The 72,089-nt window shown below is 33.8% G+C and overlaps 4 protein-coding genes across 9 annotated transcripts; all 4 read left to right on the top strand.

The window, feature by feature from the left end:
- The first annotated feature begins 43,927 nt into the window (after positions 1–43,927).
- LOC105797390 (exopolygalacturonase) lies at positions 43,928–45,328 on the top strand. The gene is made up of 4 exons (XM_012627373.2): positions 43,928–44,053; positions 44,121–44,426; positions 44,500–45,015; positions 45,101–45,328. Exons 1-4 carry the CDS (start codon positions 43,928–43,930, stop codon positions 45,326–45,328), a joined length of 1,176 nt encoding a protein of 391 aa, XP_012482827.1.
- Positions 45,329–47,458: 2,130 nt separating this feature from the next.
- Positions 47,459–55,086, top strand: LOC105798181 (uncharacterized). 6 transcript variants are annotated; one of them, XR_001134963.2, is made up of 3 exons: positions 47,459–47,812; positions 47,919–48,029; positions 54,000–55,086. XR_001134963.2 is itself a non-coding variant. In XM_012628152.2 (3 exons), the coding sequence occupies exons 1-3, from the start codon at positions 47,611–47,613 to the stop codon at positions 54,442–54,444; spliced, it is 720 nt and encodes a 239-aa protein (XP_012483606.1). In that variant the 5' UTR covers positions 47,459–47,610; the 3' UTR covers positions 54,445–55,071. The 6 variants fall into 6 exon arrangements, 2 of the variants coding, with proteins under 2 accessions (XP_012483606.1, XP_052476367.1); XR_008188494.1 differs by lacking the exon at positions 54,000–55,086 and adding an exon at positions 52,669–53,993 and having other exon boundaries at positions 47,459–47,774; XM_012628152.2 differs by having other exon boundaries at positions 47,459–47,774; positions 54,000–55,071.
- A 3,767-nt stretch (positions 55,087–58,853) lies between these two features.
- LOC105798180 (granule-bound starch synthase 2, chloroplastic/amyloplastic) lies at positions 58,854–63,137 on the top strand. The gene is made up of 8 exons (XM_012628149.2): positions 58,854–59,252; positions 60,047–60,587; positions 60,712–60,776; positions 60,875–60,952; positions 61,058–61,168; positions 61,333–61,377; positions 61,493–61,666; positions 61,929–63,137. The coding sequence occupies exons 1-8, from the start codon at positions 58,953–58,955 to the stop codon at positions 62,883–62,885; spliced, it is 2,271 nt and encodes a 756-aa protein (XP_012483603.1). The 5' UTR covers positions 58,854–58,952; the 3' UTR covers positions 62,886–63,137.
- A 757-nt stretch (positions 63,138–63,894) lies between these two features.
- Positions 63,895–64,446, top strand: LOC128032501 (E3 ubiquitin-protein ligase RING1-like). The gene has a single exon (XM_052620873.1). The coding sequence runs from the start codon at positions 63,895–63,897 to the stop codon at positions 64,444–64,446; it is 552 nt and encodes a 183-aa protein (XP_052476833.1).
- Positions 64,447–72,089: the final 7,643 nt, after the last annotated feature.

Raw genomic sequence — 72,089 nt, 5'->3', positions numbered from 1 at the left:
GGCATGTTTCTGATGTGTTTTCCTCTGGGATGATGTTTATCAGCAGAAGCGCCCAAAGAAGAGGTCGCGTCGCGCCTGGAGTCTTCTGCATTTTCGAAGCTGGGACGGCCACGATAGATTTGCCGCATGTGTTGGTCTTGGTGAATCTGCAATAAAATAAATTAACCAAATATTAATTTTTATATTCAATGTAAAAGCATGAATCGACAAAATGGATCAGTTCAAATAATCACAAAATGAAAGTTGAATCGCGCTAAATTCAACAGTCACAAGATTGAACACTCAGGTAAATACTTGAATCGGACAGTCACATAAAAGAAGCAGCGAGAATAATATAATAATGAAAGAATAATAATAATAGAAAACAAAACCCTAACATAATAAAACAATAAATCCAACTCCTAACATAACTTAGAGGTGCTCATGGGCCGGGTTCGGCCGGCCCGAAAAAAATTTCACCGGGTCCTAGGTAGGCCCGGCCCGAAATATGGGCCTAGAATTTTGCCCAGGCCGACGGAAAAAATTCATAAGCCTGCCCTGACCGTTTTTAAATAAATACTAAAAATTATTTTAAAATTAAAATAAAATTAAAAAAGTATTTTAAAAATATTTTAAAATTAAAAAATTAAAAAGTATTTTAAAAAATTTTAAAATTTAAAAATTTAATAAAAGTATTTTAAAAGTATTTTAAAATTAAAAAATAATAAATAATAAAAATATTTATTATATTAAAATTTGGCAGTAAGAAACAACCAAGAAAGTTGTGCTTGAGGCCTGCCCGCTTTTTAATCGGGCCTCATTTTTTGCCCAAGCTCATATTTCTAAGGTTAGTCGGGCCGGGCAGACCGCCCGACCCATGAGCACCTCTAACATAACTATAGAAATACCAAAATGACTAATAATCATAACAAAAATAAAACTAAGTAATAAGAAAATAATAATAATAATAATAATAATACATGAAAATAATAAATCAACACAAACAAAAAGAGCATACTAATTCAAGTCACCAATGTAATACTACGATAGCTAAAATAAGAATAAATAATAATAAATAATAAACATAATAAGAATAAAAAAATAAAAATAAGAAAACAAAGGATAATAAATATAATAAAAATAAATAAGAATAATAAATAAATAAAAAGGGAAAAAAGACAAATGTTGGTGGACCGACGGTGGGATGGTGGCAGCGGAGATCGGTGGCGATGGTTGGATGAGGTACGGATGGCAACGGGGATGGAGGGATGGTGGAAGGTGAGGCGATGAGGGGGTGTTTCAGAAGTGGGGGAGTGGAGGTTGTTTTTCGAAGGGGAAAGGGAGGGTTTAGGGTGGTTTGCAGCTTGAAGGAGGGGACGGGGGAAAATAAAAAGGAAAGGGGAAAAAAGGGAGAAAGGATGAGGGCGAATGGGGGTGGGGGGAGAAGGGGTTCAGTTAGGGGGAAGGTTGCGATAGGAAGGAGGAGAGAAAGAGAAAAGACGGAGGGAAGGGGAAAAAACAAAGGGGAGAGGGGAAGTTTGGTTATAGGTGGCTGGAAAGGAAAGGGAAAGAGTAGGAATGCTTGTGGGTAGGGGTTGTCGCAAGAGGAGAAGAAAGAAAGGATGTTATGTGCAGTGGGAGCGATGGTGAATGGTGGTCGACAGTGTCAGGGAGGACTGTGAAGAGCAGTGGCTAGGGTTTTGCTTTTTGGATTTTGGGGGATTAGAATGAATAAGACAAAACCAAAACAAATTAGGGTTTAAGGGTGAAAAAGGGTGACATTATCGTGTAAAGGCCCGTGTTGGGCAACACGGCCATGTCACACACCCGTATACAACTCTTTCAGGCCATGTGTGATTCAAAATTTGAACCCAATCTTCACATGCCTGTGTGCCCAGGCCGTGTGCCCGGGGAAAGGCAAGTTTGTGGACTAAGACGGAAACATTTGATATTTTGGACCGAGGTAAGTTTGTATGTAAATAATGCATCGTTTTTACTTACGCTTTCATATTTTGATATATTTTGTGAAATGTGGTTGAATATTTGATGTATTTGACAAAATATCAACAAGTGAGAAATTTCCCAGTTGAACCTTAAGAATAGAATAGGATACAAGTGACATGTCACTAGGAAACTATGTGAAAGCTATGTGAAATTATGACTAAGTGAATCTAGGTGTTGGTCTTATAAGTTCTATCAGTGACTGGGTAATTCGGCATGTGTTGCGGATACCTGACAGCTTGTGTGTGCAGCACTGAGTAGTTACGAATGACCGACAACTTGTGTGAGCAAACCCGTGAATGTGAATAGCTTGAGAACGAGCCTATGTGTGATAAGTGATGTGAAGTAGCTTTGGCTACAAGTGTGGAACTATGTGAAATATTTCGATGAATCCGTTAATATTCTGATGTGTTCAACGGGAAATGACTAAGTGTAAATGATTGTGATTATGTGATGAATGAGTGCAGGTACATGTGTATATATATATTCATGAGCAATGTGCTCGATATGTGATCGAATTTTGGTAAGGTTGATGTGGAGTAAGTATGACTATGAAGACTTGTAAATATTTGATAATGACTATCTATGGACAGCAGCCGTTGTATAACTTTGAAAATTCACCAAAAATTATGAAAATCTTATTAGAGGTTGAATAAGATATGAAATTAAATCTTATTGAGTCTATTTTTACATAGAAGAAACGTTGTAAGCAAGAGAATTTCATATTATGAGATATTTGAATTTTTATGAGACAGGGTCAGAGTGATTTCAGAATCCCTTGTTCTGACTTTGGAAACTCATTAATAATTGTATAAAAATAATTATGGATTAGGGTTAGAATTTATATGTTTAAAATTATCAATGAGTCTATTTTCAATAGAAACAAATAGGAAAATCATTTGAATCCCGTACGAGAAGATAACTAATTTTTAGTGAAGAAGGGTCGAAACTGTCAGACAGTAGAACAGGGATGACTTTAAAGAATAAACTGTACTGATTGGCTAAACCATAAATTTTGAAAATTTTATGGTAAGAAGATATGTGAGTATAGTTTCAGATAAATTTAGTAGATCTTAATTTGGAGTTCCATAGCTCAAGATATAAATAATTTATTAATTATGACTCGTATAGATAGCTTGATATGAACATGAGTGAATAGTGAAACTATGTGCAAATATGATTGTATTATCTTGAGAACACATTATGAGGATTGATAAAAGCATGTTAATAAATTGTTTATTATTTACATACCAACTTACTAAGCTATATGCTTACTCCCTTTTCTTTCCCTTGTCTTATAGTTTCACCAAGCTAGCTTGGGGTACGGAGATGTTCGGAGATCCATCCACACTATCAACACTTTTTTTGTATTTTGAAAACAATATTATTAATTATGGCATGTATAGAGGACTTGATTATTTTGTTATGTGTCATAATTGATTTGGCCTAAAATGTTGGCCTATGTTTTTTGATAGTTCATTTTGTATAAGGCCATTGATGTTGGCTATTATTGGTTAAGTTGTACGTTTATGTTAATGCCATGTTGTGTGTTGATAAATTTGGTATTAGTGTGTAAATGTTTGGATGGAAAAAGGCTTGGTAAATATCCTAACTTTCATCCACACATTTGGCCACATGGCCATGTGCTCAGGGCGTGTGCCCCTGTTTTTCAAGAAATTTTTCAAAGTTTTCAAAAGTTCTCGGTTTGGTCCCGAACTACTTTCAAAGTATGTATTGGGTCTCGTAAGCCTATATTAGGGACTTTATGATGAAATATGGAATGTTTTAATTTGGATGAAATTTCATGATTCGTTTTGTATGATTGGTTATGTTTAAGTCTGGTAATGCCTCGTACCCTGTCCCGGCGTCTAACATGGGTAAGAGGTGTTACACACACAGCCAAGGACACACCCGTGTGTCAAGGCCGTGTGACCTACATGGCCATGGCTTCACACCATGTAACTCACTGTAGAACACTCCCTTATGCACACGGCCGGTCAATCTCAGCGAGAAGCCATGTACCGGTCAAGACATGTTTTGCCTTAGCATTTAATATTGTCTTTTAACTTTTATAATTTTATTACCGTTTGAAATTTGAATAAATAATAATAATAATAAACCTTTGACAGCTAGCATAGTTGAGGCTATTAACCAAGTAAAAAAAAGTTATTTCAAACTCTGAATTCACAACTCTTATATGTTTAGTAAGTTAGTATTAGATAATCTTGTGGTTGAATGTTTGAAATATTTTTTTCTTATTTATTTTGGATTTATCAAATTATAAATTATTATATCCTTAGTATGAAATGATTCGGGATGTTTGATGAATAATTTATTATATTTGTAAATTTTTATTAATATTTACATTATTGATGATTTTTTTATTTGAAATTGATTTAATCTTATTTATTTAATATTTATAAACATATTTTGTATACATATATTAAATATTTTTCAAAAATAGTTGTTAGTCTAAAAGGTACACCAAAATAGACTAATATTGGTATGCACTAGTACCAGTAAAAAAAGGTACATTTTGTAATAACTCGGTTTTCAGTGGTATCAAAAATTGTAGTTTCAAGACCTTATTTTCATAAACTAAGTCCGTAAATATTAAATAGGGGTATTTACTGAGTTAGTGTGTTCCTGAATTGAAAAATGGCTAAGCGATTTAGCTGAAATTGTGTCTAATTAAGGCTCAATGACTAAATTGTAAATATCCAATCGTTATAGATTTTTAGTTGACAAAAGACTTGAGGATTAAAATAGAAATTAGCCAAATGTCCAAAATGGTTATTAAACCATTTATAATTGAGATTTAGAAGATGATGATGTCAACTCCCATTAATTAAAGTTAATAGATAGATTAGATTAATTAAATTATGTTAATTAAGTTGGCTTAATTAGTCTTAATTAATGTATAAATATAAAGTAAGTGGGAAATGATGACAACCATTTTCATCTTTTTTCACGCTTTAAACTCGACCCAAATTACTAAGTCTGGATCTCGGGTATTACAACACAAACACTTATAAAAAATTACAAACCATTCAGCGTAAACTCACATTTTAAAGACATTTTTTCTTATTGTTTTCTTAAGTGTCTTGATACTTATGAAATAGGGAAATATACTTAAGAATACTACAGACTTATTACAACTTTAAAATGTACAAATATCATTCTCAACATGGCATAAAATACTATCACTATGCCCTTAAAGAATCCCTATATGCACAATATCGCCACTTCAAACCACTTCATTATTACGCTCCTGGCTTGGTCCCTCCTGGCGAACTCATTATTCCAGCATAACCTAAAACATGAACAAATACTTATAAGTTCATACGAACTTATCGATTTTAACTATAAAATACCTTTATGTCTTTCAAGTTGAATTCCCTAACTTAAAAGTTTGGATTACCACCTTGTCTTTGGCGGACAGCTTTATAACGTTAATATTAGCTGGCTAACTTCAAATCTTTCAAGATGATAACTACATCTTCTTTTGTCTTAAATCCACGGAGATACTTCTAAAAAGGATACCTATACAAAACCCACTTTTATACAAATTTACCCTTCAAATAACATTTTCCCTTTATCTTATAATGGTTATTCACAGACACTCACTCTTGGCGAATATCACTTACCGGTCTTACATATTGCAAATTCTCATACTGAGTTTGATGATTATCAGACTATCAATCATATCATATCATACCCTGACCCAACCTAAACCATACTCATACTAACGATGTAACATTCAAGATCATTCAGAAGCATTCCACGTCTATGTCACATAACACCAGAACGCCCAATTTGATAAACGACTCAGATTACAAATAGTCTCTAAATGAACCATGAAAACAATTCATATATGGTGGATACCAGATTTCAGACATCATGATTACATAACGTAAATGAACTCATTCCAATGAACACATAGATTATTCATTTATATAAAAGAATACGCCCCCATGTCTTATACTGACGAACTACTAGGGCTAATACTCCCTTTAAGATTACCAATACATAATCTTATTCAGAAAACGCCCATTAAAGCTTATCAAACTTCATTACAAGATCAAATAAACCAAGCTATCTTCAAACTCATCAGATCCTTATTATCGAACTAATTATCGAATAAATCTTAGAATATACACAGATCTTACTAAATAGGTAGTTAACTAATTCTAGTACATCGACATTACAGGATTTACACAACATATACAAAATACGCCACTAAGGTTTAACAGATCACGCCACACAGGCAACATACAAAATCACATGTTTACTATCCCGACAAAGTTTCACAAACAATATCATTGAACCCTATTTACAGACAACTCCCATGTAGGGTCTCTATTTACAACCTATAGTTCATTTGCTTCTTAATATACTTAATCTTTCAAAAACTTAACATGCAAAGCTATCAAACTTACTATGAGGTGGTATATCCACTCATTGATTTGAAAACCTTAGCTTCCAACTTTATAAAGGAGAAGAAAACATATAAGTTTAAGAAAGATAACTAGAGAGTAGTATTGAAGGAAGAAAAATCATCTGACTAATCCTTCTCATAATATATATATCCAATTTCCCCCTTAGTGGAACTTGACAAGTGTCAATTGTATCCAAATTTTGTCTTAATAAATGGCCTACAAAGTTTGAGAGAAGTATAAATGAGGATTATGTACAAATATCATTTAACCAGTCAATTCAGTTGGCTTCTAACCAAATCACATTACAAACTCAATTAACACAGTGTTTAGGGAAACTGAGCGTACTATACATTTGGTGAACTATACATTTGGCAGTAACTCACACCACGTTTACTTTTTTCTTGACATATTCTTTTTCTTAAATAGAAGAATAACCTAAGATAACATCTTTAATTACCTGCATGGCAAATACTATATGCCAACTCTTATTCACTGGAAAACTGTAAATGAGCGAACTAAACCACGCCAAATAGATAATTTCACACTTATATGCCTTCTGATCGGGTTCGCCAAATTTAGGGTATGACATCTTCCTCAACCCACCATCCCAATTACAAGGAAAATAAAAGGAAAAGCTCTAAAACCCTTGAAGTATTCAACCATAAATTGAAAGGTAATTTCAACTCCCTTTTTCTTGTAATTTTTCTAAATTTGAGGTCGTAGGAGCTTGATTTAGATAGCCCATGTACCAATTTACAAAACTATTAAAGTTTTACAAAGTTTTGATTGTTGATTTCTTGAAGAATTATTGTTGAAATTGATAGATTTTAAGCTTGGTTTAAGAAAATGACTAAATTGTAAAGCTTAATTGATAGTTTTGCATATTAGGTACCAAAGTGAATAAAATGCAAAATTGTTCTTCAATTTTGGTAGGAATAGAAAGTAGAGGGCCCCTAATGAATAGTTGTAAAATTGAAATTTAATCTGAAGCTTTAAATTAAAAGTAATACTTGTCTTAGTTTTAGGGACTAAATTGAATAAATTGTAAAATATGAAAATTTGATATTTGGTTATGATTGGCTAGAAATTGATTGAATAATATGTTTTATGACTTTACATAGATAACATTGATGCTGAGCCATTGAGAGGGAAAGGAAAAATGACATTTATCGACAAGTGACGTGAGACCCTGGTTTGTACCTTTACAATTCGTATCATTTTAATTATTTTCACATATTTGCTAGTTGCATATGGAATGTCAAGGTGAGTATACAATGATAAAGTGAATTGTAATGTTAAATGGGTTAGATGATATCAGAATAGAGGGCTAAAATGAATAAGATGATAAATTATATACATTACCTTAAAATGTGATGTGTTGTGGAAATTGAATAAAAAATATGTATGATATGAATGTATGTGTTTGAATAATGATTTGATGATGAGATTATATGTGCTACATGGTTACAATGTGTATCAATTCAGTATTATGCTAATAACGGTCCATTTTGGATGGTAGCATAGGTAAAAATAGAATGAACCATCATTGTCAGGACATCCAGACTGTTATTAGATTGTGAACCATTATAATTAGGCTATCTGGGATGGTAATATATTGAATAGATTGAACCATAAACACTAAACCTTGAGGTTTAAGTTGATTTTGTATCAAAAATGGTCGAATTTAGAAGTCAATTGCTTGATGTTGTTATAAAGTATCAATTTGACATATTTTAGCTTGAACGCAGTTGGCATATTTTTTTTTTGGTTGTAATTGGAACGTAAAGTGTTATTACAAGTCTCTCAAACTTGTTCCTTGTTGACTTTTATGGAAACAGTATGTCATGTCACGACTTCATATCCCCAACATTACGACGAAGAGTAGCCCAAGATTCATGTTGTTAAGATGTGTACTCGAGGTCACAATGACACCTACTCAGTATGTTGCGTCGCGACAAGGAACTCATTGACATTGTGACATCAACCCAATATTTTGAAAATTTTACTATTTGGTCCTAATTTGACCTCGGGTTAGCTTTAGTGCTTTCGTAAGCTTGTATAAAACTCGAAAATGGCTTTAAATTGTATTGTATGATTGTATTGGTTGCAATTAATCATTAATATTATAATTTGAACATAGTTTGATCGTAATTGCAACGCCCTCAACCCGATTTGATTCACTGGATCTGGATTTTGGGTATTACACCCTATTATAGATGTAACCTAATCCATTTGGTTTTGTCAATGAAAATTTTCTATTAGTAGCTACTATAAAGTTTAGTTTCTGTTTGGAATTTTCCTTTTCATGTACTACGAGCGATTATAAATACAATTCAAGATACTTAAATTTTTAGTGACATTTATGTTTTAACTTCCAACTTAACAAAGTACCTTAAAGCACTGATATAATTATAAACATTGGTTAAAGTTTGAGTATGCCTCTTAACTCATTCTGTATGCATAATAGCCAATTTGCCTTTTTCTTTGGTGCAGCCTTGGCGTCGTCCTTCGGCGAGTACATCTTTACAACCTGAAATAGGAAATAACTTTAGTAAGTTCATAAGAACTTAGTGAGAAAATCCTTAAATACTTGATTCCTTACACCACTATGCTTTTAGAGGCTTTGAATATCCTTCATGTGTCCTTAGACCTTTATTTTTCCCTTTAGTGGGTACTTCACGGGAATTTTCCTCCTTCGTACTGTATTAATCTTTTCTTACCTAAGGCCATCACCTTCCTCTATTTGTCTTTAAAAACTTACCTTTCTTCTACAATCATTAAACCATAACTTTGTCATACTCTAGAGAGTAGCCCATACTTAGGTGGTCAATTCTTCCTTTCAAGCATATCATATTAGAAGCTCATTACTTTCTATGTCTCTTTAAATCCTATCCTTGGACGAACCTTATTACTAGATTCATAAATTATCTTTTGTACTCACCAATTTTTCCATTTATTTTTAGGGGCGAAGTAGACTACGCCAATCACTTAGCACAGAGTTCGCCACAAAGTATCTTTCGGGGTTCATCTTTAAAGTTCACCATAACTTTCCATATGAAGCCTTTCCTTCAAAGTTTTTCGTATAACTTATTCTTTCTGCTTACCTCATACATTATTCCCTCAAACTTCATTACATTTACCATATCTCTAGGGTACTATACTTATCGTTCCTTAAGAAAACCTTATAGTCATTCCTTCATTGTTCGCCAAAAATTTCCTTCCTTTTGTTTAATTTCACTATAACACCCCGAATTTCGAGACTAGAAGAAATAGGTTTTGAACAATGGAATAGTTAGGAGACTACACATAAATATTTAGTTGTGCAAGGAAGTAACATAAATGAATGTCTGCTTCAGTGGTTAAGTGATTTAGGAGTGTTTGGAAGTGTCTGAGAAGTCAGGGGTTCAAGCCTTGGCTTATGCAAAATTTTTATTTTAAGTGAATAAAATCCTTGGATCTAGATAGTAGGTTCTTAAATTATCGTGGTTAAAATATGATACTAAGGAGTTGTTGGTCTAGTGGTAAGGGGCTTGTGGAATGTACATGGGTTCTAAGGTTCGAGTGGTGGCGCATCAAAAAGGGAGTATTTATTTTGTTGCCTAATTCATGTGGGTGGTAGAGTTGGATTGAAATACTGCTAAATGGAGTTTGAATTGGTCATAGAGAGATTTGAGAAGAGAATATTGGGATTTGGGGAGGTTGCTGTTATGGAGAGATATATATCATCTCATTTGTTCCTTGTTCTCGATGGGAGATCGGTGAGGTTTTCAAGATTTTCGTAGCTTTCTCCAACCTGCATTGCTTCCATTCCTAACTGGTGGTGGTCGAGGTTGATTGGCACATTACCTGGAAACCAAGGGTGCGATGATCATTGATTTTTGGAATAAGAGTGCTCAGAACGAAGGGAATCTGCAAATCGAATCAGGTGTGTAACCACCCCACTGTAACTGTAGAACGGCAAAAGCCGAAAAGCTGAAATACGGCGTTGAGACCACACGAGTGTGCGATCGCTTGTGTGGAAAGCCAAACTTGCAAATCATGGGTGATAAACTGTAAAGGCCTCGATGAGCTTTTCCATGGGCTTAGGCCGTAATGGGCCACGTTGGGTCAAAATGGGTCATGTGGACTCAATGGGCTTGTGGGCCCTACATGGATGAAATCCACGATTTGTGGCGAATTCTGGACTAGGTTATGTAGATCTCATAACCGTGGCGAAATCTGGGTTGAACGGGCCACACGCCACTTGGGTCAAGTAATGGGCCTTAGGCCTATTTACACTATTATAACCGAAATACCCCATAGGGTAGAATGACCGAAATACCCCCATAGGGTAAAATGATCGAAATACCCCCATAGGGTAGAATGACTGAAATACCCTCATAGGGTAGAATGAACGAATAACCCCCATAAGGTAAAATGATCAAAATACCCCCATAGGGTAAAATGACTGAAATACCCCCATAGGATAAAATGACCGAAATAACCCTATAGGGTAGAATGACCAAAATACTCCATAGGGTAGAACGATCGAAATACCCCAATAGAGTAAAATGATCGAAATACCCCCATAGGGTAAAATGACTATTATACACCTAGGAGATGAAATGACTGTTATGGCTTTATGTTATGTATGACTAATTTGCTCTATGATATGTATGACTATGATTGAGTATGACATTTTGCATACACGTGTGATATTATGCCACGATAAATTGCATGGGGATGGGTTGTTATATTTGGAGGAAGTGCACCGTACTAATAAGGTTGCACGGGTCGCCCAAAACGATTGTGGACCTACTGATGGCTATATGCTGTTTATTTTACTAGCAGCTTTGCTGCAATACTTTTTAGTGCCGCAACCAGTGCTAATCTTGGTGTGTCTAGCTGGCTGGGTCGATTTTATCCCCACATGGTGTGTTTGGCGGGATAGAGTGGTGTGTAGAGGCTGGATTGGGTAGGATTTCTAATTGTATATCTGCACTGATTAACGATTTTGTACTGTTACTGCATCGATTAATGATATTACATACTGTTCACTGCATGACTAATATCTGTTACTGTTATGGGCCAAGGCCCCACTGATACTATTACTAGAATTGGGCAAAGGCCCTACTAATTACTGGCATTGTGATGGGCTCAAGCCTAATCGTTTACTGTTACAGGAAAGGGCTTAGGCCCACACTGAACTGGACTGTTATTGTAACGGGCTTAGGCCCAAACTGCATTTATCTACTGTTTAATTGACTATTTGCTTATTAGGGGATTACACACTGAGTTTTCGTAAACTCACCCCTCTGTTTAACTATACAGGTAATCCCCAGTTGTAGGTAGGTCGATGCTGCGAGGGACTCGGAGGTGGCCACAAAACTGCAGCTGTTCTACACTTGTTTTTATTTAAAATTAAAGTTTGTGTTGGGTTTTGTTTATGTAATAAGGTCATTTATGTTTGTTTAAATTTTTAATTGGGCTTTTGCTTACTTATTTTAAACTGCTAGTTTAGTAGAAGACCAATTTTCAAAATAATTACTATTTATAAAAACCCAAAATTTAAACATTAGAGTTTTCAAAAGCTTTCGTGATTTTATATCAACCATTTATAACAATAGCAGATAACAAGGTAAACGTTTTTGACTAGATGATTTGTTAAATAATAATAAAGGGGTTTTTAAACCTAGAAACGAATTTTTACCAACGAGTTCAATTTTCGCTAAACACCTCAATGTGACACCGCCAGATTCGGCCATAACTCTTAGGCCGAGTTTGGGGTGTTACATTCACTATAGAGACTTTACCTTAGATAGTTGCCACAAGGGTCATTCTTCAAATTGTGCCTTGAAGGTGTTCCTCCCTTTACTCGCGACAAAGGTTTCCTTGACAGAAATTTGCCATAAAGGCGTTTCCTTTTAGAGTTTTGCCATAAAGGCTTACCTTTCCAGAGTTTTGCCACAAAGGTGTTTCTTTTTAGAGGTTCACCACAAAGGCTTACCTTTCCAGATTTTGTCATGAAGGCTTTTCCATTCAAAGGTACACTAAAAGGTTTACCTTTCCAGAGTTTTTCCATAAAGGTGTTTCATTTTAGAGGTGTTTTAGGCGATAGAGATTTTTCTAAACTCACACTTATTGAGGTTTACCCCTCATTGTCCTAGGATACACAGAGAACCATGTTCGGTAATAACCTTCCTTTAAATCTTTCCATAAAACGCTATAGCCCAGCTATGATCTTACACGATATGGTCCTTTCATTTGAAATGTCGTGGCCATGGACTTTTCCTTTCAGGTATTTGTGTTTAAAGTCCCAACGGACCCCTTTAGATGACTCTAGAGACAGACATAGATCAACCAAACATGGACTCATCATAACAAATTTTTTCATGCTTTTAGACACATTTACACACCATAATCACTCGGACTCAAACATTTCAACCTTTCAAACATAAGCATCCTTTAACCTTAAGATTCATATCTCTTACTTAGGCCTTCAAATTTCATGCAATCCAAACGCACAAGTTTATAAAGCTCACATTACTCATTACAATCATCACATCATACTTCCCTTACCTCAATCTCATAGTTTTACTACTTTTAACAGAATTTTCTAGATTACACAACAGACATGTAAGAGTCAGCTTAAGGACTCACCTAAACCTCAGAATGTAGCTTATACTTCAGATCCATCATTTAGCAAGATGTCGCAGCTTCCTCTACCTTTTAGAATAGAAATACTTCGTTAGAACCCATTTGGGTAACCATTATCATTCCTTTAAACTCAGACATTTTACAGAGTCCTATTCCCCCAAGCATACTTACAGATCCATGATTTCTTGGCAAGCAGAGTCATGAAACGTACCTTGATGAGAGGAAAATAACTAACAAATTTCGGGGGTTCAGACTCAGCTCAAGGAAAATGTATCCATCTTTTTTTAGACCTAGATCTTAATGTTTTCAGAGAAAAAAGGGAAAAGATAACCCTTAACTGCACATGGGTGTCCTTTTAACTTAACCCAAGTCTCTATTGGAACTTGGTAAACATCACATCAATACTGAATTGTCTTATCCAAAATTGGCCACTTCCAAGAAACTTACTCGATTACTCCTCTAGCCTATAATTCTCCTAGTTCATGTTCGGTTAGTTCCCAACCATCTTACCTCACAATTTTAACTGGCACGAGACCACAATTATTGCAAGGTGTGTTAAGCCACTGGCGTGAACTCATACCCTATAAATCATTCTTTTCATAACTATAATTCTTATTTTACTAATCATACTAATCTGTCATGCGATCCTCATCCCCCTTATCTTCACATTGGTGTCCGCCCACCTGACACGCCAAAGTGAGCTTTTAGGAGAATCTACTTTATTAAACATACTTCTTTAAGGCTTTGCGTCTGATCTCATGTCTGCCAGAACCGAGGCATTCCAAGCGTTCTCATATATTTTTTATACTTAGTTCAATTATAACACTATACACTCCTAAGGATTTCCCTATGTGTCTTACTTCCTTAAACAATATTCAAACGCTAGTGCTTTGACAGGCAGAATGTTACAATAGTTTCCCTGACAACGAATGTGACACCTTATAGCTCAAACCCAATAATCGAGTCGGATATGGGGTGTTACACATATACTGGTATGATACTCACTACTTTGATCATAATACATATAGAGACTGAAATCATTACTTTGATTTAATCGTAATCCAAAGCAAATAGTGCTTCGAAGATGCCTTAAAATCTTTCCAATGAATCTCATAAGGGGATTTAATAATTCAGACAACTTGTTTATAGAAAAATAGATGTCTTGATGGGTGAATGATATATATTGTTAGCATCCCAAGAACCTTTCTATATTTGGTTGTACTAGCTAGTGGATAACAACTGTTGGTTTTGAATATTTCATTGGCGTTCATTGGAGTTTTAGCACCATTACATTCATTCATATTTTCTTCACACAATATGTTACTTATATAATATATTATGAAAATATAATGGTAACTACACATCATAGCACTGTTACAACTAGAAAGTAGTTTAGAGTGCCTAGATCTTTTTTGTAGAAAAGCAAGTAACAACAGAAGAAATAACCAATCTAATTGAGGTGTGGTTGCCAATGATTATAATATCCTTCATGTAGACTATGAAATACATAGTTATCTTAGATCCATGATGTATGCAGAGTGAAGCATCAAATTCATATCTTACAAATCCCATATGTGGTAGATCAGTCTTTAGTTCATGGTACCAAACACAAAAAGCTTGCTTGAGTCCATAGATTTTTTTTCTTAACAGCAAATGTGGTATGGTATGCCTTGTTTCCAAACCCCAAAGGTTAGACCATATAGATATGTTCATCTTAATGGCCTTGCAGAAAGGCATAGTTAAAGTCTAGCTACTATAAAAAAAACATTTGAACTGTAAGGAAAATGAGAGCACCACATGAATAATAATGGAATTGACTATCGAACTCAGTGTGGAGTGGAAATTAACATCAGACCATTGAGTAAACCCCTTAGCCACTAGTTAAACTTAGTAATGGTCTATAGATGTAACACTCATAACCCGTTTCCATCACCAGAATAAGGTTACAAAGTATTACTGTACATCTTGAAAATTTTTATATCAATTGGCATCCAATTATCAAATAATTTCATAAATATATATATGATTGAGAATGAAATAGAACATACATTTATGGCCTCAAATTGATCCTTTGAAGCCCTAAAAATAGGTTAGGAACATTCAAGGAATAAATCAGAACAGATCAAAACATTCAGGGAAAAAGTGAAAATTTTCACTACATGGGTCACACGACTGTGTGGCTATCCCACACGCCCGTGTGTCTACCCTACACACCCATGTGCTCACCCATGTAACTCACTGACTTGGGCAGCAAACCCGTGTCTCAGCTCATATGCCATCTTGTGTGAACCCTGCACTTAACACGCTCAGGACACACACCTGTGTGTGATACACGGCCATGTGACAACCCGTGTCCCAAGCCGTGTGTGTGTAGAAGTGACCAAATCCAAGCCTGTTCTTCATGCAATTGTATAGGTATCTATACCAACTTATTTCACATATTCACAAGTCTATAAACACACTGTAAATCAACCAAAACATACAATTTCCATTCATCTAAAACCAACCAAAGTATCATGTACCAAACACATTAAAATGCTCATACTACTCATTACAAAACAACTATCTATAAGCCATAATATACACCAACTAACGCATTCCAAATACATCATTCCAACTTAATATGACATTTACCACCTTGACCTACTACTCAAGTTTATATAAGGTTAATAATCATACCAGAAAGGCTGCAATTCATTCTTCAAGTACAAAACATCACACAGAGCCATGAATTCTAGCATAACAATCATTTGCCCTACTACATGCCATATAAGCCAAATGCTTAAAAAATATACTAAAAGAGTCCTTGGGATAGTGTGATTCTATGAGTTGATCTAATCTCCCGATCACAAAATGTAATCTACAAAACAAAGGGCAAGGCACGAGTAAGCTTACTTGAAGCTTAGTAAGTACACTAAATTAAACGATAAATCTTACCAAATTAACATAATAGATCAAATTATAAGATTAAATAACGAAGTTCCTGTCAAACACAGCTCACAATAGGTGAGTATTACACAGTGCATTAATTCACATCACATTCCCAGTCATCATATTAATAAGATCTAATCTTAGGTAATCAGATCATTCGAGTTAATTTCAGAGTTTTGACCGGCTCACGATGCTGCTCACATAAGCAGCAGAGAATCCGTAACAAATGCCTGCTAGGCATAAAGCCCAATAAACACACTGGCACAAAGCCTATTAGGCACAAAGCTTGATAAATACATCGGCATAAAGCCTAATAGATAACACCGACTCGAGGCCTGCTATTCAAAAACATCATGTGTTCACCATATTTATTTATTATTTATTTTCATATCATTCAATAGTTAAGTTTAACGTTGGATCTAATTATAATAAACATGTAATACATACGGAATCATGGTAACATAAAAGAAATATTTTGAACTTCCTTGACAAAACTGCAGCACGATAAGGTACATAGACTATTATGTAACTTCTTTATGCCTCGATTTTCAATCCATACTTGATCTAGAATAATAATTTCATTCAATCAACTAATTCCAACTATAAAATTAACTCATTTTATGCAATTAAATCCTTTTTAAATTTTTACAAAATTGCCTCCAATATTTTACTTTTATGCAATTTAGTCCATAACTCAAAACATGCAATTTAACCATTTTTATTCGAATTTCAGTTTAGTCAAATATTCAAGTGCCTTTCTGCAGCCCATTTTGTAATTATTTCACATCAAGTACAAGTAACTTTGTCATTTTAACATTTTAGTCCTTAAACATTAAAATCATCAAAAACTACTTTACATAATTGTCCTATTTAACAACCAAATTTAATAATCCATCTTAAAATTCCAAGAATACACAAAACTCATCAATGGCATAATCCACAACATTTAATAGTTTTACAAATTAGTCAATAGATTAGCTAGATTGCGCTAATACAAGCTCAAAAACATAACAATTACTAAAAATGGGTGAGGTTTACTCACCCAATCAAAGAACTCAAACTTGGCCAAAGCTTCCATACCCTAGCTATGGTGTTCCAGTTCTCTCCCCTGAAGAAGAAAGGAAATGCTAATTTTATCTTTTAATTTCTTTAGCTTAACTTAAATTTTTTAACTATTTACTAAATTAATCCTTAAATATAACTTATGAAATTACTAAATCATGTCCATATTCATCCATCGAATGAGATTATGGTATACTTACCATCTAAGGAGAATTTAATTGCACAATTGGTCCTTCAATTATTTGTAATTATTACTTAATTAAACTTTATTTCAATTTAATCCTAAACTAATTAGGACTAAATGAACAAATAGTCCAAAAGTTAGTGGATTTAATCATGTCACCACCTTTGGACTTTTTGACCATGGTCTAATCACCATTTGGTCCCTTTAGTATTTTAAATATGTAGCAATTAACTTTTATCTCTTTTACAATTTAGTCCTTATACCTAAATTAAGCAATCAATCATCAAAATTATCGAACCAAACTTCACCTATAATACGACTCTTTAATTATTTAATAAAAGTCTTTACAACTTTAAATTACAGAAACAAGGTCCTAATACATTGTTTTAAATAACTACTTGACTTTTAAACCGAACCACTTATACTAACTTTTAATTCAATTGGTTAAAATACCTCAAATCAAAATCCATTATAAAATTACTATCGACTCGTGTAATTTAAATACTAATTATACGAACTTACTCGTCAAACTTGTGGTCTCAAAACCACTATTTTCGACACCATTAAAAAATGGGTTGTTACAATACAACCATCAACTTTCCTCTTGATCTTATACAACCATATGCAAGAAACAACATTTTTGGTAGGATAATAAGGCACAAATTCTCATGTTTGGTTTTTCATAAATATAACAAATTCATCTTTCATTACTTTTGGCCATTTAGAGGGATTATTAGCTTGTTTGAAACTATTGAGCTATATAATCAAAAATTTATTTTAGCTTATGGATATTGTTTTGGGAATCGATGACCATCCCTTTTGGAAGTAAGGGAGACGATGGTGTTGTATTTGGTTGGGTAATCGTGGTTTGAGTTGTTGTAGGTGTCAGGTTGGGTACTTAGCATGACTGAAGTATTTTCATGGCTGGTTCTGAGTAAGGAACAAAGTGGCTTTTAGATTGTGCAACGGGAGTAAAAAATGAAATAAATGTGGGTAGGTTAATGGAAGTGGTGTAGATGGTGATTTAGTAAATGAACTAGGTTCAAGGATTGGATAATTACCTTGTATTGAAGCCATTGGAGAACTGCCAGAAGAGATGATCTCTTGAGTGGTACAGTTATTTGAAGATTTATGAGTGTTGTGATTAGAGATAGATATTGTTTTAGGTAGATTTGTAAGTTGATGATTGGATGATGCAGTTTAGGTGTAATAGCCCGATTTTAGGCCTAGTCGGAACAGTGGTTTCGGGACCACAAATCCGACGAGAAAAAAAATGTAATGTCCTGAATTTTTAGAGGTGTCGGAACGGTGATTTGAGATCACTAAATTCGACAAATGGGTAGAAAATATTATTAATTTAGTAAGTATAAGTTAAATGTGAAGTTAAGAAAATTTTTGAAATAGTGAATAGTGCACTAGAAATAAATATTAAAATAATTAGAATCGAAATGAGGTATCAAGACCTTGGGGATTTTAAACCGAGCCATAAATATTTTTATAAATATTTATGGAGTGTTAAAAAGTTAGTATTAAAGTTTCGTTAAGAAATTTTAAAGTTTCGATAATTAATTGAACAAAAAGGACTAAATTGTAACAAATGAAAAATTTTGGGAAATGATTAAATAGCTTAAATGATAAAAGGAAGAGGGCTTAAAAGTCAAATATACCTTGGGTCTATTTGGGCTGGACGGCAAAGGCATGAAATCAGCAAGAAAGTAAGAAGAATTAAGGGCAAAATTGGAATATTGAAAAATTTGCTTAATAAAGTTAGGACCAAAGTGGAATTATCTAGATTTCTCTTCATTTTTCTGAATTCTCATCAGCTAAAACACCATGGAAGGGCTTCTTCAAGCTGGTTATTCATATTTTTATTACAAGTAAGTTCAATTCTTGACTATTTCTTGAAATTTTTGTATTTTTATGACTTTTACAACTAGGCCCACTTGTTAAATTCATTAGTTTTTGATTTTATGAAAGAAGTTGAAAGTTGATATGAATATGTGCTGGAATTATATGATGATTTAGAATTTAATTAGAGTTTTAAATTGTTCATATGCTGATTTTATTGAAAGAATTGAATAGAAAGTGAATGTTTGGGACCTAATAGTAAAAGAGTTTGAAGATAGAGTTATATGTGGAAATTCTGAATTTCAATAGTTGTGTAACAACTTATAATGTCTAGGTAAAGTATGAATTGTTAAAATTAGATTAATTGAGGGGTTAATTGAGAAAGGACCGAATTGTATAAACTGTGAAATTTGGGGCAAAATGGAAATCAACATTTTGCACTAAAGCAGTTTTGGACAGCAGCAGTAGTGTAACTTTGAAAATTCACAAAAAATTTTATAGATTAAATTAGAGAATGAATAAAATATGAAACTAAATCTTATTGAGTCTAGTTTCTTATAAAAGAAACGGTGTGAGCAATGGAATTGTAAATCATGAGATATAATAGATTTTGTGAGACAAGGTCAGAATGAATTCGGGTTCCCCTGTTCTGACTTTGGAAAATCATTAAAAATTGTAAAAAAATGATTATGAGTTATAATTTATATTTTTAGAATCCTTAATGAGTCTATTTTTAGAATAAACAAACGAAAATATCATCCGAATTCTGTACAATGATATAATTAATTTTTAGTGAAGAGTGGTCGGAACTGTCAGACAGCAAAATAGGGGAAACTTTAAAGAATAAACCGTACTGTTTGTCTGAACCAAAAATTCTTAAAATTTTATGGTATGAAGATATGTGAGTCTAGTTTCAGGAAAAATTAAGGGATCTTAATTTGGAGCTCTGTAGCTCCAGATAAAAATAATTTAGTGACTCTGACTCAGATAAACAGTTTTGAATATACATGTGAGTGAATAGTGAATTTATAGCTAATGTTGTTTAAGTGTGTTATACACATTAAGGATGTGGAATGGAGAGGAGGAGGAGGAAAATTGGGAAACATATGAATGATTTGTGTATAATTGGTCATATGCTTGATTTTAATTGATAAACGATGAAATAGAAATGATGCTTATATTTGTGCATTATTGGTCATGGTTTAAGCTTATGTGTGAAAATAAAAGTTTCATAGTATGTGTGTATGGTATATTCGGTATATGATTTGGCGTGAAATAATGTCATGAATGGTTTATGAATTAACACATGTTGGTAAGCCTGATACATGAATAAATGTTGTGCTCATCCATGCTTATAATGCTTATGCTATACGTGTATTTGGCTAACATATTTGGTGTATATGCTTAGACTTTGGCCAAGTAGTGGATAGATTATGCCACATTAAATTTATAAGTTATGCATTGAAATGGTTTATCGTGTGGTTAGGTCCAAAAAAGAGTCATGTTTAAATACACTAGCTTGCAACTATGATTGAATGATATGCTTATATCTTGTGTGATGTGCATAGAAACAAGTGTGGAAAGATAATGAAATAATAAGTTCATATGGCTGAAATTTAATGATTAAATGTTAATTTCATGAATTATACAATGAATGATGAAATGTATTCATTTTGAAATGAGAATAAAATAAAATGTGAAAAAAATCGAATAAATGATCAAATTAAGCGGGCAACGGATTTGAGTACTTCTGATCAAGAGATAAAGTGATAAGTAGTAGCTTTAGCTACACTTATCTGATCAAGTGAAAAAGTGATAAGTGCTACACTTATCTGATCAAGAGACAAAGTGATAAGTGGTAGCTTTAGCTACACTTATCTGATCAAGTGAAAAAGTGATAAGTGCTATACTTATCTGATCAAGTGAAAAAGTGATAAGTGCTACACTTATCTGATCAAGAGACAAAGTGATAAGTGGTAGCTTTAGCTACACTTATCTGATCAAGTGAAAAAGTGATAAGTGTTATACTTATCTGATCAAGTGAAAAAGTGATAAGTGCTACACTTATCTGATCAGGGACAAGTGATAAGTGATCATACATAAGACCATAGTTATACTATGGCAAAATGAAAGTGAAGTACTCAATTTTCCGTAATCGTTCCCTAATTTGATTAAGGATGGTAAGTGACAAATGGACCCAAAAGAATTAAAGTAAATGGATAAGTGGTAGTGTATTTATATCAGGACGATGTTGTTATTCAAGCTAAAGTGATATTTTCATTGCAAAATTGAGAATTTCATAAATGTGTTATTGAATGGTATAATCAATAAACATTGAGTTAAATGGTAAATACATATTAGTGTTGAACTTGATGTCATTGAATTGTACGTAAATTAAATGGAAATTGCTAGTGATATGATCTAAATCGTGAGCATGAGAAATTGCGAATTGAAGGAAATGGAAATGAAGCATTGAATTGCATGAGTATGTATCGGGTCTCGTAAGCCCTAATTATTATGATTATAACATTTTGAGGATATATTGTGAAAATTTATAGGAGCATGTTAATTATTTTGAAAGTTTTAATTTAGATAAAATTTTATAACTCGGTTAAATACGTTTACAAGTGCATGTGTTTTGGTAATGCCTCGTACCCTATTCCGGTATTGAATACGGGTAAGGGGTATTACATTAGGGTAGACTATTTTCAATTGGGTTTTCCCACACAAGAGCTTTAAAATTTGATAAAATTTTTGCAAATTAGCTTTTTAAAGGAAAAAAAATTCAAAAAATTGCATATCACGAGAGTAGTATATTTTGGAAGACATAAGATAAAAGCATTGATGACAGTGATGATTTTGCAAAAACCTTAAACAAACACATGGTGTGAACCTTGGTTCAAGTTTTTTTTTTTAATATGGCTTTAGTCATGAATAAGACAAATATCCAAAAGTATTTAAAGAAAGATAATATGGGTTCTTACCAAACAATCTCTAAAAAGTTGACTCATTGTTTAAGATTCAGGTGGCCAAACAATTTATGAGATAGACAATGTTGTGGCATGCAAAAGATAAAAGATTTGGTAGTACATATGCTTCATACAGTAGGGTTCAAACAATTTTTATAATGAGTCTGTGCCAACGTTCCTTGAGAAAGACTCTTTGAGGGGTTTATAGATGAGATAAAAGATGTTCAGTGTCATTAAAACTAAGGTATAGATCATGAATTTTATACTCATAGCCACCATTTGCATAAAGGGAAAGAATTTGATATTAAAATGACGTTATATCAAAATTTGAGATTTCTTGAAAAGCTCTTTAACCTCACTTTTGTTTGTCAGTATATCCAAGTGTATTGATAGCACTAGAAAGAACATAGTTTTTCCTCCTTACTTATTGGTTAAATTGTTCCCATTTAGTTATCCTTAGCATATATTTTAGCATTTTTAGTTTATTAAATTGTATTTTATAACTCAGTGAATCCTAGCCTATTCTATCATTAATTTTGTTATCTTTTTGCGTTAATGTCGCTGCATGAGTTAATTTCAGATTGCGTCCAAAATTGTCACCACACCTGACAGCTGTCCGGATAAGAACTAAAATTGTGTGAGCTATCCAATCTGGTATAACCAACCTATACATACAAGGAAAAAAAATTTTGAGGAAAGGACACCTATACTGTTGGAGGGGGACATAAAAAGTTGACGTGAGAAGAAAAGAGGGGGTTTTTTTTCTCTCGATCATCATCTTCATCATCCTCCCTTGAAGCTTGTAGCCATGACAGCTTCAGCCTCTCAAGGGTGAGCAAATGTGAAAACCAGATGCAAACTAGCTTCTGATGAGGAGACCTAAGTGTGAAACAAGAGGGAATAGAGAGATTCAGTCGAGTTGTTTAGGAATAGTATTCTTCACTCGATTCTTTCTTATTTCTTTCCAAATGCTGGTGGTTATTCTCTATTTTCTATTTGTATGAAAGTACACATAAATTCTTGATTAAATGTTACCTTATTCAATCTTGATTTTATTGTTTAATCTTAGGGTTTGAATGTTTCTTAACATGGAAGTGTTATTGCAGTCACTTACACTGGAAAGTGCAGTGAAAGTTCGAGCCAACAAGAATTACAACGAAAGTTGAGTGAGGATTAGAGGAATTTAGTCTAGTTGTTCTTAATAGTGCCATGTTGCCATCATCGGAAGGTGGGGCTAATGTGCATGTTTAAGTCTCAGATTAAATAGAGGAGTGACGATTGGTAAGATATACATTGAATTTTATTGCCTCAACAATCAAGTATCCTTTTATACCTTGTAAGCACTTAGTGTTCTGGTGAAGATTCATGTTGGGGATCCCAGTTTAACATTATCATATTTTATTTTATTTTTTTCAATTTATTGCATCGACAACTATCCTCACAATTTATCTCGTTTATATCTAATTATTGTACCAACATTAATAGACAAAAGACACCCATCCCTGTGGGATTGATATCCGACAGACTCACATCTGTCTACTATACTTGCATCGACAATGTACACTTACACATTGTTGCTGTGACGTTAAATAGTCAATCATGTACATGGTGCAATGGTTAACAAAAATACAATAGTATAATTTTTTGTCTAGCGATAAAATTGGGGACGGACCTGATAAATCAATAATATTAATGTCTGAAAAGGTTTTGTATTTGATGAAGTGAGTTGCTAAAAAGGATACTGATGTGCTTTATTTTATGAGCATGAATTTAAAAAGTTTTCCCCTTGTGAGTAAGGTAGCGAGAAATTATTTAAAAGAAACTTGAGTACTCTTGCATATGGGTGGCCCATTTGAAAATGCTAGGTGACAATGAAATTGTTCGCAAAGGGCATATGAGCTTGTGGAGAATTTAGAAAAAGGAAATCTCTCTTTCTCTCCAAAATTCTTACACTGACTTTCTTCTTTACTTTTCTTATTCGATTTTTCGCGGTTTCCTATTGGATTTTTCGCAGTCAATCACCGCTCCTGCGTTCGTGGCCCTTTTTCATCTAGTAAATGATCTCTTTTTAACTTTTTCCTTTGATTTGGGGTCTAGCAATTTTAGTTTATGGTACTTAATCAATGTATCCTATGTTTATGAGAAGATCAAGGTGATGGGATTTCCCAGTCGGTGCTTTAAATGTGCGGATTAACGTTGCTCGACCTAAGGTAAGATTTTAGTCGATTTAAGTGGGTTGTCCATCACTTTTTGTTCAGTTTAATGTCATTCTAAGTGTTTAATTTTGGGTTCGTTTGGTCAATTTTAGGTATTGGAGTGCTCAACAGTTTTTTTGCAACGAAACAAAACCAGGTGTGTACCCGAAACACAAAAATAAGAGATTCGGCGAAAGGCCAAAATTGCTTGCTGTTTGGACAGCAGCAGTAGGCTAACTTTGAAAAATCACCATAAATTGTGGAAATCAAATTAGAGAATGAAAAAAAATATATTGGATTAAATATATTTGAGTCTAGTTTTTAATAGAAGAAACAAAGTAAGCAAAAAATTTTCATATTATGAGATATTTGAATTTTAGTGAGACAGGGTCAAAATGATTTCGGAATCCCCTATCCTTAATTTAGAAAATTATTAAAAATGGTATAAATATAATTATGGGTTATAATTTATATGTTTAAAATCCTGAATGAGTCTACTTTCAAGAGAAACAAACGAGAACATCATCCGCATTCTGTACGAGAAGATAATTAATTTTTAGTACAGAAAGGTCGAAATTATCAGACAGTAGAAGAGGGGAAATTTTGAAGAATAAAATGTACTTATTGGCTAAACCGATAATTCTAAAAATTTTATGGTAAGAAGATATGTGAGTCTGGTTTCAAGAAAAATTTACAGATTTTAATTTGGAATTCTGTAGCTTAAGATACAAATAATTTAGTAACAGTGACTCAAGTAGACAGCTTTGAAGGATCATATGAGTAAATAGTGGAAACACATATGAATAATTAACTAGCACGGGTTATATTAAAATGTATCACGAGGCCAAGGTCAATTTGGGTCATGTGGGCCACACGAACGAGCATCATGGGCTTGTAGAGACATTTTCATTGTTTGACTGATAAGGTTACAGGGGTCGCCCAAGTTTACTGTGAACCTATGGTAGGGTCAGTAAACTTACCTAGACCCCTAATTAACTGACATGACTGTATAACTAATATGATTAAGCCTGATGATGTCCCACTGATTTGATACTGTATGCCCTGTTTACATGAATGATATTATGTTATAGCACATCATATCTGTATATTGTATTGCATTGGGTTGTGGGATTATAATGTTTGGAGGAAGTGTACAAAAAGGCCTCGAGCCTAATTTACTGGCAGCTCAGCTGTAAACTACTGTCTAGTGCAGCATTCGGTACTACTTGGAGTGTAGGGATGGGTGGGTTGATTATATCCCCACATGGAGTGTAGGGTTAGACGGAGATGGTGTGTAGAGGCTGGATGGATAGGATTTTTGTGACTGCATATCTGTTACTGCTACTGATACTGTGATGGGCAAAGCCCTACTGCATGACTGTTTTTGTACTAAGATGGGGTTATTGATACTGAAAAGGGCTTAAGCCCAAACTGTGATTATCTATTTATTGTCTGTTCATTTGTATGGGGATTACACACTGAGTTTACGTACACTCACCCCTTCTGTTTAATCTGTACAGGTAATCCCTAGATTTAGGCGGATCAGTGCGGCTGAGGACTCAGTGGTGGCCACACGACTTTTTTTACACTATTTATTACCTATTTATGATTTTACTTTTATTTGGGAGTATTTTGCTGTAATTATGGCCTTTACGGATTTTGGTTTAAATTTGGTTTTTATACGGTTTTATGATTTAAATCTGCTAGTGTTAGGTAAAACTCGGGTTTTCAAATGAAATTAATGTTTTATTAAAAATACCACGAATATGCAAACTGTTTAAAAGCTTTCGCAATAAGAAAACATTTTGAAATTGAATAACGATTTGTAAATGAATAATGTTTTGGAAACGAACGACACGATTTGAAATTAACATAAGATAATGAAAAAAATGGTTAAATAGAAAAGGGGATTTAGCGACAACATATTTTTCGAAAAGAACTACCTTGTGACATCGTCAGATTCGACCATAACATCTAGGACGGGTCTGGGGTGTTATAATGTAAACAACTTAAAAATCATAGCAAAAACCAGCATATAGTTTACCACATTGCCTTATTCCCAAAACATAAGCAAAACAATAACACCTATGAAATAACTGAAATTGACTTGCTTGGAATCACCACTCAGAACCACACTGCTCATACCGGGACGCTACTAATCTGCAATGGTTTTAAAAGAAGTGGGTGAGCTTAACAAGCTTAGTGAATGCCTAGAACAACTACCGTTCAAACTTGTCATCAAGCATTAGTAGAACACATACATGGCATAATTAGAATAATCGCAACCTTCTCGACATATTACATTTACACAGGCATGTTTAACAATTTATTGGTTAGGTCATTGCATACACTATCATATATACATCGTAATACATACAAATGTATTTATAGACAATTTCCATAATAGTCACATTTCATATAAACATATATCACAATACACACGTATTCATATTTTAAGATAATTGGAGATAATTTGGGACTTAAGTTATGAAACGTAAAAATGGGCACTATCACCACTCATGAGATACACGAATCTCCAACACACCACATAGACTCATAGAGTCAAACATGTCCTATAAGTGAAGCATTAAGCTAACACTCTCCAACACACCAAACATGTCCCTTTGAATGAAGCTTAACTCACATTCCCTTTGTTGGATCGCCGGCACTCCTATGGTGCAGCGAAAAATAAAAATCCGGTGATCCTAACCAGGGATCCATGTGTGAGGAACGAATCGGGGTGAAAGAGGTTGCGAAATTACCTAATGTTTATTCAGAGTAGACAGCAACACCTCAACAATGAGTAGTCTGATCTGCTGTCGAACCAAACCGCAATCTATCGTGATTCCGGCCTCTACGTAATCCACCCAGTTGACTACGAACGGAAGGAATCCTCAAAACAGTTTTGAGAGTTATTTTTCTTTGACGGCTGCTAGACTCAAACAAAGAAAAACGGGATTATATATATATATCCTTTTGTTTTAGGGTTTTTTTAAGAATTAAATAAATATAATAATATTTTAATCCGAAAATTATAATTACATTAATTATAATATAAGTTCGGTAAACCATATATTTATTTAAATTCTTATGCTAACCAAATTCATGTCCTCACTATACGTACAACAACCTTGTACATAATGTGTTGGAAATTTGATTACCGAATTAAATTAATTCTATAATTAATTTAATTCAAACGACCCCAAAAACAATACCAACTATGGTTTATTCCGTTCATTTCAACTATAGGGTGTGACCCTGTTGGTTCTTGTAACGTTAGCAGTAACACTAGAACGATTCTAATGCTATGAACAATGAGTGGCATCTAGCAATGCATCATTGCTACCTAAGTCACAAGAGATCATGATTCGACATAACCTTTTTATGATTAACCTTTTATGCAATAATCCTTAAGTCTTTTATCTCTGGATTGGACACAAGTCATGGAATAGTCACACTTGCATTGTCCATTCCATGTTCCTTGATATCTTAAGCAGACTACGATATACAAATAAGTATAACATCTAATATCAACTTATTTAAGCATGGCCATGCATTTCTAGTCTCACTTAATCAAGTGGCCTAAGATATTACTCCCATTATGTAGGAGAGACTTATCCTATATCGACGAACCATATCCCTCTACATAGATTGTGGTATATCCAACATCAGTCTTTATAGAACAACCAGTTACGGTGTACGTTTGACTGTATCAAAATATACAACTCACGATGTTGGGATTATGATGATCTCAAGTCCGAGGATCATATAAATATTAATCATTATGAGTAATGTCGTGACAATTACATAATAATCCAAGAAACATACTCATAACGGGTCATCCAATATGTTGTTCTCTAACACACATATTCATGTAATGATTCGACATTCCATATCAATGACAACTCTTTATCATCAATCAACTACACGTTGGTCTTAATGCATTATCGTTGTCCTATCCAACAATAATACTTGACTAAGGAACTTTTAAGAATAATCATATTATTCTCGTGACATTATTATAAAATAGTTTATTTATATACACGTAAAAGAAAAGCTGAAATAATAATGGTAACGCCTTATATTAATAAACATGATAAATCAAGTATGTTATTACAACCATCTCATGATTGATCTTTGGGCATACTCTAACAATCTCCCACTAGCACTAAGACCAATCACTTATATATCTAATACCAAGTGACTTAGTGTGACGATCATGCTTCTGCTGTGTCAGAGGCTTGGTCAAGGATCAACAATGTTATCATCTGTAGGTACTCAGATATCTCTACATCCCTTCGATCGATAATCTCTCGAATAAGATGGTAGTGCCTAAGTATATGTTTGGATCGCTGGTGAGATCTAGGTTCTTTAGCTTGTGCAATGGCTCCATTATTATCACATCGGAGTTCTATAGCATCTGAGATGCTAGGCACAACCCTAGTTCAAGAATGAACTTTTGATCCAAACCGCTTCTTTTCTTTGCCTCACCGGTCGCAATATACTCAGCCTCTGTTGTAGAATCGGCTACTGTACTTTGCTTTGAACTCTTCCAGCTCACAGCACCACCATTAAGGCAAAACACAAAACTTGATTGTGATCGAGAATTGTCCTTATCGGTTGGAAGCTAGCATCAGTGTAACCTTTTATACTTAACTCTTCCTCACCTCCATATAGTAGGAAAACATCCTTAGTTCTTCTCAAGTACTTAAGGATATTCTTGACTGTGGTCCAGTGACCTTCACCGGGATCTACTTGGTATCTGCTCGTCATGCTTAAGGCATATGAGACATATGGACGGGTACATAACATGGCATACATGATAGATCCAATAGCGGAAGCATATGGAATTTTACTCGTTTGTTCTCTCTCCTGTGGAGTTGAAGGACACATTTCCTTCGAGAGTGAAATACCATGTCTTATAGGTAGGAATCCTCTCTTAGATTCTTCCATACTGAACCTTTTCAGTACTTTGTCTATGTATGTACTTTGGCTTAGACCTAGTAGTCGTCTTGATCTATCTCTATAGATCTTTACTCCTAAGATGTAAGTTGCTTCGCCCAAGTCCTTCATAGAAAAACAACTTCCTAACCAAGTCTTAATAGACTGCAAGGTAGGTATGTCATTTCCTATGATAAGTATGTCATCCACATACAGTACCAAGAATGTTATAGTGCTCCCACTAACTTTCTTGTAAACACATGGCTCATCTTCATTTTTGATAAAACCAAACTCTTTGATTGCATCATTAAAACGAAGATTCCAACTTCGAGAAGCTTGCTTTAATCCATAAATGGATCTTTGTAGCTTACATATCTTTCCAGCATCCTTTGGATTGACAAAACCTTCAGGTTGTGTCATGTACATATCCTCTTCAAGTTTCCCATTAAGGAAAGTTGTTTTGACGTCCATCTACCAGATTTCATAGTCATGAAATGCAGCTATAGCTAGCAAGATCCTGATGGATTTAAACATAGCTACAGGAGAAAAGGTTTCATTATAGTCAATACCATGAACTTGGCGAAAACCTTTAGCGACTAATCGCCCCTTGTATGTTTGTACATTACCATCCATGTCGGTTTTCTTTTTGAAAACCCACTTGCACCCTATGGGCTTAACCCCTTCGAGTGGGTCAACCAAAGTCCATACTTGGTTTTCATACATGGAATCCATCTCAGATCTCATGGCTTCACGCCATTTCTCAGAGTCTGGGCTCGTTACCGCTTCTTGATAAGTCCTAGTCATCTTGATCTATCAGTAGAACGTCACCATGCATTGTAATGAGAAATCCATATCTCTCAGGTGCTTGGCGTTCCCTTAAAGATCTACGCAGTGGTTGTGTTTCTACAGCAATTACTTGTTCCTCAACCCCTTGTGGAACTTGCTGTTGTTCTATCTCTGGTTCAGTGGTATTTTGCGATTCTCGAACTTCATGAAGTTCAATCTTTTTCCCACTTTCTTTTCTAGAAACTAATTCACTCTCTAGGAAGACACCAGTCTGAACAACAAGTATTTTGTTCTCAGTGGGATTAAAGAAATAATATCCTTTGGTTTCTTTTGGATACCCCACAAAAATACATTTTTCAGATTTGGGTTCGAGCTTAGTAGACGTCTGACATTTAACATAAGCTTCGCAACCCCAAATTTTCATAAAAGACATACTGGGACGTTTCCCAGTCCATATCTCATATGGTGTCTTTTGAACCAATTTAGATGGAACACGATTTAGTGTGAAAGTAGCTGTCTCAAGTGCATGTCCCCAAAAGGAAGTAGGCAGATCAGCATGACTCATCATGGATCGAACCATGTCTAACAAAGTTCGATTTCTTCTTTTAGAAACTCCATTCCATTGAGGAGTACCAGAGGGAGTAAGTTGTGAGACAATCCCATATTGCTTCAAAAGATCATCAAACTCTAAGCTCATATACTCCCCACCTCGATCAGATCGAAGTGTCTTGATAGTTTTTCCTAGTTGATTTTGTACTTCATTTTTGAATTCCTTAAACTTTTCAAGGGATTCAGACTTATGGCGCATGAGATAGACATACCCATATCTACTGAAATCATCAGTGAAAGTGATGAAGTAATGAAATCCTCCTCTAGCCTGTATATTTATTGGCTCACATACATCAGAATGTATTAGGCCCAATAAATCACTAGCTCGTTCACTTTTACCAGTAAAAGGAGACTTAGTCATTTTTCCCAATAAGAAAGATTCACATATTTCAAATTGTTCAAAAACAAATGAATCCAAGAAACCATCTTTATGGAGCTTGGATATGCGTTCCTCACTTATGTGGCCCAAACGACAATGCCATAGATAAGTTTGATTTGAGTCATTTATTTTTGATCTTTTAGTATTTATGTTGTAGATGGGATTCATTTGATCTAAAACATAGAGGCCATTATTCAATTGTGTCGAACCATAGAAAACATTATTGAGATAAAAGGAACAACAATTATTCTTAATAATTATCTCAAAATCGATTTTGTCTAAACAAGAAATTGAAATAATGTTTTTAGTCAAACTGGGCACATAATAACAATCCTCAAAACATAAACCAAGTCCACTAGGCAAAGATAAATTATATGTTCCCACAGCTAATGCAGCAACTTTTGCTCCATTTCCAACTCGTAGGTCCACATCTCCTCTAGCCAAAGTCCTACTCCTTTGCGGTCCCTCATGCATGTAAGTACAAATGTGAGAACCACAACACAGATCTAATACCCATGAAGTAGTAGTTGATAAATTAATATCAATAACATAAATACCTGAAGCGGACATTCCGCTTATTTTGGCCTTCTTGACTTCCTCAAGATAGATAGAGCAGTTCCGCTTCCAATGTCCAGTCACACCACAATGAAAACAGTTTCCTTCCTTAGCCACCCCTCCTTTAGGTTTTAATGCAGCCTTTACTTTTCCAGGCTTGGGCCTAGCTTTGCCCTTGGGCTTTGCTCGAACTTTGGCCTTTCCTTGCCCTTATTATTACGGACCATCAAGATAGGCTTGGGTCCAACCTTTTTCATGTTGCCTTCAGAGTTCGTAACATATCTTGAGCAAGCGTGGCGTAGTCTTATCAATCTCATTCATATTAAAATTGAAGACAAATGGTCAGTAGCTATCCGCAACGATTGCAGAATAACATCAGTGGCCAACTCTTGGCTCAATGGAAACCCAAGCTTAGACAGGCTTTCAATATAGCCAATCATCTTAAGGACATGAGGTCCCACTGGGCTTCCTTCAGCCAGCTTACATTGGAACAGGGCCTTAGAGATATCGAACCTCTCTTGCCGTGCTTGCCCCTGATAAAGGTCTTTCAGGTGCTCAATCATTTCATAAGCAACCATGTCCTCATGTTGCTTCTAAAGCTCAGGATTCATAGTGGAAAGCATAAGACATCCAACGTCTACCATGTCATCGAGATGCTTCCTGTAAGCATCTCTATCAGCCCTCGAGGCATTAGTGGGTGGCTCGTTAGGAACTGGTTGTTCAATGACATATAATTTCCGTTCTTGTTTGAGGACAATCCTCAAGTTACGGAACCAGTCAAGAAAATTTAAACCATTCAACTTGTCCTTCTCAAGGACCGATCGTAATGATAGTGTATTTGTGTTTGCAGCCATAATATATCTACAACAATGAAATTATGCGTGTGAAAATTTATCAAATCTATATTAATCATTAAAAGGACTTAATTAAATGATGCTCCCACTATTTTACTACAAAACTAATACCCTCATACGTTAGTTTCGGAAAGGCTTTCTTGAAAAGCATTTCAAGTGGGTTAAGGATCCATATTTCACCTCCTCTTAAGTCAGCTTTGGCTTTACTCTCAAGATTATGGTTATCTAGGTAAGCAACACTTGCTAATTACATCATATGTAACTCCTAAAGTTTGGTGAACAACTCTTGTTCTAATCATCTTATGATTTATCCAAATTACTTGCCTCTAGGTTTCTAATCCTATTAGAATAACCTAGTCAAGTCATTAACCAATTTTAACCTGCGAATATCACTTGTTTATTCCTCACATTTAACCAAGATAAATACTAGTACTTCGCTTTAGCAGAACCTACACAGTATTGATCGAGGCCTTAACGAGGGCAAAATTGGAAGGCTATGTTGACTTAATATTTTAATAGAGGGATTTTATTAAGATCGTTTCAACTCACCAATTATGATTTACTTTAGTCTATTTAGCCATTTAATTGATCTCATCAATTAATGTGGTTCATTATTATCAAATCTTAACATGTTTAAAATTTGGCATGCTTTAGACATCCATAGCATCTCATACATGAATAAAGCAATAAATAAATGCAATAGTTATAGCCCATAAGCTAAGGTGGCGCAACCCAAGCCAATGGGAGAACCAAAAGGAAACCTAAAGGTGTAAGCCGATTTTCAAGCTATCAGTCCACACTGGTTGGCCCATCTTCCATCTCGGCTAGCCCACAGCAACTCTTGCAAATTACAATATGTAGAAACTCGTTTTACATACGAGGGAGTAAGATGAGAAGAAAAATACAAGAGAATAGTAGCAAGGCACGACACGCAGGGCGTATTTATAAAATTACAACATTTTTTTATCAAATGGGCTGTTGGGCTATAACTATGCATTTCAAACACCGTGCATGTCAAAAATAGCATATACAAATAAACACTTTTTGTTAAGGTGTATTAAAACATATCCTTTCAACTTTATGGCCCACCAAGTTTTATTTATTATATATAAAAAAATACTTTAAGAAGATAAGGGCTGAGGCGGTGAAGGGAGCGGGCCGAAGGCCCGCGACCGAACCCGTCCTCAGATCCCCATCCCCAAAAATACGACGTAGCGGGGTTCAGGCGGAGCCCCGCAGGTCTGAACCGCATACCCCATTCAAGCAAAACCTCACGATTTGATAACTTTTATCAACATAATCGTGTTTTCGGGATTTTAATCCCTGAGGTTTCATGCCGGAACAACCCTTGTTCCACTAACCAGTTAACTTTTACTGGAAACTGTCAACACCACCGTCGCACCATTATAGATCTGTTAACATTTAACTGCAATAACATAAAACCAAATATGCCATAACATCATGATTAACATTTAATCCATTGTCAAAAGGAACGGTTATCAGGTTACTATTAAACGATTTAAACAGTCGAAATTTACTAAAATTAAAGCATGCATCTCATACAATTGCATCACCCAAGTATTTAAACCCGAGTCCGTATCACACAAGTGGCTCTGACACCACTGTTGGATCGCTGGCACCCCTATGGTGCAGCGAAAAATAAAAATCTGGCGATCCTAACCAGGGATCCATGTGTGAGGAACGAATCAGGGTGAAAGAGGTTGCGAAATTACCTAATGTTTATTCAGAGTAGACAGCAACACCTCAACAACGAGTAGTCGATCATTGTCGAACCAAACCGCAATCTATCGTGATTCCGGCCTCTACGTAATCCACCCAGTTGACTACTGAACGGAAGGAATCCCCAAAACAGCTTTTGAGAGTTATTTTTCTTTGACTACCGCTAGACTCAAACAAATAAAACGGGATTATATATATATCCTTTTGTTTTAGGGTTTTTTAAGAATTAAATAAATATAATAATATTTTAATCCAAAATTATAATTACATTAATTATAATATAAGTTCGGTAAACCATATATTTATTTGAATTCTTATGCTAACCAAATTCATGTCCTCACTATACGTACAACAACCTTGTACATAATGTGTTGAAATTTGATTACCGAATTAAATTAATTCTATAATTAATTTAATTTAAGCGACCTCAAAACAATACCAACTATGGTTTATTCCGTTCATTTCAACTATAGGGTGTGACCACAGAGGTTCTTGTAACGTTAGCGTAACACTAGAACGATTCTAATGCTACGAACAATGAGTGGCATCTAGCAATGCATCATTGCTACCTAAGTCACAAGAGATCATGATTCGACATAACCTTTTTATGATTAACCTTTTATGCAATAATCCTTAAGTCATTTATCTCTGGATTGGACACAAGTCATGGAATAGTCACACTTGCATTGTCCATTCCATGTTCCTTGATATCTTAAGCAGACTACGATATACAAATAAGTATGACATCTAATATCAACTTATTTGAGCATGGCCATGCATTTCTAGTCTCACTTAATCAAGTGGCCTAAGATATTACTCCCATTATGTAGGAGAGACTTATCCTATATCGACGAACCATATCCCTCTACATAGATTGTGGTATATCTAACATCAGTCTTTATAGAACAACCAGTTACGGTGTATGTTTGACTGTATCAAAATATACAACTCACGATGTTGGGATTATGATGATCTCAAGTCTGAGGATCATATAAATATTAAAAATTATGAGTAATGTCGTGACAATGACATAATAATCCAAGAAACATACTCATAACGGGTCAGTCCAATATGTTGTTCTCTAACACACATATTCATGTAATGATTCTGACATTCCATATCAATGACAACTCTTTATCATCAATCAACTACACGTTAGTCTTAATGCATTATCGTTGTCCTATCCAACAATAATACTTGACTAAGGAACTTTTAAGAATAATCATATTATTCTCAGGACAATATTATAAAACAGTTTATTTATATACACAGAAAAGAAACTGAAATAATAATGGTAACGCCTTATATTAATAAACATGATAAATCAAGTATGTTATTACAACCATCTCATGATTGATCTTTGGGCATACTCTAACACCCTTATCTCTCCAAACATGTCCTAAGGCCTCAACGCCAAAATCACATATACATATAAGTGAGTACTCACAATCTAATGGCATGCCAACTATATCCAATGGTCTCAAGTATCACAAGGCCAAAATATCTGTATTTAATAACACATATTACTTACCAATTTCTAATTATTTTCACTGCACATTTGTGTCATTTGCATGATATTATCATTGTCACTTAGCATGTATGACATGCCTATATATATACTTTCTCACAACAATAATCATGAACATATAACACATACATGGCATCTCTTTTCGGTTCACAATATAACTATAACACAAGTACATATCTTACAAGATAAACATAAGTACAAGAAAGCTTACACTCGAAATTTAGAGTAGGGGTTTAGGCTACCACTAAATCAAACAACGCATTGAATCGTGTCCACAAGTTGTTAATCTAAACACTCACCACTATTCTTTCGCCAAAATGCCTAAAGCTCAAACTAGAATTTCCTAGCTTGTAGATGGTCCTAGCGAATCTGAAACTTCAGCACAATAATTCACACAATAACACATTCAAAAATCAGCTAAGAACTCACCATAAGCAATAAAAAACATAAGCCTAAGCTATGTTCCCATATAACCGAAACATTTAACATAATAATCTTTACATTCAAATATATTGATCTATATTTAATCTTTTCGCCAAAAACCAATTCCATTTTTTTCACCTACGACTAATTCTCAACCTTTAAACTACACTAAAATACTTAGTTCATAGTATCGACTTTTTCAACATGTTTATGGCTATTTTTCTGAAAATTCATTAAAACCCAAGAAATCCTTAATGATACTTCAAAACAAGTTTATAAACCTCTTAATCATGTCAAAACCTATTGATTAGTACTTTCAAATCACATTTTTACTCAAAAATTTTAAATTTACCATTAATAACTCCATTATCAACTTTTAATCAAAACATGCAATTTAACGGTTAAAAATTTAGTTTCAAAGGCCTAATAACATTAAAAACTTATAAGAAAGTGAATGGTTACCTTTGATGGAATAAAAAGTTTTTTATGCAAACTCAGGAAAACCACAAATGAAGAAGATGATAAAACTAATGGAATTTTAGGGTGTTTTCTTGAAGATTTATGGAGATCAAAGACTTGGGTGATGATGGAAATCAATTGGATGAAGATTTAACAAAGAAATTTGATTGAGATAGTTGGGAGACCAAAGGGGACGACAAGAACTAGCAAAGAAGAGAAAAATAACGTGAATCTATAGGTGGGGGATTGTTTTAGGTTCAATTTTTAAAAATTGGTAAAAGTGCAGCATAAATGCTCACAATTTTGACCCTATTACAAATGAGTTCTTTCTCTAAAATTAGAGATTTCTAGAACACTTTTTTTAAAAAATTGATTTGACTTTCTAAAAGCCATAGTTAGAAACATTACTGACACAATATGTCGCAAAATTTTGAATACTCTAAGGTTAAAATTCCTAAATACCCCTAAAACTCCTAGGCCTTATTTTGGGGTGTTACAGTCCTTCACAAAAAAAATGAAAGGGGAAGATTTCAATAAATGTTAGGTTATCTTGGAAAATTTTACAGATTAAAATTAAATTGTGTGAAATGCTAGGAGTACACAAAGTATTTGAAAGCTTGAAATCATTATTTGATGCATGTAAATGAGTTAAACCAATGTGAGTATAATTGGAGTTGTTTTACCATTACCCACTAAAACTTTAATACCTTTGTAAGCTTTCAAGTTGTACGGTTCAATGGTTATATGATGAGATACACTAGAGTTTAAAATCCAAGACTGCACTGATGTCTAATAACCTATGACGAAGTTAGCTTTAGCTTCAAAGTGATTATGAGACTTGGGTCTACACACTCACAATTGATACTAGATACCGTTATTAAAACTTTTGGTATGATAAGGGTGCCACTAATTTGTGGTATTGAAACAATGTTAAGACGCCAAGAGTGGTTGTTGGTATTATTATTGAAGGGGAATCGAATGAGACGACTGATAGAGTGTCCACATTTCATGGAAATGGGGGTGATAATTGGGCTAGGAGCTGTTTTTTTATTATTCACGTTAAAGGAAAAGTTCATGATTAAGAAGTTTTAGAAATATCATGAAGCTTTAGACCAAGACCACTAAGGATCTTGACAATGAGTTCAAATTTTGAAACTAGGCATCGCTAGTGTGAAGTTCATCTAAAAGAGACCAAATATGTTGTAAATATTCAGTTATTGGTCAGGATTTTTTCATAAGCCTTACAAGTTGGTCATGAAGATTAAAGATCCTTGTTTGAAATCTATTGGCATAAGTAGTATGTAAGGAGTCCCAAGCTTGTTTTGCTATTTTAGTAGTGGCAACAATAAAGGCAATTGAAGGATTAGCAGATGCCATAATAGCATTTTGGATTAGCTTATCTTGGTAGAATCATAAAGTGTATACAGGATTATTATTGATCACGATGGTGCGAGATGGAACAAGAGTAGATTAATTTAGATGATTATAGAGGTTGTGACCTTCGTGAGCATAAAAATAATTATTCAAACTTGTAAACTATCTTAAAAGAATCGAAACAACCCCAAAAATAATAAAAGCATAAATTACAAAATTACTAACAATAAAACACTTGCTAATAAGGAGAAGATATGACATGGAGAGCTTTCTTAAAGTTTGTAGATACCATATTGTATAAATGAAGAGACAAGGATTAGGTATCATTGCTAGGATTGTGGGTTGGTACTACTTACTCACCATTAATAAAACTAAAGGCAATTTAATTCCCTTTAGTTTATATTGACAACTTGTTGCCTAGGGAAATCTGATTTTGACTATGGAAAAGAATAATATATGAGACCAGGCTTGCATGGATCTTTATCGGATGGAGAAGGATCCATATGAAGACAAGCTTACCTTAGACTACAAGGTGTAAAGGGTAAGACACACAAGCATTAGATTAGTCTAACCTATGAAATAGGACTCATTAACTCAAATTTTTCTCCGTGGGAGGATGATGTCTAAGATAAAAGTGACAAGGAAGGACTTTGAGTTAGAAAAGGCTAGATTGACTTGTGAGATTAGTAGCATCTAAGAAGAGAATTACTAGTTGAAGCTTGATGATTAAATTCAAGGGTCTCAAGTTGAAAAGCTTCAAAAGGAAAGAGAAGTCACAAAGAGTGATTTGTGAGCCTAAAATCCATCTTAACCGAATAAACTTAATTTAAGGATCCAATTCACTTATTTATTTTCTTTTCAATTCGATTTTCCTCTTTCAACTTTTAAATTCTATCTTTGTGGTTTTCTTTTTAAGCTAGATCTTAAGTTCTACATCTAGCATGATTGGTGCAATATTAATACTTTAAATATTTAAATATAATATTTTGAATTTTAAGGACCAACTTAGAATATGGATTGTAGTTTGAGGACACTTGGTGGAATTAATCCAAATAAATATTATGTTCAAAAATTTAATCATGTTTTCTTAAATTCAAACTTTAGCTTTTTTTTCACATTAAGAATTTATTTTATGTATATTTTGATACATTAATATATTCATGTTGCTTTCATATTAGTTTTTGTCATATTTCTTTTAGTATTATATTCATGTCACATATTTTATTTTTTGCATAATTTGTATTAAAGATTTAATTTGAATTCTAATTGGTTAAATTCTGCTACTCGTCCTTGTACTTTAGAAAAGTTGTGGATTTAATCCTTGCGCTTTTATTTGGTCAATTTTAGTCCCTGTACTTTCCAAAATTTAAAATTGGAGTCCTCACCAAACAATAATTGTTAAATTCATTAAGTTAATTTTTGTTATTTCACAAATCTGATATGGTAAGCAGATCATCATATGTGTAATGTCATGTCAGCTTATTATTTCCACATATTACTCACTAAAAATCCAGTTAATGGATTGACGACTGTCATTTCATGTCATGTTGGGGATTGGCCCATATAAACAACGAACAAGTAAAAGTAGAGAAGAATGAACACAAATATTTTACATGGAAAACCCTCAAAGAGATAGAAACCATAGGCAAATGAGGTTTTGACTTTTCACTAATAAGTAAACAAATGAGAGTATAATATGGAGAAAATAACATAAATGTGCAACATGTACATTAGCCAAAACCCTCAATACAAAGTTCAAAATCCCAAAGAGCAAACGGATAAACAAAACCCTAAACCTCATAGGGCACTCACAAAAGGGGTATAAAATACTCTCCATAATTATCACAAAACTCTCACCAAAACTCTTATACGACTAATCTTGTTACTCTCAAAGAAAAGCTTTCACTAATTGGCACATCAAAATAGGGATACAATGGCACCTTTAAATAAGCTACGATTAGAGTTCTAATCATACTAAAATATCCATAGAATAATCCAAATTTAATTGGCAAAAGATAGCAAAGTTTAATTGGGAGAAGAATACGAGGCACACCCAACAAATGTCCACCTTGATTCGTATTTATCATGCCTCCTTTTCAATTCCCCATTACGGGCTTAACTCAAATTTTGGAGAATGTCAACCAAGTCTAAATCATGCTCGAACATGGAAACTGAAAGGCTCCTAGTCTTTAAATCAAAGTTGTATAAGGCAATAAAGGCTGGTAATACCCAAACAAAAGTGAAAACATCAACTCTCTCCACCTGACCGTAATCATTTGCGACCAACCTTGCCTCAAAACATTCTGCGAACCATTCGAGTCCTTAAAACCAAAAAGGGATGAAGTTCTTTTCTAAATCAGGCACATGCCTAACATCTGACATGACTCCACCTTCAACTAGATTTTGTGAAGAGCAACGAATCATCACCCTTATCTACGACCGCATCAGCTACCTCCATAATTATTCAAAAATGCCAAAAACTAAAATTTATGATCTGCCAAACTTCTCGATATCCAAAATCATTGTTGTGTCACCGAATAAGTCGATCTGCAAAAGTTGAATCTAGCTCTAATACTCGTTTGTTGGGAATTGACTCGTATAAATAATGAACAAATAAAAGTAGAAAAGAATAAACACAAATATTTTACGTGAAAACCCCTCAAAGAGAGAAAAACCACGGGCAAAGGAGGCTTAACTCTTCATAGATGAGTAAACAAACAATAGTACAATATGTAAAACATAACCTAAATCTATAACATGTATATTACCTAAAACCCTTAATACAAAACTCAAAATCGTAAAGAGAAAACTGATAAAAAAACCCTAAACCTCATAGGGCACTCATAAAAGGGGTATAAAATACTCTCCATAATTACCACGAAATCTCACCTCTTATGTGACTACATTTGTCGTTCTAAAAGAAAAGTTCTCGCTATTTGGCACATCAAAATAGCAATACAATGGCCCTTTTAAATAGGCTAAGATTAGAGTTCTAATTATACTAAAATATCACTAGAATAATCAAAGCTTAACTTGGAAAAGATTGAAAATTTTAATTAGGAGAAGAATACAATGCACACCCCAAAAATACTCTACCTTGACTCGTATTTATCATGCCTCCTTTTCCATTCCCCGTCACGGGCCTAACTTGAATTTTGGAAAATGTCAACCAAGTTTAAACCATGCTCGAACTTGGAAACTGAAAGACTCTTAGTCTTCACATCAAAGTTGTTTAATGAAACAAGGGCTGGTAATACCAAAACAGAAGAGAAAACATCAACTCCCTCTACCTAGTTATAACCCTCTACAACCAACCTTGCCTCAAAATATTCTGTGAACCATTCAAGTCCTTAAAACCAAAAAAGGATGGGATTCTTTTTTAAATCAGGCACATGTCTTACATCTGACACGACTCCACTTTCAACTGGATTTTGTGGAGAGCAATGAATCATCACCCTTATCCTGGGCCACATCAGCTACCTTCGTAATTATTCGAACTGCCAAAAACTAAAATTAATGATCCATCAAACTTTTTGATATCCAAAACCGTTGTTGTGTCACCGAACAAGTCGATCTACAAAAGTTGAATCTAGCTATGATACTAGTTTGTTGGGAATTGACCCGTATAAACAATGAATAAATAAAAGTAGAGAAGAACGAACACAAATATTTTATGTGAAAAACCCTCAAAGAGAGAAAAACCATGGGCTGAGGAGGCTTTGGCTTTTTATTAATGAGTAAACAAATAATAGTAAAATATAGAGAAAATAACATAAATCTATAACATGTATATTACCCAAAACCCTTAATACAAAGCTCAAAATCCCAAAAAAAAAACTGATAAACAAAACCTAAACCTCATAGGGCAATCACAAAAGGGGTATAAAATAATCTCCATAATTACCACGAAACTCTCACCTCTTATGCAACTAAATATTGTCGCTCTAAAAGAAAAGCTCTCGCTAATTGGCACATCAAAATAGGAATACAATGGCCCCTTTAAATAGGCTAATATTAGAGTTCTAATCATATTAAAATATCCTTGGAATAATCAAAGCTTAACTTGGAAAAGATAGCAAAGTTTAATTGAAAGAAGAATACGAGGCACACCCCACAAATCTCAACATTGACTCGTATTTATCATGTCTTCTTTTTCATTCCCCGTCACAGGCCTAACTCGAATTTTGGAGAATGTCAACCAAGTCTAAATCGTACTCAAACTTGGAAACTAAAAGACTCTTAGTCTTTAAATCAAAGTTGTATAATGAAACAGTGGCTAATAATACCTGGACAGAAGAGAAAACATCAACTATCTCCACCTGGTTGTAACCCTCTCGACCTACCTTGCCTCAAAACATTTTGCGAACCATTTGAGTCCTTAAAACCAAAAAAGGATGAGATTCTTTTCTGAATCAGGCACATGCTTGACATCTAACACGACTCCACCTTAAATCGGATTATGTAGAGAGCAACGAATCATCACCCTTATCCTCGACCATATTAGCTACCTCCGTAATTATTTGAAACTGCCAGAAACTAAAATTTATGATCTGTCAAACTTCTCGATATCCAAAATCGTTGTTGTGTCACTGAATAAGTCGATCTACGGAAGATGAGCCTAGCTTTAATACCATTTTGTTGGAGGTTGACCCATATAAACAACGAACAAGTAAAAGTAGAGAATAATGAACACTAATATTTTTTTATGGAAAACCCTCAAAGAGAGAAAAACCGCGGGTAAAGGAGGCTTTGGCTTTCCACTAATGAGTAAACAAATGAGAATACAATATGGAGAAAATAACCTAAATGTACAACATGTACATTACCCAAAACCCTCAATACAAATTTCAAAATCTCAAATAGCAAATTGATAAACAAAACCCTAAACCTCATAGGGCACTCACAAAAAGGGTATAAAATACTCTCCATAATTACCACGAAACTCTCACCAAAACTCTTATGCGACTACATCTTGTCGCTCTCAATGAAAAGCTCTAGCTAATTGGCACATCAAAATAGGGATACAATGACCCTTTAAATAGGCTAAGATTAGAGTTCTAATCATACTAAAATATCTCTAAAATAATCAGAGTTTAACTTGGAAAAGATAGAAAAGTGTAACTAGGAGAAGATTGAAATTCCAAAATTCGATAAGTATAGAGACTTAGAATGATCCAATTAGAAAAAATAGACTATATTTACAATTGTACACATAGTACAAGACTAGTAATTGAATTTAACAAAACAAATTAAACTATTATTGTTTTGATTAGAACTAAAATTTCAGAATTTAAAAATTACGAGATTAAAATTGACCGATTTAAAAGTACATGCACTAAATTGATCAAATAAAATATAAGAACTAAATACACAACTTTCACAAAATACAAAAACTCATCGCAAAATTTAATTATTCTAATTTCAATGAGTTAAAAAAATTAAATCATTGCACAAATGAATTTTGTTTAAAATTAAAAGGTATTGCATGAAGCAACCACTGTAAGCATAAGATCATATGCCAAAATATACAAAATAGTGTTTAAAATACGTGTAAATTATAAATTAAACTTAAAAAAAGTAATTTCAAGGGGCTGAAACATAAAATTTTAAAATTGGGGAAGACTAAGAGTCTTTTGGTAACAAATGAAGAGGAAAGCTAGTCATTTAATGATATTAATAATTTTAATCCATAATATTGCTTCAGTTTAGAAAACTTATCAAACTTTTAAAAATACTTTTAAATTAGGAATGAAAATCACTTATAAATAATTAGATTTAACTTCTTTATATATAAAAATATTTAATTAATGATATAAATTGTCGTTTTTAACTTGATGGCTGGTTCATGATTTATTTACCTTTTTGGACCAATGATTTATTTACTTTTAAATTAGGATAAAATCCTTCCCAAAAATTGATTAACAGTTGATTAAGGAACTTCAATCACGTTAATTAAGATTAATTATAATCACTAAAATTATAAATAACGACATGTAAATGGAACACATTAAACACAAATAGCAATATTCACAATGATGGCTCTCCAAATTGTTTTCTTTTCAATTTTCTTCTTTGTCTCCTTCACTATAGCTCAAGGTGTAAGAACTTTGAATGTTAGAAATTACGGTGCCATTGCTGATGGCCGAACAGACAATAAAAAGGTACCAATATTTTTTATTTCTATTTTTCAATTAAATTATATAATAATATATTCGTCAACATTTTTAGGCTTTTCTTCGAGCATGGAATGACGCTTGCTATCAGAATGGAGGTTCTATAGTTTATATACCTAAAGGAGTGTACATGGTGGGATCAGTTGAATTTGCAGGTCCTTGTAGAGGACCAATAATGTTTTTAATCAGTGGAGATTTAAAGGCTCCAATTGGACCTTATTCCAATGTTGAGAAATGGATAGGGTTTCAACATGTAAATAACTTAATAGTTAAAGGTGGTGGAACATTGGATGGTCAGGGACCTTCTGCTTGGCCTTACAACAAATGTCAAAAGACCAACAATTGTGACCCTCTTCCAATTGTGAGTATAGTTCTTTCAATTTTATCCATTTTTTTTGTTTGGGTATAAATTAAATAATATCTTTTAATTTCAGTCAATTAAATTCGACTTTGTGACAAATTCAAGGATTGAGTCCATAAGATCAGTCAATAGTAAAAATGTTCATCTTGCAATCTACGGTTGCAACAATGTAAACGTGTCGAAAGTCGATTTGTTAGCTCCTGCCGACAGTCCCAACACCGATGGAATCAAGATCAGCCGGTCGGCTGACATTCGAATTACCAACTCTAGAATAAGAACAGGTGATGATTGTATCGCCATCATCTCTGGGAGCTCCAACATTGATGTGTCCTATGTTTATTGTGGTCCTGGACATGGTATCAGCATTGGAAGCCTTGGTAAGTATAAAAATGAAGAGAATGTTAATGGTGTGACTGTAAGAAAATGTACCCTCAATGGAACAGACAATGGTGTTAGAATCAAATCATGGGAATCTCCTTATGCAATCACTGCCTCAAAGTTTTTATTTCAAGACATTTTTATGGAGAATGTTAGAAACCCAATCATTGTTGACCAGACATATTGCCCACACTCTCCATGCAATCAAGAGGTAATTTTAATTAACCATAATTTGGGCTAATTTTCATTATTGATCAAACATAACTTAACGTTGTCTCTCTCGTTCTTTTTTTCAGACAGCTTCTCATGTCCAAATCCAAGATGTTACATATAGGAACATATGGGGAACGTCGAGTTCTCAAGTTGCAGTTTCGTTTGAATGTAGTAAAAAATTTCCATGCAAGAACATAGTGATGACTGATGTTAATTTGGCTATTGTTGGAGGTGAAGGTCCTTTAAAATCTTCGTGTTCATACGTTAAAGGTCGTTCCTTTGGCCGACAAAATCCTCCACCTTGTTTCTAGTTGGATTCTTTAAAGTATTTGTTCGAAGTTATGTGGTTTATTATAATTTCGGTCGTAGGTTTAGCTGGAAAATTTTAGTAAATGTAGCATGTAGCCTTTTTTTTCGTAATAAAAAAATGTATTTGATTTGATATTTTTTATTAGAGATAAATATCAAAATTATCATGAACTTTGATTTAATGTGCAATTTTGTATAAGAACTCGATTTTGTACATGAAATTCTGATTTGATTTAATTTTCACAAATTACTAATAGCATTGCGAATTAGCATTATTTTCCATTGATATATTACATAGATAAATAATTATATTAATTTGATGTGAAAATAAATGTATGTATTTATCCTTTAAATGTGTATACTTAAATCGAAATTAGAGTTTCATATATACATATGAACTACAATTCAAGTTTCATTTATATCAAATTACTCATTATATATGTAAATTTAACATGGTGTTGGAGATTGTTATTCGTTGATAAAGAAGTAAAATTATTAAATTTTGAAATTTTTCATTATCAATTTGAAGTAAATATGTTTGCCAATTTAGAAATCACCATCTTAGGAACAATATATTTATTATGACTAAATCAGTAAACAATCAAGTTAATATGGTAAACCATTATTAAAAATCATAATATATAATTTCTTTTGTTTTTAATTAATTTTAGAAATTATATTTAAAGGTTTAGGTGGTTTTAAAATTTTATAAAATTAAATTAATTTATTAAATATTTTATATTTAAAATAATATATTAATATTGGGTTCTTAAAATTTATTATACATTCTTTTTATTTAATTTTTATTTATTATTTGTCAACTCCTAACCCTATTTATGAAGTTTAAAAAGTGTATTCGCTTTTCTTAAAATAATTATAATTATTATATTTATAATAATCTACTGCCCACATTTGTGAATAAATATGCGGACTGTGCGCTAAGTCTCACCCAAATGAAAACCTCATTTCCCGTCTTAAACTTATTGCCAAATTTGTAAACATTAATGGGAGGAATTTCTGGCACATATATGGATATTAGTATAGGATTATGATGGTTAAGTATATGAATTTTTTTTTAAAAAAAATTAAGATTTAATATCTCTTTTCATCCTTGTACTATAATTAAATTCTTATTTTGATATTTGTACTATTTTTATTAGTTTGGCCCTATATTTTCATTATGTATAGCCCCAAAAAATTTTAAAAGAAAAGAAAAATTAAAAATCATTAAAATTCCTTAAAAATCCTAGAAATATTAAAACTTAGAAAATTATAAAAAAACTTAAAACATCATAATCTATTTTTGAAAATTGTAAATATTTTTAAAATTATACGTATGAGAAACTTAAAAAATAAAAGAAAATCATATTAAAAAATGCATTTGTTTGGAAATTTAGGTTTTTAAAAAAATTAGAATTTATGAATATTTTAAGAATATTATGGGTTTTTTTAAATATTAGGGATTTTTTGCATTTTATGAATTTTTGATATTTTAAAGGAATTTTGTGTTTTTAAGTAAAAATACCATAAAATTATTAAAAGTTCTCATAAAATTCTAAAATTTTCTAAATAAAAAACCTAAATTTCAAACAATTTTTAAAATTTTAAAATTTTTAATTTTTTTGAAGTTTTGTATACTTATAATTTTAAATTTTTATAATTCTCAAAAGAATATTATAATTTTAATTTTTAATAATTTTATGAGTTTTAAATTTTAAAAAATTTATTATTCTTTTGGAACTTCAATGATTTTTTTAGTTTTGTTATATATTTTTAAAATTTTAAGTGAATTTTTCACTTTTTCTTTACATGTGGTAGTGTCATTGGTTGGTTCAATTTTTTAAGGAGAATTTAAGTTTGGGTAACAAGAATTATAAAATTAAAGTGTAGGATTCAAATTGATAACAAAAATAAAGTATAAAAGCTAAACCGATAAAAAGTTTTTTTTTTTTTTTGAGTAAACGATAAAAAGTTATACATATACTAAAGTGATAATTTTTTTTTTCAGCAAAATAGCTGAAATTCATTACTAATGCGTGGCTCAAGGTGGTTGTAAAAAGTCAAATTGACAGATAAAAGAAAAGATGGACCAGCAGAAGATAAACCAATCCGCAAGCATAGCACACAAAAAAAACATCAAATCCATTAAACGCAAAACAAAACCACCCTAAACCAAATACAAAACGTCACAAAATAGAATATCAGCCAAATATTCATCTTCTCCCAGTGTATATCCGCAGTTGAGTCGAAAACGGAAGAAAAAGAAAAGCCTTGAAACCCAGCCATGGAGATTCCTCTGAACCTTCTCCATTTTCAAAGCGTTCCAAAATATCTCAACGGTTTTGAATCCAAACCGTCCAATCCTCAGCCACCATCTTTCGCACCGAATCTGGAGCTCCATCAACCCAGAAACAAGGGATTTGGCGTCCCCTTCCTTCCAATGCCAGGGTATGTGTCGCCCTATTAACTGCTCTAGGAACAAAAATGTAAGAAACTTCCTCAAAATGTCTTTCAAGGATACGGATGCTGTGAGTAATCGGTCTGAGAATAGGTTTGTCCTCCCCTTTTGACTTGAGCTTTGATTATCGACAGAGAATCCTCTTCCAGAAGAAGGCACCTAAAACCCATCTCAAACACAAGCAACAGAGCCCTTTCACACGCCCTAGCTTCAGCAACAAAAGCATCGACAGCGCCTTCAAAAGGGTAAGTACATGCCTTCAAAACCTTTGATAAAAGGTAATTGGGCTGGGAAAAAAGACGCCAAACTTGTTTTGCTAATAAGGCTTTATTAAACAAAAACAGATCCCGAAATCCCGCCCACCAACACACTTAGGCTTGCACAGCGCATTCCAATTACCCCAATGGATACCTTTAGCTGATTTATTATTAGACCATCAGAATTTATTCAAAATGCCCTCTAACTTGCGACATAAAGTTTTTGGCAAAGCAAAACATTGCATAACATATACTGGGATAGCTTGAAGAACTAACTTAATGAATACCTCCTTACCCCCCAATCGAAAGATAGCGCAGACTTCACCCATCAATTGTTTTTCTGAAACGGTCAACAAAATTAGCAAAAGCTCACATTTTCTTCGTTCCAACCATCATTGGTAATCCTAAGTATTTTTCAGGATTTGAAGCTACACGAACACCCAAAATGTTGGTTATGCTCTCCCTTACATTAGAATTCACACTAGCACCAAAATAAATAAGAGATTTATTGAAATTCACCCATTGTCTTGAAACCAACTCATACTCCCGAATAATGTTTCAAACAATATTAACCTCTTCACTTGAGGCATCCCCAAATAGGATACAGTCATCCGCAAAGAAAAAACGGTTAATCGTGAGTCTTTCCCCTCTAATAGGAGCATCCTTCATCAAAGCCTTCTATTTGGCTTCATTAAGTAGTGTAGAGAAACCCTCAGCACATATTAAAAATAGATAATGGCTGGGTGAATCACCCTGTCTTAATCCTCTTGAAGGTGAAAACCACTCACCAGAATTCCCATTGAAGCCCACAGTATAGGAGACAGAACAAACACATCTCATAATGAGAACAATCCAACCAGTGTGAAATTCCAATTAAATCATCATTCCAGCCAAAAAATCTCACTCAACACGATCATACGCTTTACTCATATCAAGTTTAAACGCAAAATTTCATTTTCTACTTTTCTTTTTCATTTTAAGGGAATGTAAAACCTCATAAGCGATTAACACATTATCTGAAATATGTCTTCCTGGGATAAAAGCCCATTGAGCTTCATTAATACAACCTCTCAATATTGCACTCATACGCTCCACCAAGACTTTCGCAATAATTTTATAAACCACGTTGCAAAGGCTTATAAGTCTGAATTGTGAAAGATTTTTTGGTTTCTCAACTTTGGGGATCAAAACAATATGGGTTTTATTAATTTTCCCCATGTCAATTTCACCTTTCAAAACAAATAAACAGTAACTAGAAATTTTAGATCCAACAATATGCCAATACCTCTGATAGAAAGTTGCTGGAAAGCTATCAATTCTAGGAGCCTTCAGAGGTGTCATCGATTTGACAACATGCCCAATATCCTCCTTAGTGAAAGGTTTAAGCAGCTCATCATTCATACTCGTAGTGATTCGCTTCTCCACTAACCCAAACGACCGTTCATCATCACCTGTCTCAGAGGCCGAAAATAAATTTCCAAAATACTTCAAGGCGAGTTGTAGCATCTCCTCAATCGTTGAAAACCAACGTCCATCCTCTCCTTCCAAACCGGTTATCCGATTACGATTTTGGCGCTGAACAGCAACTTTATGAAAATAACTTGTATTCTGATCCCCATTTTTCAACCAGTCGACACGAGATCGTTGCTCCCAAAAAATCTCTTTTTTATCAGCCTCCAAATTAAGACCTAGTTGAACATCCATGATTTCGACTAAAACCTTATCAGGTGGATTCCTGTTATAAAGATCATGTAGTCGTTCTTCTAAATCCAAATGAGTTTTCTTTTGCTTCCTATTTTTGAAATGACTCCAATGTTGAAACGACCCCAATTTCGCAAGCTTAACCATGACACTTCCTAATAAGACATCCCAATTCCTCTCTACCTCCTTCTCAAAAGAATCTTCTAAACACCATTTGGCCTCAAACTGAAAAGGCTTGACCCCATATCGGTGAGCATTCGTTCGCATACCGGTCGTGTCCAAAAGAATCGGACAATGGTCCAAAAATGTATGACTCAAATGTTCCACTTGGTAACTTGGAAAGAGATTCATCCAAGAAAGGTATTAAGCCAAAAGAAAGGTATTAAGCCAACATTACGGTGATACTAAATCTTTGGTTCCTCACTTGGCATATATGTAAAGATGCATGCACAAAGGCATGCAAAAAGTGATAGATAGTTGCATATTATGGTAAAAACAAGGTGGAATGTGGCAACAAACAATCAAACGGACAGTTTGATCATGCAGCATGCTTCTATAATAAATATATAGATAGATGTTCTGCAATATTTCAAAGCAAATTAAAATCTGTAAAACTTCAAAATTGAAGGTTGGGGTGAGGTTTGGATTGAATCGAGTGCAATTTTTTGAGTTAATCAAGTTTAAGAGTCCTATTTTAGCATTCTAATTTGGTTTGAAATTTTTTCGAATCGAATGAAATGAAATGAATCAAGTCAAGTCGAATCGAATCGAGTGAAACTGTTCAAGTTAAATTAAAAAATTAAACATATTAAATTAAAATATTGTTACAGTATAACAAATATTTGAAAAAGTTTTCAAAGCAAAATAAAAAATAAGATACTTTAATATGATAAACTTGAATCATTAATTTATTTAGGTTTCCAAAATTATTACTTTTGAACATTTTAAAATTTCAACTTTCTTTATATATTTTTAGAATTTTATAATCTTTCAAAAAATATAAATTTTGGAACTTTTATAAATATTTTGAATTTTAAAAATTATTTTGAATTGTTTTGTTATTTTTGTTGAGAAGAGATCAACTTACTCATTTTCAAAGTTGGCAGGGACCAAAAGAATATTTACACCAATTTGTTACTCGAGTTATTCGAATTGTAAAATTTAACTCAAACTTGAAACTCGAAATTTGAAATTTTTTTAATTTTTTTCAAGCCAAATCGAGTTTTACTCACCCTTACAACTATGCTATTCAAGAGAGATAGTCAAATTTCACTTTGAGACACGTCAATATAAATTTCACTTTGAGACACGTCAATATGTAACAGTATTTCAAGCAAAGAGAATGCTCAATTTCTATTTTGGATGAACTTGTTTAGGACCAAGGATTTAAATTGCGGTCGCGGCCGCTTTCGGTTGCATTGCGTTTATCACGGTTGCGGTTTCGGACAGTGCCGCTACCGCTATATAACGGCCGCTATTTCGATAACGGACCGCTATTTAAATCCCTGCTTAGGACAACTTGGTTGGGTATTGAAAAGGTTGAAGGTGCTATTTTGGATATTTCAAATCCCTTGGATTATGGAGAATGGATCAAGATAACATTGAAGATATATCTTCAATAATCCTTTTTACGTTAGGTATTTATTATTATATTGTATCTTACTATTTTAGTTTCAAATTTATAAGGGGTTGGATTGTAATTGATCTAGTATGTTAACAAGTTTTGAAACTCTTATATATTTGATAAACTTGTATGGGTTTTTTTACTGAGTATTGTGAGCACTTATTTGTTCATTGAGGAACATATTTTTGTGAGTACATTTGAGATAGTAAATAAGTTTTAATGCTTTACTGCCTAGAGAACTTAAAAGTGAGTGATCTAGATCTTTAGGTACAAAAGTGAGGTTGTTATATTAGAGTGTAATAAAACTTTAATCACTTGTTGTATTAAGATTAAAGATAATATATTTACGCATTAAGTTAGGCTCCGTAGAATAAAGAAACCAAACTACATAAACAACTTGTGTTATTGTTTTCTCTGCTCTTATTGCAATGTCTCCTTTAATGGCCACTGCAACCATCACTTCCATTTGGTATCTGAATCTCTCACTTAACTTATATTTCCCAGTGTTGTTAATTGCTAGATATGGAATAATCTTCAATTGCTCATCCCTCTCTGTTGGAGGGTTCTAACTACTCTTATTAGAGGGCAAGAATGAAAGCCTTCATCAAGTCCACTGATGAGAAAAGCATGGGACTTAGTCCTCACTAGATGGTAAACACCTATGATTGAGATAGAAATAGGAAGAACTCCTAAGTTTGCATTGGGCATCAAAGTATATAAGTCATGCATACATAGTTCATCATCCATTCAGGGTTAAGGTATGCCACACTATGAATGTCACAAGTGAATAAACCCATAAACGGATCTAGGATCTACTCTACTTTGGTCTTGTCTAATGTACTGTCAGTCTAGTTAGTCACATCTATGTTTCTATTTTTTGGAAGTCATTCACTTCGATGCTCAACACAAAGTATCTCTCCAATTGGACTTAATAGACGACATATCAATCTTTCAATCAGTTTGTTCATTTTTTATTAGTCTGAGGTCATATTTAGGTTTATCTACTAATACAAGTTGTCTTTCCGTATTACAATCCAACCACGTAACTTCTTATTATTAGTTAAACATTAGATAACTAGTGAGCCAATATTTACTTCCGATTTGCTTTACCTGCAAAAAATTGTTAAGATCAATATACAAAGACTATCAATGTAATCAATGTATATTTTTTTAAATCAATTTGTTTGAAAAATATAAGTCTACATAGATGAAAATACTACACTTAGGGCACTTGATCAAACACATTTTGCAAATGTCAATTCTAAAACTCTTTATACTATCTTTTGTGTGTCGATGTACAAGAATTTAAGAGGACTTCGAAGTGGACAACTACAAAGGAAGCATGGGACGTCCTAGAAACTATTCATGAAGGCCTCAACATAGTAAAACGATTTAAAATGTAAATCTTAACCACTAATTTTGAAACCTTGAGAATGTAATATTTAGAAACTATTGGTGATTTTTATGCAAAGCTTTATGATATGTCGAAGTTCGCTTTAAAAGAAGACTATTTGAACTCAAAATTGGTTAAAAAAGTGTTGAGGTCATTCTCGGAGAGGTTTGCCATCAATGTACTTTCATTCAGAAGGAAGAAGATATAGATAGCATGAGGATTGATGAACTAATAGGATCTCTGCAAACCTTTGAGATGGCTTTAAATGAAGTTAATGAAGCAAAGCCGATGGAGAAAGGAGTATTGTTTTGCAAGTGACATATGCAATGACCAACTCCATTATAATTGAAGATCTTCAAAAACAAATGTTTTGCGTACTCAGAACTTTAACAAAGTGTTCAAGAAGCGGTCCAAAAGATCGAAGAAATTGAGGTTACCAAAAACATTCCCAAGAATAAATTCAAAGGAGTGATTATCAAAAAAGGGGCCAACGGAGAGAAGAAGAAAGAACTCTAATGCCATGAGTGTCATGGGTTTGGGTAAATCCAGGCTAAGTGTGCTAACACTATAACGAAAAAGAAGAAATTATTGTATGTGACCCGAAACAATGAAGATTCCACCAACAATTTTGATTCTAATGAAACCATGTCAGCTATTTAGAATTAACCTACTCCTTAATCCGTCAAGGACATTCATGAGTTCCTCAGGTTGGTGAGTTATTATAGACGCTTTATTCACCATTATGCAGCAATTGCTAAGACTATGAGAAACTTTATTAAGAAAGACAATTTCAACAAACCTTTCACTATTGAGACTGATGCATCATGGAGGTGTTGTCTTATCACAAGATTGTCACCCGATTGCCTTCTTTAGCCAGCAACTTAGTAGCCGAATGCAATTAGCATTTACTTACTTATAGGAGATGTATGCCATCACTCAAGCAGTAGCGAAGTGGCATCAATATTTTTTGGGAGGCAAATTCACTATAGTCATTGATCAACAACCACTTTAAAACCTTACTGAACAGTTTATTTAAACTTCAGACCAACAAAAGTGGCTTGAAAATTTGATTGGCTATGATTTTGATATTGTTTATTGTTCCAGCAAGTAGAACAGTGCAATAGATGCTCTTTCCAGAGTCTAGAAATCTCAATTTCTTGCTTCATCTCGTGTTGAATTTGATATTGTGGTGGATTTAAACACCATTAACAAAGATCACCTCAAATTACTTGCCTTGCAGCAACGTTTGTTACATGATCAGCAGGGCCTTCCTAACTTTACATTCAAGGATGGTCTTTAAAGGAATTTCCATGGATTTGATTATTGGGTTACCAGCATTCAAAGGCAAAACTATCATCATGGTGATATTTTATCAGCTCTCCAAATATGGACATTTCTTCGGTTTACTGTCTAACTTTTCTAGTGCATCCGTAGTTATATTTGTGACAGATTTTGTTCAACTTCATGGCATACCTGTTGAAATTAGGACAATTGAGTTATGGCGAGAACTTCATCGTCTACAAGGCACAACATTTATCACCAGCATGGATTACCACCCGCAAGCTGGCGACCAAAATAACGCTCTTTACAATGTTATGTTGCGGATTGTCCCGCCACTTGGAAACAAATATTACCATGGGTCGAATATTGGTATAACACGACCTACAAAACCTCTGCTCAAATAACTACGTTTGAGATTTTATATGGTCACCCTCCACCTACATGATTCGAGTGTTAATGCATTAGTCGAAAACTACATTTTAGATCGCGATAAAGTTCTCTCCTTGCTTAAACAGAATTTGAGGAAATCTTTGGCTGATCGACGTAGACAAGAGGTTCATTTTGAGGAAGGAGATTGGGTTTATATGAAACTTCAGCCTTTTAGTTAGAATTCGATTCACCTACAGCACCATCACAAGCTCAGCAGAAGGTACTCCGACCCCTATTATACACAAGTTGGAGCTTTCGGATTCTACTCATATTCTTTCTCTTTTTCATGTTTGATTGCTCTGCAAGTCACACCATTAGATTTGGTTGATTCTATTTTCACATTGATTTTGCAACCAGCTACAGTTCTTGATTAAAGGCTAGTCATTCAGAGCAATGACTTATTCAGTGGGAGGGACTTCCAGTTACTGATCCAACAATTTCCTAACTGGAATCTTGCAGACAGGTTCTTGTTGGTGGAGGGAGTATTGTTATGACTATATATTCAGAATAACAGCAATAAAAATCGGATAAATTTCTTTACATTTTCTTTGTTTTCTTAATTGCATTTACAATTCACTGAAAACTTTAATAGAATATTTCGTAAATAATCCTGCTTATAATCGTTTTTAAGTTAAATAAATGAATATGAATAAAATTTTAAGACTCGTTTATCAAACATGAACAAAGCATGTTCAATTCATTTTTGTTCACGAGCAAACTTATTTCAATCTAATTAAAATATTGTTTATTATTCAATTATTAATATCAATATTATTTTACTTTATTTATTTATATTATTTATATTTAGAATAATGTTTTTCAACTTTTAAATAAATGTAGTCGAAACTTCTCTTGTATCATTCGATTTTCAACATTAGTGAATTGTTTTTCTTCCCTGTCCATGGTTTTTACCCGAAAGGGTTTTTACATAAAATCTGTATGTTTTATTTTTCATTATTATTGTTTTGCGATTGTTCTATATTGCCATATTGACGTTCAGTTTTAACAACTATAGTATCTAATATCAACGTTACAGTTGTTTTTACACTAACCGTAAATAAACGTACTGCCCATCGAAATTCACTCTTGATGTTCACAAACATATTTATTTAATTCAAACAAATAGATATACACATAATTTTAAATAAGTCAACATCATAAGAGCGGTGGTGTGGTTACAACTATGAAAGTTTATAAAATGATCATCCAATTATTTGATTTTTAGACGGAACAATTTTTAAAATTGGCATACTAGTAATTTTAACCCTAAACATTTATACATGGTCTTAATCTTGATTTTTAGTTTTTTAATATTTTCTTTTCTTTGTGAACCTTTCACTTAAAAAGCTAAAAAATAAATTTAACAACTAAATTTGATAAAAAATACCAAAAAAGAAACACAAAAAATTTAATATAATAATTTCCATCTTTTCTCATTCTTTAAAATTAACCCTTAATATCACAAATAAAAGTAAAACCAAAAGAAAAAGAAAAAGAAAACTAAATTACACAATGTGTAAATAGTGAAGGTTAATTTTTATGATCAAAAGTAAATTGATATAATGTATAAATGTTGAAGGTTTAAAGTTGTATTAATACTAATTTTAAAAGCTATCAAATTATCTCCCGTTAATAATTTAGTGATTAATGATCGAATTTCTTTGAATAATTACGTGATAATGATTGAATAACTAGGGAACGAAAATGGTGGTTTAACAAGGGTGTTGCAAAGAATCTCTTTTGTCTGTATACAATGATTGATAATATTATCTCTAAAACAGAGAAACCTAAACAAGATTGGATGCAGAAGAGGACTGCTTGCTTGTGGTCCATCTTCTTCTTTTCCAGCTGATTTTACGGTTCTCCTTTAACCTCAAATCTTCTCCTCATATCTAATGGAAGGCTCAGATTTTGCACATATGTTTAAAACCAACTATAGCTCAAATTGGGTCAATTCAAATTTTAAAATATTTGGATTTTTTAATTGTGTTGATATGTTTTATTTAAATTATTTAAATTCAAGTCACTTTAATAATGTTGGTTTCTTTTTGGGGCCGCTGTCCACGTGTCTTAGCTGCATGCATATATATAATTTTTTAGGGTAATTTTTATTTTACTCGTTGATAGATATTAATCTATCGTTATAATTGTTAATTTATCATTTGGAGTTCACTAATCAAACTTTTAAAAAATGGTTTAAGAAAATTATTTGGAATTTAATAGAAGATTTTAAATGGTTTAAGAAATTAAGGTAAAAAAAAATGATTGGTGGGGAAAGAGTGATTAGAACTTGTTCCTGGTCTTAAACCCACGTTTTTAAATTGTGGTGAAAAGAGACCCATTACTTTTGTCATAAACAGAGATCTTTTTCCTAGGAAAATGAATTGAACTCCAACTCCCATCACAACCCACAAAAGGTTCTTAATGAATTGATTGAATAAAAATTGACGAGTTTTTTTTTATATGTTTTTATAAATAAAAAATTCAAAACTCAAAAATCATAAATCACACAATTAGTTAATAAATAATGGGTAAGTTTTTATTTTGGTCATTTAATTAAAAATTACAATTTAGTCATTGAACTATTCGAAAATTTTCATTTAAGTCGTTGAACTTGGAGGTGAGCAAAACTCGATTCGATTTAAAAAAATCGAAAAAGTTTCAAATTTTTAGTTAATCGAATTATTCAAGTTATTCAAATTATTCTAGTCAACTCGAATAAGTATTTCGAATTGAATTTTACAATTCAAATAACTCGAATAATTCGAATAACAGATAGGTATAAATATCCTTTCGGTCCTTGTCAAGTTTGAAAATGAGCAAATCAATCTCTCTCTTAACAAAAGTTATAAAAAATTTAAAATAATTTTCAAAATTTAAAATATTTATTTTTTAAAATATATATAAAATTTAAAAGACATTCTAAAAATATATAAAGAAAGTTAAAAATTAAAATTTTCTAGAATAATAATTTTGATGACCTAAATAAGTTAATTAATCATTCAAGTTTATCATACTAAATTATTTTTTATTATTTGCTTTAAAAAGTTTTCAAATATATATGGTTTTTAATTTATGTGGTCTAACATGGAATTAGCTATATTGTAATAAGATTTTATTTTGACATGTTTTATTTATTTTAATTTAACTAGAATAATTTCATTCAATTCGACTCAATTCGAAAAAAAATTCAAATCGAGTTAGGATGATAAAATAGATTTCGTCAACTCGATTAATTCGAAATTTTTTCATCCATCGAATGCTTACCTCTAATTAAACTATTTAAAAAATTTTATTTAAATCAGTGGGTTGTTAAGTTTTGCCAGTGAACTCCAAGCAACAATTCGACAATCAGTACAGTAGATCAATATTTATTGATAAGTAAAAGAACACACCTTAGATCCAAGTCAATCTGACGGTCAGTGTCGAAAATCGAAAAAAAAACTATTTGGATTTTGGTTCGAAAATTCATACATTTTAAAGTTGTTTTATGAAGAAAAAAAGCTAAACTGTATAAGAGAAAGGGAAAAAGAGCTTTCGATTGGTGTAGCTAGTGCGAACAAAGAAAGCCATATAGCATTGATTTTAACAGGCCAATGGCTAAAATGAAAACTTTTGAATAGTTCAATGACCAAATTGTAACTCTTTAGTTAAGTGACCAAAACAAAAGCTTACCCATAGTTCAGTGACTAATGGTGTAGTTTACTAATAGTAAAATTGGATTTCTAATGACATAATAGTAAATTTAGCCCTTAACATTTACATTTTTTTATCAATTTGACTCTTATTTTTTAGCTAAATTTGACTATTAACATTTTAAAATAGCCAAATCATTTTTTTAACGAAAATGATGATTAACTAGTTACAAAAATTAGTTCATAGAATTTCAAAATTAAAAAAATAGAATAACTAAAAACAATCCAATTAGAGAGCATGGACAAAATCTCTAACTTTACGCATAAGACAAGACTAATAATATAATTTAACCAAGCAGATTTAAGTTGAGGAGTGAAATTTCAAATTTTAAAAATTACAGATACTAAATCGGCAACCAACACAAAGTAGAGGGTCTAATTGCAGACATAGACTTTATATTAATTACTTTAAAAATATTAAATTAAACCGATAACAGAAAATTTCATCAACCTCTCATCTGTTTTCTCACAATCATGGCCCAAAACCAGATCAGTAGCAAAGCAAACTTCCTAATATCTGTTCCCAATTTCTCAGCTAATTTGAACCTCAAAAAAAGAGAAAATATAAATAGAAAAACATTTTATCCTCCATGATTTCCAAATTCTTGGGACCCACTTAAAGAACAACACAGATTTTCCTGTTTAATTTCCATGGTTTTTTTTTCACTCAATTTTTTTGATGTACAAAAAAAAAAAAAACCATACCTTTCCACTATATATAATTTTCCCATTCACCCATTTTCTCCAAAATTTTGTTGTAATTGCTAAGGATTCGTTAGTTTGAAAAAATGGCTTCCATTGGTAATAGTTGTTCTTCACCATTTATAATTGAAAGAAATGGAGAAAGTAAAGCTTTTGTTTTTTCAACTTTTAGGTCAAGAAAGATGAAGACTTTGGGTGTTGTGAATGGTGGGGTTTCTTTGTTTTATAACAAAGGGAAACAGCTTTCTAGATTTAAGCCTTTGAGAGTAGCTAGTACTGGGGATGCTGTTGGTCTTGGTGATGGTGATGACTCTGAAAATTCACTTCAGGCTACCATTGAAAAGAGCAAGAAAGTTCTTGCCATGCAAAGAGACCTACTTCAACAGGTACCCCTTTCTTTCTTAATTTCTTTTTTTTTTTTTTTTTTTGTAAATCGTGTTTCTTTTGGATTAAAATTTTGTGTTATATATATATATATATTTCAAAGTGATTCATTCTTTGTTTACTTTATTGAATGTGGACTTTGTAACTATTACCTTTTGCAGCAAAGAAAGATAAAGAAACTTGGGGTTAGGGAATTATAGCTATCAATCTTTCTGGACTTACCAATTTTTTAAGGGATCAAAAAATAAAATATCTGTAATAGCCAGTAAGTCTCTGTAGATTAGTTCAAGAGATAGGGTTCCATTGGAATCTGCCATTTCATATTACTCAACAAGCTTTTAGATTACAAAGTTACATTCATAAAGGGTATTCTTTTACTGCTCTGTGGTGTCTGAAATATATATATATTTACTCAGAATCGGAAATGTCATTGCGGAACCGGTATCTGTTTTTCCGGTATTGAACTCCTTAGATTACTATTGAAGTGTTAGATTACTTGTACATTAACAAGCATTTGGTATTTTTGGTTCTTGGTGCCTATCAATCTATTTCTTGGCTCATTCGGCATTGTGGACTCTGAACTTCATGTTGCTATGGTCGTTGAAATTTTGGTGATGAAAACCTTTTAGCACTTGCAATCATATTAAACATCAACTAGCTTTATGAATGATAAAATTTTCGATGTTTAAGATATTATGAGTCAACTCTTGCCTTTCAAGAGCTATAAGCGCTTGCTGATTTGGTTAGTGAAAATTGAAACCTTAGTGATGTTATTGATTTTCTATATCCATGGCAGATTGCTGAAAGAAGGAAACTGGTTTCGTCCATAAAAGGTAGTGTTACCGACCAAGATGAAGATGAAGATGAAGATGAAGATGAAGATTTTAGTACAGGGGATAGCTCTCTTCCCAATCCAGATCTTACTTCTAGAAGCTATAACAGAGTGGATGTAGTGAATAATGGTAGCATTCCTTCAAGCAGTCATGTTAATTCAACTACGAAGAATGAATCAAAGATTCTACCTTCAGTTGAAGTCCAAGAGAAACCGGAACTATATTTTGCTCCTGAAAAGGCTTCCTCTAATAATGGTTCTATCAAACAATCCAAAACCATTGATTCTAAAGCATTTAAGTCTGATGTGCTTCCTTCTTATCTCTCGAGTTCCAAAGCCCAAGTTACAGACGAAGAGGAAGAAAGTTCAACTGAAGCAGACTCGAAAGAGGCTGCTGAGGTAGATGATGCTGCAGTTGAAGATGAAAAACCCCCGCCGCTAGCTGGTGTAAATGTCATGAATATTATATTAGTAGCAGCAGAATGTGCCCCATGGTCTAAAACAGGTAATATACCATTTGATAGATAATCCGAGGTGGCAGTCTCTCTTTTCTGTTCTTAATAGGCAGGCATCGTATAACTTGTCCATCCTTCATAATGTAATTGGAGGCTAATGTGTTGTTATTATAGGTGGGCTAGGAGATGTTGCTGGTTCTTTGCCAAAGGCTTTGGCTCGACGTGGACACAGGGTTATGGTAATATTTTGTATCTTTGTTCCCAATGATCAACCTAGGGATGGCTATGGCACTTACTTAATATGGCTTTGTACCATTTTTTTTTTTTTTTTGCTTAGGTTGTGGCACCTCGATATGCTAATTATGCTGATTCTCAAGATACCGGAGTTCGAAAGAGGTACAAGGTAAATGGTCAGGTAAGACAGTGCTATTGCATATTGTCGCAAATTACTTAGCTTTTGGTTGCTAAACAAAATCGGGTAATCCTACAGCATAATCTTCTCATGTTATGTTATTTGCAGGAGCTGGAAGTATCCTATTTCCAAGCCTATGTAGATGGTGTTGATTTTGTTTTCATGGATAGTCCCATGTTTCAGAGTATGCAGAATAACATATACGGAGGAAACCGACTGGTAGAATGTCTTTTATCGTGCTTTGTTAACATCTTATATTAGTGTGATTGGCTGGTTGTAGTCTATGTTACACGAATTCAAGTGTGAGGTTGGATACCAGCATGTTTCCAACATGGCTATGTTCAAATATTTTGATTTTAATTAACTTTAGTCTTGTGGTGCAGGATATTTTGAAGCGCATGGTATTGTTTTGCAAAGCAGCAGTTGAGGTACGATTACTAGATTGCCTAAGAATATGTAGAAATTGACTTATTTTAGTAGAGTCGAATATTGATTATATCTTAGTAGTGTCGTAAAGTGAAGAAGTCGGTTTATTTTTTTCAGGTTCCTTGGCATGTTCCTTGTGGAGGTGTCTGTTATGGAGATGGTAATCTGGTTTTCATTGCTAATGATTGGCATACAGCCTTGTTGCCAGTGTACTTGAAAGCATATTATCGGGACAATGGTTTGATGTCCTTCACGAGATCCGTTCTTGTTATCCATAATATTGCTCACCAGGTTTGTCCTTTTGATGATTCTCTCGTTGCAATCTTTTATAGTAAAAACAGATTCGGATCATTGGTATTTTTGCTTTGCATTTCATGAAAATGAAACTGATTCCCAAGTGTATTCACTTTTTTATCTCTAAACATTTTTGCATCGGAATGCATGATTAATAACCAAAAAGTGGAAAGATTCGAGCTATGTTCCTTGGGCTCGGGCTTGAGTGTTGTATTTGCGTATACATCCAACAGAAGTATGTTTGAATATTTGAATCCAGGGTCGGGGGCCTGTGGAGGATTTCAGCTATGTCGATCTACCAGAACACTACATGGACCTTTTCAAGTTATATGATCCGATTGGAGGTGATCACTTCAATATCTTTGCGGCCGGACTAAAGACGGCTGACCGAGTAGTCACTGTTAGCCATGGATATTCTTGGGAGCTTAAAACTGCAGAAGGTGGTTGGGGTTTGCACAGGATCATAAACGAAAATGATTGGAAGTTGAGGGGAATAGTCAATGGAATCGATACAAAGGAATGGAATCCACAATACGATATTCACCTCAAATCCGATGGTTATACTAACTACTCCTTGGAAACACTGCAAACCGGTAAACCTAAATGCAAGGCCGCGCTACAAAAGGAGCTCGGGTTGCCAGTTCGCGAAGATGTCCCACTGCTCGGCTTTATCGGGAGACTAGATCAACAAAAAGGTGTTGATCTAATTGCCGAGGCAATTCCCTGGATGATAGGCCAAGATGTGCAATTAGTCATGTTAGGCACCGGCAGACCTGACCTAGAACAGATGCTTAGACAGTTTGAAAACGAACATCGTGACAAAGTAAGAGGATGGGTAGGGTTTTCCGTAAAGACAGCTCACCGTATAACAGCCGGGGCTGATATTTTACTCATGCCATCAAGATTTGAACCTTGTGGTCTAAACCAACTATATGCTATGAACTATGGAACAATACCGGTTGTCCATGCAGTCGGTGGACTGAGAGACACAGTGCAGCAGTTCAATCCGTTTGAAGAGTCTGGGGTCGGGTGGACATTCGACAGTGCGGATGCAAGCAAGTTGATACATGCATTAGGTAACTGTTTGTTGACATATCGGCAGTATAAAACAAGTTGGGAAGGGTTGCAAATACGGGGAATGAAGCAAGATTTGAGCTGGGACAATGCAGCTGAGAAGTATGAGGAAGTGCTTGTTGCAGCCAAATATCAGTGGTGAGAGCTCTGTTTGGTCTGATTGAACCCTCTTATCACCTTTTTACCACAAAATTTTGGGTCTTGTTTTCAAATGTTGTATTAATGTTGTATTCCTAGTTATTTGCTCTCTTTTTTGTTGTGCATGTATTGTATCTAACATTGCCAGGGTTCATAGTTAGTCCATAATGCCAGGTTTACTGTCTTTATTTTTTCAAAATTTATTAAATAATGTATTTTTATTTTATATAATTAATGTAAAATAATATTATGTGAATTTACACTTATTTTTTGATAATTAGAATATTACAACAACAATAAGATCAAACCGTAGAACTATGAATGGAAATAATAAGCAATTCTAACATTTTGAAGCTTTTTTTTATCCTAATCGGAGTATCTATTGTCGATAGTAGTAGTAGTAGTGACTAGTATAAAATTATAACTAAATATTTTTAAAGTATAATGAATGGATAATTTAACATGGATATAGAGGACAACTAGTTTGATTCTCGTGTGATATATTTAATATGAAATATATTTTAATTCTTTATTTTATTTAAAATAATGTTTGACAATATTAACCAAATGGATTAATTACTCCTATTTGGATTAAGATTAAAATTTTAAAACTAAAATTGATTGAAGTAAATATAAAGATTAAATCCACAACTTTTACAAAATATAAAACTAATAAAATTGGTCAAATATATATTTTGGATAAATTACACCATTAAACACTAAATTTTAAGTCCTTTAACTAAAAAAGTTACAATTTGATTACTAATTATTTAAAAAATTTAAGGCCATAAATGAGTCAAAAATAAGAGAAAATACATGAATAAAATAGAAACTTCTAGAATCTATTTTACGTAATTTCATATACGAAATCATCAAACATCCTGGAATCCCGAACTTTCCAGGCTTTTCGATTCCTTTTATAAAAATCTTCTCTTCCTTCACATTTTTTTTCAATTCAAAGTTTTCTCTTTCTTCTTCTTAGAGATTCTTTAAGCTTCTCTGATTTTCCTAGTATGGCGGAAGCTCCTACGCCGACCCAACAGCCTCGTCCTGTCGTTTACGTAGTTTTCCAGATCGGCGGCGTAGGAGTCGTCAGCGAAAATAAACTTGGGCCGGCGCCAGCTTCCAAAGATTCCATAGAAGCAATGCCGAGGATAAAAGTGAAAGAGAGTGGCAATGATTGTTGTGTTTGTTTGGAAGAGTTCGAAGTTGAAGAAGAAGCAAGGGAGATGCCATGTAAGCATGTGTTCCATTCGGGTTGTATTCAGAAGTGGCTGTTGATCCATGGGTTATGCCCGGTTTGTCGATTCTTGATGCCGCCTGAGACGGCTGAAATAGGAGGTGGTGAGGGTAATGGTGGCCGGCGAAGAATGGAGGGTGGGGAGATCAATGGTTTGGAAATTGTACAGTCGGTTTTTGCTTTTGCTAGCTTGGCTAGCATGATGGGTATGATGGGTTGGGGTCGGGCTTTCCGTCAACCTGATTCGGGTCAAGTTGATGATGATAGGTCTTCCAATTGCAACACGGATGATACGCCTTCCAATTGCAACACGGATAGCAATTGACACATACTTTTTTTTCTGCATTGTACCTAAAGAAATATTTTATAACCCACTAAATTGTAAATAAAGTAAAAAAGAATTTATTTACTGTACTTTCGTAACTTATCTAAAAGCATATATTTGATAATTGAATTTTTTTAATCTAGTTGCTACTTAATTTGTATTTCATCATCTCACTTAATATTGACGTGAGATTGATAATCATGATAGTCATGATGGCGTTAACTTTTCTAATACATCCTAATTTAAAAATATATAAATTAGAAAATTTTCATATCAGTATTTAAATCCATTCAACCTTTTGAACCAAATTCTCAAACAACCATAATCATAGTGGATTGAAATGAAACAAGTAGAAAAAAATATGATTGATTAGTATTTTTTACAACTTTTTTTTTAATTATTTTGAGTTTTATGATTTTACTCAACATCTCCAGAACACTTCCTACAAATCTTTGGGCATTACTTTTTGTGGGCAACCCCTTAACTAAATCACTTGGGGTGTTGAATATTATTTGAGAACTCTCAAGTATCACTTCTCGTAAACAGTTACTTAGAGAAACTCTTCAAAGGGACTTCTTAGAGCCAAATGGTGTAGAGAATCTCACTCAACCGTCATTTATGACACCAATTATAAAATCTCATTTGACATGATTGACAACTTATCCAATCGTCACCTTAATTATCTTGTCCTTGTCTAAACTTAGTATATTAGGCCAATTTGCTTTACCACCTTTAGTCACCTATAGCTCAACCACATGTGGCATATTAGGATCTAAGCCTATAAGCCAACACTTCATCCCAAAAAGGTCTCTCTCTCTCTCCACTAATTAAACTCAAAAATATCTTCCAACCACTACCAACGACCCTCAACCTTACTTGAAGCCAAATAAATCATTTATCCCCATCACACCACAATCTTTGTTCGATCCTCACATCAACATTGATCCTTTAATATATTTCTTAAAATTTTTTAATAATTATTTATGATGATTAAATTTTTATAATTTTTAAATGTTTAAAAAATTATAATTTAAAAATCATAGCTAGAATGAATCTAAACAAATGAATGTCTATATTTAAATAAACTTAGACATTAAATTGTCCAAGTTCATTTTGGATTTACATTTTCATAATTTATTTGGATTTTATGTTTTAGAATATATACATTTACAGGGGATGTCATGTGTCAACTTTTATTGCTTTTATTATTCACGTCAACATCTATGAAAAGTTAAACTAGTCAATGATAATTTCTATTAACGGAGGAGCTAAATTAATTTTTTTTATTTGGGCTCACTTGAGTGAAAATTTTGATGATGTCCTAATTATTTTTTAAAAATTTTATTGAAGGTTTTTTGACACTTAATCCTTAAAAGAGATACATTTTAAATTAATACTACACTTTTTTAAAGGGTAAAAATACTTTACACTATTCAATGTCTTTTTATTCTTTTCCATTTTTAGATTTTTTCTTTTCTTAATAGTGGATAAAAGGGTTTTTACAAAATAATATAAAAATAAAAATTACCAAAATGTTATAACTTTTTTTTATTTACCAAAATATATATAAATTTTTTTATTTACCAAAATATATCAAAAAAACTAAAGAACAAAAAAAATAAAAACCAGAAAAAAAAACCTGAACCGATTTGACAACTCCCTGGGTGGAGGGAAGCAGGTTGGCGGCACCAAACAAGGGAAGCAGGTTGGCTGCACCAGTCGAGGGAACCAGGTTGGCGGCACCAGTCCTACCAACCAGATTGGCGGCACTACTCGTGTTATTAACACGACCTCATCCAAAATGAAACAAGAAAATCAAGAAAAAGAAAAGAAAGAAGAGGTGTCATGGGAAAAAGAGAAAAGAGAGAAAGAGAAGAGAAAAATAAGGTATTTTTTAAAAATAATTGATTATGTTATTGTTATTGTTTTGTATAATTTGTATTTTTTTTGTTTTAGTTTAGTTATTAAGATTAAAATCAATAAAACTCAAATTGATAGTTTTAGTTAGGGTTTTTTACCAAAATATTACAAAAAATAAAAATTTTATAGCATTATTATTATTATTATTATTATTATTATTATTATTATTATTATTATTATTATTATTATTAAGGTATTAAGATGTTACTTAGTATTATTGTTAGTAAAAACTAGTATTATTTTTATAGTTAGTTATTAATAATTTTAGTTAGTATTATTTTGTATATAAAATTATTAATATTATTATTGTGTTAGTTATTAGGATTAGTGGTTAAATGGCTTTCATGTACAAAATTGAATATTGAAACATTAATTTTTTTTATTTAAGTTATTTATTATCCGTGCGATATGTTTTACGAGATTTTGTTTATTTTTTGACAGATTAAATATTGAAGATGGATGCTAAGTTTTTTGTATGCGTTTATTTCTAGGGAGTCATCTTGACAACAAGTGTTGGATGTGTATTTGAATGTCAGCAACAAATAGCAATGAGATTTACTAGAAATGTCTCGTTTGATGAAATGAAGGCAATGATTAATGCAAAAATTTTAAGACGTTGTGGGAGAAGGATAGTAAAAATTTTCTACAAGTTTCCAGTTTCGACAAATCCAATTAAATTCGTCGAAATGGAACTTGCAGACGACGAAGACGTTGAGACAATGGTCGATCTCTACTGTGGGAATGGGAGTGACAAGAATGCACCGATTCACTTATTTGCTGAGTTAGCCGGTATGGAGCAAAATGAAGATGTCAATGCATCTGATGAAGAACATGGAGCTCAAGAACCGTGGATGGTGGCTCCAATATCATACGTTGATAGTGAATCGACTATGGGTGGGATGGGTATCGACCTAAATATTACACCCGATGTTGATATGGTTGGTGGTGAAGAAGAATGTGGTTGCGAAGAAGAAGGTGGTGGCGATCATTGGGATGAAGAGGTCGCTAGTGAAGGTGATCCCGATGTGGACGATGTACCTGATGATATCGACGATGAAGACATTAACGCTTCTTCGATCGGGGAGCAGATGCAGCATATTTTGATACACAATAATCCTGGGCCACACATGTCGCTCATAAACCCCGACGCAGCGTATGTAGCTGAGTTCCCAGAGTACCCTGAAATAGTTCATCGTCACGGGCTGGCCGTAACATCTGATGATGAGGAGTTATTCATAGGCCAGAGATTCAGCTGTAAAGAAGAGTGCGTATATGCCATCAAACGGTACAACATGAATATATCGGTTGATTATACTCCAACAATATATGTTGGGGAGTGTTGGAAGGCAGCGGAAGGCTGCAATTGGCAGGTGCGAGTTGCATTCATTAAAAGTTCTCAGATGTGGGAGATACAAAATTTTGTTAGTCCTCATACATGCACATCAACACGTATGACAGAAGATCATGGAAAACTTGATTCCAAAACAATATGTACGTGTATCATGCCAATGGTGAAGGACATGCCGACCATTAAAGTTTCGGTACTGATTGCTAAAATGCAAGCACGATTCCAGTATCGAGTATTATATCGGAAGGCATGGATTGCTAAACAGATGGCGATGGAGCAACTGTATGGGGATTACAATTCATCGTATAACGAGCTTCAAGGTTGGATAGCTGCTATGCGGGAGTATGTACCGGGGACTGTGATTGAGTTGCAGACAAGAACATATTACGGCCCGGACGGCCAATTACAGTCAGTAAAAAGGATTTTCCATCGGATGTTCTGGACGTTCGATCCATGTGTGCGGGTATTTCCCCACTGCAAGCCACTTGTGCAGGTAGATGGGACCTGGCTGTATGGAAAATATACACAGATCCTACTTATTGCGGTTGCTCAAGACGGCAACAGAAACGTGCTCCCAATAGCATTTGCTATCGTAGATAAAGAGAACATGGAGTCTTGGGAATTCTTCCTCACAAACCTGCAGAGGTATGTTATTAGCAACGATAACACTTGCATCATCTCTGATAGAGGGAAGGGTTTAATTGCAGTAATCAAGCGCTCCGGTGTGCCGTGGAGATCCGTTTACTGCATCCGTCACATTGCGGCTAACTTCCACAAAGATTACAAGAATGCAGACTTGAAGAGACAAGTCATGGCAATGGGTAAATGATAACCTTATATTTTCAATATAAGTTGTAATGTTTCATGTTATCGAGTTACTAGAACTTATTTTTCTTAATACGTATGCAGCGTACGAGTTAGGGTCACATATGTTCCGGCAAAAAATGATCCGACTTGAGAGTGACATAGAGGGGCAGACAAACACATCTTTCCGACAATGGCTGGGCACAATGGAGCCATGGCAATGGGCTCAAAGTTTTAACGAGGGCTTTCGTTATGGCCAAATGACCACAAACTTAGTCGAGGGGATCAACGTTGTTTTGTTAAAAAACACGTCATCTTCCGATTGCATCTGTATTTTTGCTACTTTCTACAGGCTGGCTACTTTGATGCCAAGTATGGGTCAGCAGCAAGTCGACCAGATTGAGGCGGGACACGTGTTTGTCGAACATGTCAGGGATACAATGGTCGCAAACCGTCGGTTGGCGAGGTCAATGAATGTAAAAATATATTCACGACGACTGGAAACATTTCGAGTTACTGAGAGCATCAGTTGTCGACCTGGTATACCAACTAGGTCCTACGGAGTTGATCTTCGGAACCGACGGTGCGAGTGCAGAAGGTTCGAAACACTTCATTATCCCTGTGCGCATGTCGTGGCAGCGTGTGCTAAAGTTAACGTCAATGTTGAACAATATGTGAATGATGTGTACAAGCTGGAGCGCACATTGCGTGTCTGGGAAAATGAGTTCCCCGTCTTACCTGACCTATCTACATGGGAGGTGCCTCTGACGACTTTCGAGCTTCTCCCAGACAAAGGGCTGCGGAGGAATCCGAGAGGTCATCCGCAGTCAAGCAAAATCTGTAATGAAATGGACATCAGGGAGAAGTCTGATGGAAAGCGTTGTGGAATATGCAGGTTAAGTGGTCATAGTCGGAATAAATGCCCTAACCGAAACTTTCATGTTGGACAGTCGTCCGGATCGGGTCGTAATTGACCTAATATTGTAAAATTTTTTTGTGTAATGATAAAAAAAGTATACAAATGATTATGATTACATTGTATCCAAATTAAGTTATAAAATAGTATATGCCGTTTGAAATTATTAATATTATATCGAAAATGGAGGCATATAACCTTAAATTAAACTTTAATATAATGCAACTTTAAAATAATTAAATTGGTAAAAAGAAATTGAACAATAAGCACAATAACTAAAAATAGAATAATTAAATTAGAATAATTAAATTGATACAAAAAAGTACAAACGTGTGCCATACACCCCTAAAATTGATGGTTCGATGGTGTAGTCCTAGGGGTATACCTATTCGGAGGTCGATGGTCACGTTCTGGGTGCCCGCGACGACCGATATTATCATTTGGCGCAGGTGGGGTGTAGTAAAAATAGGGAGGAAATCATTTTGAGCAGGTCCCTCGTTCGGCAGCGACGAACTTGATGAACCTGAGGGAGTTCCATAATGCTGCGGATATAGGCCGGGCGAGTAGGATCTGAATAGTTCAAAGTCGTATGCATATTCTGGCCCTGAGAAGCTCGACAAATTGTCAGTGCCTGACAAATCCGGATGATAGCTATCTGAACCGACAAATCCAGATTGTTCCGGATTTGGCTGGATTTGGCTAGGGCTCCTGCTCGGGCTTTGGTGGTTCCGGAGAATAATATGCCATGGGATTCGGATAATGCTGTGCCGCTGTGGCTGATCCCCCATGTCGCTGCATGTGCAGGGGGATTACAATCGACTGACCTCCGAATAAATATGGCTTCCCGCAACTATAGTACCATTGCATATACTCTAATGATGGTTGTGAGTCGGTAGCCATAACCATCTGAGGTCTTCGACGAAATCGATCGTTCCACAGCGCCACAAATTTTCGGTGCTTAATTCCCCAATCCATCATCGATTTTCCTCTCTCATTCTTGCCATGAACTTCTCCCACCTCACATGGCGGATCCGGGATAGGTTGGATGCAGCCAAACTGCCGTAGCACCCGATCCCCGTGATACCACTCGACCATGTTGAAATTTATAATTGGTGCGTTAGTACACCATATGTACGAATGCACGTACGTAGACGAGGGTACCACGGCTGTAATTTCTGGCGTTCGGTACGGCTTTCATATAAATTGCATGATTAATAACATGGTTATAATTAGCCATAACGTGTGTGTAAGATATAGAAAGTAAGATGTCATGAATATTAGAATAGCATGAATATTAGAATAGCATCTTACCCCATCCCGGGCATACTGTTCAATCATGAGGTGGTATAGCGGGACATTGTACGACTTCCCGATACCCGGACAAGCACTCCACCTACAAAAAACAAATATAGGGTTTAGAGTTGGTAACATTAGTCAATATATTATGACTACAAATAATGAGAAGTTATATTTTATCACCTGTTCAGCAGTGGATAAACATACGGTTGGTGTCTAACTGATGCCAAAAATGGCATCCGATACAGCGCCCAGGACTGCAGTAGTGCGAGGACTGCTAGCACGGCTGAGCCCCAGCTATAAGAGCTAACACTGGACAAGTCAGCTAACAGGGGCAAGTACATCAAATGCACCTTGTCGTTGTTTGCATCAGGCATGATTTATCCCCCTATGATATGCATGATGTACGCCGAGCAATGCACATCAACTCGCCTTTCGATGGTATCGTGATAATTGTCCATACTTGGCTTTCACCATGTAAATTGTAAGTCGAAAATATGACTCACCGTCCCCGGTGAGTCTCCTAGAAGCTGATAGCAAAGTGCATCCGGATCGGTAAATGCAGATAATCCCGTTACGGGACTCCCGTCAATTGGGAGCCCAAGCTGCAATGTTACATCCTCCAAGGTCACCGTGCACTCCCCGCATGGAAAATGAAAAGTGTGGGTCTCCAAGCGCCATCGCTCCACTACAGCAGATAATAAATCAAAGCGCAAGACGGTGTACCGGATCTGTGCTACGGACCCAAATCCGGCTAGCTCTAAGTACGGCATCAACCGTGCATCCGGAGTATTCTTCAAAACACTCACACCGCCCCTTAAAACTCGACACGAGTCCTGATAGTGTTAAATTACAGAAAAAATTTTACGATAACATTATTTCTTTGTACGTCTATCCTTTTTAAATAAATAGAACCCGTGATTAATAAATAATAAATCATACCGCGTTATTAACCGCATCAGATATGTGGCTTTTGGTGCTAATCAATGAAGCCATTGCGATGCCTGCAAGTTGAAACAAAAGTTAGTAAAAAACTCTTACTTCGGCCATTTGTTCGTATTTTTTTCTCCGCATTTTATTACTTTAAAAAATATCTTCATTTCTAATTTTATAATTTTACATAATGTTTTAAATTTATTAATTTAATGTGTTTTTAAAATTAATTTAGTGTAAAAAACCATTATCCCCCATTTACTCGTATTATTTAGTGTATTTAATGTAAAATTAATTTATTAATTTAGTGTGTTTTTTTCTGTTTTTATTTTTTGTTTTTATTTTTTATATATTTTGGTAAATAAAAAATTATATATTTTTGTAAATAAAAAAGTTATAATATTTTGGTAATTTTTATTTTTATAT

Source organism: Gossypium raimondii, chromosome 9 (assembly GCF_025698545.1).
Source record: "Gossypium raimondii isolate GPD5lz chromosome 9, ASM2569854v1, whole genome shotgun sequence".
Lineage (NCBI taxonomy): Eukaryota > Viridiplantae > Streptophyta > Magnoliopsida > Malvales > Malvaceae > Gossypium > Gossypium raimondii.
The sequence above is the reverse complement of the archived record's forward strand: the minus strand, read 5'-3'. Positions and strand labels throughout refer to the sequence as shown.

What these genes read in the sequence shown, in the direction of transcription:
- LOC105798180 (XM_012628149.2), top strand. Translation starts at nt 58,953, where the DNA reads ATGGCTTCCATTGGTAATAGTTGTTCTTCACCATTTATAATTGAAAGA. An exon ending in TGCCCCATGGTCTAAAACAG is followed by an intron (nt 60,588 to 60,711) that starts GTAATATACCAT and finishes TTGTTATTATAG; the next exon opens with GTGGGCTAGGAGATGTTGCT. An exon ending in TTTGCAAAGCAGCAGTTGAG is followed by an intron (nt 61,378 to 61,492) that starts GTACGATTACTA and finishes TATTTTTTTCAG; the next exon opens with GTTCCTTGGCATGTTCCTTG.
- LOC105798181 (XM_012628152.2), top strand. Translation starts at nt 47,611, where the DNA reads ATGGAGATTCCTCTGAACCTTCTCCATTTTCAAAGCGTTCCAAAATAT. An exon ending in CCCTTCCTTCCAATGCCAGG is followed by an intron (nt 47,775 to 47,918) that starts GTATGTGTCGCC and finishes GATTATCGACAG; the next exon opens with AGAATCCTCTTCCAGAAGAA. An exon ending in TCGACAGCGCCTTCAAAAGG is followed by an intron (nt 48,030 to 53,999) that starts GTAAGTACATGC and finishes CTTGCCTTGCAG; the next exon opens with CAACGTTTGTTACATGATCA.
- LOC128032501 (XM_052620873.1), top strand. Translation starts at nt 63,895, where the DNA reads ATGGCGGAAGCTCCTACGCCGACCCAACAGCCTCGTCCTGTCGTTTAC.
- LOC105797390 (XM_012627373.2), top strand. Translation starts at nt 43,928, where the DNA reads ATGGCTCTCCAAATTGTTTTCTTTTCAATTTTCTTCTTTGTCTCCTTC. An exon ending in GCCGAACAGACAATAAAAAG is followed by an intron (nt 44,054 to 44,120) that starts GTACCAATATTT and finishes CAACATTTTTAG; the next exon opens with GCTTTTCTTCGAGCATGGAA. An exon ending in ACTCTCCATGCAATCAAGAG is followed by an intron (nt 45,016 to 45,100) that starts GTAATTTTAATT and finishes TCTTTTTTTCAG; the next exon opens with ACAGCTTCTCATGTCCAAAT.